Source organism: Calonectris borealis, chromosome 1 (genome assembly GCF_964195595.1).
Source record: "Calonectris borealis chromosome 1, bCalBor7.hap1.2, whole genome shotgun sequence".
Taxonomy (NCBI): Eukaryota; Metazoa; Chordata; class Aves; order Procellariiformes; family Procellariidae; genus Calonectris; species Calonectris borealis.
Window position 1 is genome coordinate 41,200,229 of NC_134312.1, and position 54,147 is coordinate 41,254,375.

Sequence of the window (54,147 nt, forward strand, 5' to 3'; positions counted from 1 at the left end):
GGTTCCTCTCAGTTTGAGAACAGTTTTTTCTCAAGAGGAACTTTTCTTATTTCTTGAAGCCTTTTTTTCAGTGTATCTAGTCTCACTGATCTCTCGGAAGGGGTTTTAATACTTCATTGTAGGTCACCCAGAAGCAATGCAATTTGAAAGTATGACCGCAAAGGATAATGAGTAGCAGTATGCAACAATCTTCCCCAGCAATTGGTCATACTCTGCCTCCAAACCAGTGAAGAGAGAATATTGGAAGCTTAATGGTGAGTCCTTGCTACCTCTGGTACCTGACTCCTGATTCTTGGATGTTGGAAGTGAGTTAGAAGAAATCCAAATCGAGATGATTGGAGCGAGCAAGGACTACTTTCTCATCTGTTGCCAAGTAGTTGATACCCTGTGACAGATCCAAACTCACGTAACAGATCCCTTTTGAGCTGTTAAAACTGTTAAATTGCAGAGCCTTCAAGTTAACCATCACTCCATTCTGAAAGGTCAACAAATTTGGGGCTCTCAGTGGAAGAGAACAAGTAGTTTCTCTTTTTTGGAAGAGGAAACTTAAACTGCCTAATCAGGCTTTTCTTAGTGGAAAGAGAGGAGGAAAGCACTTGATACCTGAAGATTTTGCTGTCAGTGCTCTTTGATCATACAGTCATTATAATGATTGTCTTACTAGATTTTTCTCATCAGATAAGATCATCAATCAAATAGAATACTTTTCTTTGAAGCCAGAGAAAATGTTAGCAGGGCAAAAGCCAATACTAAAAAGGACACAGCATTTTTAATATCGAGTAACTTGACATTGTCAAATGCTTTAGGAATATTCTATTTGGCATTTGTGGATAAAAGACATTTCGAAAGAAATACTAAAAAATAGTATCTAGCAGAGGCTTCACAAACCTTAACTTTCCCAGTGCATTGCTGCAGCTGGAGTTCTTAAATATGTCTTAGAGTATTTTATATATCACTGCCTTTACATGAAGATAGTTCTGTGATAAATTAATTCCAAATGATCAATCAACTAGGGAAACAAGAACTTCTTTAGCATGACTTGCTATTCTATCAATGCCTAATATTAAAAGTGAAAATGCATGTAAGTGGAAATGGATCAATAGAAAGGAGAAAAATGTGTACTGAAAATCAATACAAGAAAACAGAGCTGGAAATTCTTGTTACTGTCATATCGGAAAATTGTTACCGCTTTCATTTTAGTATGTCACAGAATTTGAAATTTGATGAACAGTCTGTAATAACGGGGCCCTGAAAATTACTGGAGGTTGGGGGTAGTAGCCTGGCTTACAAAGATTTGGTAAAAACTGAGACGACAGGGTTTTTGTTACAAATGCAATAACAAATTTCTGAACCCATCTGAGTATGATGTGATGAAAGATGGCTTTAAGATGCTAAACCAGGCTCAGCGAGGTTGCTCTGCATTATGCTAGCATATACCCCAGAGACTGTAGTGTGAGCAGGCATCCATCAAAATGCAGCTTTGATTCTTAAAACTGGTCTTTGGCAGCCCAAAACAGTTTGTGAGGAAGAAGCAGTTGCTGTTGAACCACATTTGCCAGTTTAATGATAGCGCCAGGCATGCTGCCTGTATGCAAATGGAGCAGCAAAAACAAGTTAAACATGGAACCAAGGCTCAAGACTGGGAATTTTCCACCAGTTAATGTGTTTGTATCCCCTGATGCCCTACTGCCACAATGAATGTTTGTGCACGCTTCCCTAGTGAAAACTGCTGTTTAGCTGATGCTGTGGATTTGAACTGGATGGACATTGTGAGTGAAAACAGCAAGCAACAGGAAAAGCAGGGCAAGATCAGGGGAGTTTGCACAGTTCCTGCTTTGGCTGTTCTTAGCCCTTTCACTTGCACTTTTTAAAAGTCAGTAGCTATTTCCTGCTATCTTTATGTCAGGAAGTGTATCTTCTATTTGGTGAGATTTTTTGGGTCAAGAAACTAAAATCTTAAGAGCTTTTTAGAGTAAATGTAGTTCCTTCACAGATTTAGATTTCCAAAGACTGTCAGCATCTCATTAAAGGGGCTGTATTAAATGGTGAAGAGCAAGTGTGCTGCCTGTCATTACACCCTGCAATCGGAGTCCTACGGTGAATGTTTCAAATAGCAAGAGGCAGCAGAGTATCCAATGCACCTCTGATTGCCGGTCTGCTCTCCCATTGTTTTGTGACATAGAGTAATTGCAAAGCAATCCTCAACCATAAGATGTGCCCATACTGGTTAGAGAAGTTCGTTTGAGGCTTAAAATGACAGTAAATTGTACTTTGATTGGAGCATTCAAGAAATCGTGGCCATCCTTTCAGTATGTGAATACTGCGGTGTTTGGCACCATGGGACACTGATTCTTTTTCAGGGACTTGGGGATTTCAGCTTGGGAAATGGAGCGATCTCTGAAGTGGATTATGATGGCAAGTTAAGAGAAGGAAGGAAGTATTGTTTTAGTAGCACAGGCCCATCCTTAGCATTGCTTTTTGAACGGCTGGGGTGAAATACAGCATTGACTACCCCCACTCTAAAACAATTGTTCTGTTAGTTTCCTGCTCTTTCCAGGAAATGTTGCCTCTTGGTGGTGTTGTAATGCGTATGTACAAGCAATGGGGTTACTACTATTTGTCTTTGTTTTCTGCATTCCTAGCTCTGGCAATACTAGTCCATGCCAATCGACAAACAACAGATCAGTTTCTGTTTAGTCATCACTCTCGGATAGCTTCCAGTTAGTCTCTGTGGAGGCTGATGCAATCATGAATCTCTCCTTGCATGACAAATGCAGAGCATTTCATGTTTGTATCTGCTCTGCTTCTCTTTTTTTTAAATATAAAAGTTTCTTGTCCCACTGAGATAACAAAGCTATTGTAAATTTGTGATCAGTTGTACCAACTGTAGTGTTTTCTTTTGACAAATCCTGTATGTTTCGGGTTGTTTCATATTCTGGAATTCTAGTAATACTTGATATGCATAGATAAAAAAATCAGGTTCCCAAACAAGAACTCGCAGCTGTGGTTATGGATATACAAAATGTGACATAGTGCAAATACTTGAAGAAAGATCCTCATGCAGTGTACTGCCTTCATGTCTTGTTACATCTCCATGCATTCATGCTCTAAATACAAATAAATGCTGGTGGGAAAAGGTATTTCCTTCCTTTTAATTTCAGTCTATGTCTACTTAATTTCTTTGTCTCTATCCTTGCCTAACCTTGTGGCAGAAGGCAGCCAAGCATGGAACATTACTACACCTGCATGCTCTAGTTGTGCAGGCTAGGTTTTCTTATGTTTTCTTAGAGGAACAGGTTAGAAAGGCTATCATATCTTCATTTCTCAGTTTCTACATTGAGGTAGGGACAATTAGTGGGTAAAGATCCTAATTGGTCCCAGAGGCTACATTTTCACTGGCAAATAAATAAGGCCGGGGTGCATAAGGAGTTCTGGCCTTGAGACCAAATGGCACAGTACAGCTTTCGTCCAGCTGGCTAAGTCCTCTTCTGTGCTTTAAATCATATTTACATGCTGCCTGCTTGGAGTGGCTGTGCTGTTCCCCATGCTGTGTCTAGGTATTAGTCTGTAAGAATCCTAAATGGTATGGGCCATAGTTATAAAAAGAGCATGCTAATGATTAAACAGCAAGGCTGACTGTTGGTTGACTTGAATGGATGTAGCCAGAGCCTAATCTTTCTCCTGCTCTCCTAATTGTGGAGTAGGATGGGAGGAATCTTTTTTTACCTTTTCCTCTTGTATGTGGAAAACAAGAGCATGTGACAGCTAAATCCTGGGATATCTCCTTTATTGTCTATAATATAATTTGCGCTGAGGACTAGTACCTCTTAGAATATGAGGAACTCAAGAGAAGCCTGGTCTGCAGCTTCCTCCTGGGTGTTCTGCTGCACCCACAGTGCAGGACATCACCCCATTTACTGTCTGCTTGTGATCTATGACAAACTGGAGTAGCCTGGAAAAATTGTGGGTTGCATCTGTCAAAGCAAGGCTAGGAATATATCCATTTCCCGTGAGCTGAAAAAAAGGTCAAAGGGAAAGATATTTTTGGCACTGTTTATCTTTGTTTCTCTGCTGTGGGCTTCTTGTTTGTACAAATTAAGCCTGTGATGGAGGGACTTGACAGAATCCTCACTTGTCTTGTGCGGGCCAGGTTTTCATGTGGTTGAGCATGTGGGCAGCTGACACTTCTGAATACAGGAATGGATCTTGGAACTCTGCTGAAATAGCTGCGTGAACAACAACAGTAGCAGCTGCTGCAGCTCTTGGCATAGCAATAATGGCTATGCTTGCAGCTGTGACAGCAACAGAAACCACAGGAAAGCCAGGAACACGCTCTGGCTGTGCACTCAGTGCTGGCTGGGGTGCTGTGACTACCTTTATGTGGCAGAAGTTTCCTTATTAGAGCAGATGGCTATTTAAAATCCAACAAAGAGTGAGCCACCAAGCTGAAGATACCCTCCTCCTTAGATTCCCATCTGTGTAGTGTGTGGAGGGTTGGACTTTAGCATAGAGCTACAGTCTGCCCCATTGTGTTTTCTTAACAGACTTATGGAGAAGGGAGAGGAACCTGGCATTGTACATCATTCAGGTTTGTAAACCGAAATAACGTAATGCACCGTTACAGGCTGGGGACCAACTAGCTGGAAAGCAGCTTTGCAGAGAAGGATCTGAGTGTCGTTATGCACAACAAGTTGGCTATGAGCCAGCAAAGGTGGCTAATGGCATCCTGGGCTGCATCAGGAACAGCATTGCCAGCAGGCTGAGGGAGGTGATCCTTCCCCTTCCAGGGACTTCTGGAGTGCTGGGTCTAGTGCTGGGCTCCCCAGTACAACAGAGACATGGACATCCTGGAGCATAGGCCTGTGAAGGGCTATCAAAGATGATTAGGAGACTGGACCATCTGTCATATGAAGAGAGGCTGACAGAGCTGGGACTGTTCAGTCTCAAGAAGGCTCAAAGGATCTCGTCCACCTTTAAAAATACTTCATGAGAAGGAGTAAAGAAGGTGGAGCTGGACTCTCTCAGTGGTATCCAGTGAAAGGACAAGATGAAATGGACACATTGAAATACAAGAAATTCCATTTAAGCCTAAGGAAAATCTTTTTCACTCTAAGGGTGGCCAAACACTGGAACAGCTTGTCCCAGAAGGTTGTGGTGTCTCTATCCTTGGAAATACTCAAAACCTAACTGGACAAGGCCCTGAACAATCTGATCTGTTCTGCTCTGCAATCTGACTTGCAATCTGCTCTGGGCAGGAGGGTTGGACTAGATGACCTCTAAAGGTCCCTGCCAACCTCAACCTTTCTGTGATCCTGTGATATCACAATCTGATAGCAAAGAGTCATAGAATCATTACGGTTGGAAAAGACCTCTAAGATCATCCAGTCCAACCGTCAACCCAACACCACCATACCCACTAAACCATGTCCCTAAGTGCCACATCTGCATCTTTTAAATACTTCCAGGGATGGTGACTCGACCATTTCCCTGGGCAGCCTGTTCCAGTGCTTGACCACTCTTTCAGTAAAGACATTTTTCCTGATGTCCAGTCTAAACCTCCCTTGGTGCAACTTGAGGACATTTCCTCTTGTCCTATCGCTAGTTACTTGGGAGAAGAGACCAACATCCAGCTTGCTACAACTTCCGTTCGCGTAGTTGTAGAGTCATTTTGCTCTCCATCTTGAATAATGATATGTTCATTGTTATGCAATGATAGTTTGCAAAAGAAGAAGGGAGAAGGGCCCAAGAGGGATGTCTGGTAGACTGGGCAACTAGCTAGAAAGTGGTCATATATCTCATGGAGTAAGTTGTTCTGTGGGACTGAGAGCTCTCGGAAATACTCCTGCCTTCTTGACAGTGAGGCAAGCAGTGACTGGGACACCGAGAGCTGCGTGGTAGGACAGGAGACCCAGGAAGAGTCCTGTGGGATCTGTCGATCATTCACCAAAGAAATTTAGAGCAGAAACTCCTTTCCTATGTCTGGTGGAAAGAGAACGGAGCTGCATTGAACACATCTCCCTCAAAGGAAAGTAAAGTCTCAATGCTAAGCCTGAGAAGTCTCAAGCTTAACTTTAAGGCACCTCTGAGAGAAGACTTCTCTGAGAAACAAAAAGAACAAGCCTGGTGGTTGTGCGAGAACTATCACTTAGTGAGGATTAATTTCAAACTCGGGGGTGCAATTCAGTGGGACAGATACCAAGCTGTGTTTGGGAGTAATGGATGATTCCCAAGGACTGGAGTGATCCTAAGGCCAGATAAGAAACAAATGTATTGAATTTTAGTGCTTTAAATAGATGACAAGTTGAAGATTAGTCCCTTGCCCTGTATGAATGGCACTCTTCCAATGACTTTACACACATACCCTGGTACCATATAGTCCAGTAATGTTTTCCAACAAAATTTTATTAACTTTGGAAATATAAGCATTAATTGATGTCCAGCAGTAATACAAATGGGATTTATCTTTTAATTCTTTACTTAGTTGGCAGTTCCTTCAGGTAACACTGTGCTGCTCCCTGTTCTGGTTGCACAACAGGAGTGAAAGCTTTTCATTTTGGGCTTGTTTCACAGCCTTCGAAGGCTATCTTTTCCTCTGTTATGGTGCTTCTTGGGAAACTCCTGAGAATCAAGGATTTAAAATATCTTTAAATAAAGATAAATACGTTATGTTTCTAACCATTCTTCCATTGGCATACAATGTTTCTCTGTAAAGCTGTTTTTCAGAATTACTTATATGTTGCATTTGCCATATACCTGTATATTTGCAAAATGATGGCCCCATCTTTATGTACATTTTAAAGTCTATATTTGAAGACTAAAGGAGCTGCTTTTCTTCATTCTAATCTCTTCCTTTTGAACTGCACGTTGAGTAGGGCTGGGCACAATTCTAGATCCAAAGATCAAGAATGTTTTAAAGATAAGGTTTTAGTCAGGTCATTGTTTTTCCATGTTTTTTGCTCAAGGCTTATCCAGAACTCCATGATGCTTCTATAAGCACTCGGGCTCCATGGAGCTTCAGGGATGTTCAAGTAATTGCTGGTCAATGATTATTTAAAATTGTACCTTTCTTATACCTCTTGTCTTCTCCAAGTCTGGTCTCCAAAGCCCTAGCTGCAGCTTTTCTTAGAGAATAATGGAAAACCTGTGTCTCTTTGGTCAGGTTTTGAGCCTCAACTCCCTAGTACAAACACTGACTACCTTAGCACAGGTCTGGCAACAATAACCAGTCCTAACAAATGAAATAATCTTTATCTAGATGAAAATGTTTAAGAAGATCAGTTTAGAAATAATTCACCATTTCCTGGATATTTTCACAGCTCCATCTCTTTCAAAAATTTATTCTGAGTTTCTCTGTGTTAGCCTGTCCCCTGCTAAGCGATCCTTTTCTCCCATCCTTCTTCTGAAGAGCACTTTTGCCATTATTTACAGTTGTAGTTCCATGTTTGGCAAAGCAACTCTGATTTTGTGTACAGATACATAAACCCATTGTGTTAAGCCCCTTCTCCCCTCACAAGGGGTGTACAGCAGCTGTTCCTCACTGCTCCATCTTATGTGGAGTCTGCACCTTCGTATTCTCCAATTCCCACTCAGTGTTTCTATTCTCATTGAGTGACCATACAAACGAATACGGGAATGCTGGAAGCTTAAGGGAAAATGCATAGAGGAGCACAGGTTAGCATTCAGTGAGCCTACAGAGACGCTGTAATTAACTGTTAATTAGCATGTTTTTAGCGATGAAAAACTGAAAGAAGAAACTTGTAGTAGTAGTAGTAGTATTACCATAGTACCTTAAAAATCTCATAAAGGAACAAGATCCTGCTGTGCTAGATTCTTTAGCTTGGTCTCTAACTCAGGTAAATAAGTGAATTTGACTGGCAGTCTCTTGAATTGGCTTTCCCTTAAATGACCAGATTTGTTGAAAAGCAGCCATTTACCCTCACTCAGGTCAGGAATAAACAAGATTTTTCAACCATCCTCAGTGGAGAAAATGGAAAACACTCGTCTTGCTCAGAGCAGGATCTTCTGTAAGCATGTCACACTGAGCATGTGTCTAACCCCCACGCACTGGTTTTGGTCCCTCTTTCAGTCCTTCAGCTGAGAATCGGGCTTCTCAGCTGGTTGCAGGGTGCCTCTGCAGTTGTGTTCCTGAGTCTGCCAAGAAGTCACATGCTCTGTCACAAAGCAAAAGTGACCCTGAGCAATCTGACCCAACTACTAAATTTGTCCTGCTTTGAGTAGCGAGGTGGACCAGATGACGTACAAAAGTTCCTTCCAACCTAAATTATTTTATGATCATGAAAAATAAGGACTCTATCCAGTCCCACGGACAATCAAAAAATAGGTAAGAAACAACACACGGATGCAGATAGGCAGAATAGACAAGGAAACAATGAGACAGTGTAGTGGTCAGCACTGTCAGCAGTGGTTTTAGTTCATCAACCATCTACTTCATACCAATTTTTGGGATACATTTTCTAGCAAAAGGGAGGACAGGATTTAAAGAAGAATAATGAGACAGCTTGGTACACTTCTAAGGGAGTTTTTGCCCTGCAGGAAGGTCAGCTCGAGGAAAAAGCCTTCCACACAACTCCTTGTGTGAAAATTTTACAAATAATAGGCAGAGTCTAGCACTGAATTGACCTGATGTGGAAGCTGAATCCTTGGCAGTGAGTGAAAGTGGGAGGGCATCCTCCACAAAATGAGGAAGGGCATTTTATGTTGGACCCTAGAGAAGGGTGAGAGTTGGTAGATGGACAGGAGGAGCTAGATGAGAGGATTAAAGTGATATGGGCTGGATGAATGACCTTTGCAAAAGCATTCTGCAGGAGTCCAAACAGATCAAAATGGTGTCCATCAGTGTCAGCAAACAGAATGTTACGAGAAAAAAATGTTTAGCTCCACTTATAGACAGGAAAAGCTACGCTTTGGAGCTGTTGTGCAAGAAAAAGTCTGCAAGGGAGCTAGCTATAATGTGAAAGAGAGAATCCAGAGAGATATCTAAGACTAAGGCATCAACAAAGCTGTAGGCCTTGGAAACAGATGCGTATTGATATTGAAGACAGAGATGGGTGCCAAGAGAGTCTGGAAGAGGATAAAACTATCTTGTCCGTTAGATGCCTGCAGATGATAAAAAAAGATTTTAACCTGGATGAGAATTAATGGCTGTAGTAGAAATAAAGCAGTGAGTCATGAGATAAATATATATTTATTGACACAATTATCTACAAAGAGAGGGAGTCTGATTAAATATGCTAATGATCAAGTCCAAGAGATAGGAGAACTAGAAGATGGCAGTCATACTAGTGAAGAGAGCAGACTTCAAGGAGTCTGTTGTAGATTATGATATAGGCTAACGAAGCTGAGATGGGAATCTTAATTCGGGCTTCTCCTAGGAAGGGAACTTTGAAAGAAACCTTGACAAAGCAGTTTCAATGGAGTGCCAGAATGAGAGTATGCAATGGAGCTAAGGGAAGGAAGTCCCCAGTGTTCATTGCAGACTTCAGGGAGCTGAGAGATGAAAAGGAAGTGGAGAGAGGAATGGGATTACACATGGGTGTGTAACTAATGTATGATTACATTGCAAGAAGAAAGAAATAAAGGAAAGTGATAAGAAAGGCAAAGGATGAAAATGAACACATGGGAGAACAAACGAGGTGAAACCAGTGCAGGTCTGGAAGATAGCAAATGACAATTTTACCTCTCAAAGCAATTCATTTATGGTGATGCATTTTTAGTGCGTAGCCTTCTTCCTTGTATTCACCTTAACACTCAGTTGTTGTCTTGTTGTCCGAAAAGCGGATTTGTGCCCGGCGTGCAAGTAACCAATTCCACACGTTCAGGAAAGATATTTTTTTATTCAGGCCTGGGTGCTCGGTGGACTTGCCACAAATCAAGCACACCTGGTCTAGTCACCTTTCTGTTTATATCTATGCTTCTCATACATATTTTAAGTTTCTCTTTTACATATTCATTAAATTTCCGAGAACTAATTATAATATTACATTATCCTAGCCACATGCGCACTAAAGCCTTTAGGGTCTCCTTAAGGGTCTTGGGTGGTCTCTGGTGGTCGACAGGGTAGTGAACTCTTCGTGAACTTGTTCCTTTCTTTCCTTATAAGGTCAAAGTTTGTCTCCCAGCCACCTCTGGACCACGTTTGTTTATGGTTCTCTTTTCCAAGGTTACTCTCCACTAGAGTCTAACAATGCTTCCAGGATACATGATTTATACTAGTTACAATTCTACACACCTGCAAACACAACACCTGCTAGTTACCTAACTTCTGAGCAACAAGTCTTCATTGTTTAGAATTACAGATGCAAGCAGTAGAATTACAGAAGCGAGCAGTATGGAATAGTAGATACTGTACCTACTGCATCAGGCTTACTAAATTCAAAGAAAGGGACCACCGTAGCTATGACATCCATTTTTGCTATGCCCATACAGCTTTCCAGACCTAGATATTACTACAATGACTTGTGTTCTGACTGCATTTTATTTTATTTTCTCATCTTCATGCACATTTATATACAGAGAGTCACAACAGGCTCTCACAACTTGGAAGCAAATCAGTATTTGTATTGAGACTAGCAAATCTGGTTTTCCATGGTGAAAAGTACAGTATGGTTGTTAATCTAGCCAAATGAGTTTTTGAGAAGTCAGAAGCAAATTATGCCATTTTATGACAGAGACAAAAAAAGACCAAATTACCTTTGCTCCTTCAGAGTAGCAAATCGCTTCCCTGTGAGCATCTCATTCATCTGTTTCAAATAAACAATATTTGAGGGACATACCGTTTGCTCAAAATATTTTATGATAAGGTGTTGGAATATAACAGATGTCTTAAAAGTCATTTTTAATTGTGGCTCTCATCAGGAACAGATATTGCAGACATTTAAGTGAAAGCTAATTTTTTTTATATTTAAGTAGTACCATGCATTGTATGTTTTTCCAGGTAAAGAAGACCAATCAAAACCTGTTGACATCTGCAGGAGAATTCTTTCAGACTTTATAAATCTGTACACATGTGAATGCTGAATATTTGCTAACATTGGTAAGACTGTAATTAAGATTTGGCTTTATCCCGTGATGAGTATGAATGTGTTACGTGTTGAAAGCCATCATCTCGAAAGTGGTGTATTTTTCACTAACAGTAAAAACCTGGCCCATGGGTATTAGGGCAGCTTAATGGTGCCAGTGGGCCAGTATTTCCTTGGAATTCACATCGTGCAACAGCGCGAAGAGGAAGAAAATGACGAGAGAGAATACGATGCCTCCTTTATACCAAATTTTCAACAGCCCTCAAATTGCAGTTACAATCTCAGGTGGCTCAGAAAAAGCTTTAAGGGTGAGGGGAAAAGCCCCTCTCCCCTCCTCACTGCCGTACTTGCACGGCCCAGCTGGGGTCACCGTCGCGCTCGTCGCGGCGGAGGCCGGGCCGCTGCGCGTGCGGTTCTGTAGCCCCCTGCTGGACAAAGGCTTCACTGCCGCCTCGTCCTTCCCGGCCTCCTTACCCCCACTCCTCGCTCTTCAGCCTGGGCGGGGGGATAACGGGCCAGGGACGGGCCGCGGGGCCTGCCCGCCCGGCCCAGGGGCAAGCCGCTTCCCCCCAGTCTCGCAGGGAGCTGCGTGCGGGGGATTCAAGATGAGCGAAAAGACCGAGGAAAAAGGGCGCAGCCTTTGGAAAAAAGAAATAAAGCCGCCATTTTCTCTTCTTCCCTGGCGGCGCCTTGCGAGGAGCAGAGACCGCCACCACCTGCGGACGCCCCCCCGGGGCGGGGCGGAGCTTTCACGCCCCGCCCCCCGTGGCCGGAGCCCCGCCCCCCAGCTGGGCCCTGCCGTTCCGCGCGTCGCCGTCGCGCCTTTCCCTGCCCTGGGCGGGTGGCGGGGGCGTCTCCGCCCGAGTGCGCCTGCGCCGCCCAGCCGGCCGCGGAGCGGCTGACGGGGGTTGTTGTGGGGCGGCGGGGAAGCACGTGAAGAGCGCAACGTCATCATAAACACTCGTAGGCAACATGGCGGCGCCTCCGAGCGGCAAGGTAACGGGGGCGGGCTGGGCCCGGGTCCCGCGCGGGCGGCGGTGGCTGCCGTCCTCTCCCCTCGGGGGCCCCGCTGCCTCCGGCGCTGAGGTCGCCCCGGTTGGCGGGAGCCGCGGGAAGGGGCGGCCGGGCCCCTGCGTCGCCGGACGGGGGCCTTTCCTCCCTGCGGTGCGCGGGTGCGGGGTCTCGGGGCCGCGGGGCCCGGGCCCAGCCCTGAGGACGCGGGACGTCCCGCCCTCGGGCGGGCCTGGCGGTGGCAGGAGGCCGTGGGCCCGCTGCGCCGCCCGGCGCGGGAGGGGGTCGTGGCCGGCGGGTGGGACTTGGGCCCTGCCCGGCGCGGGTGCGGCGGCACGTCGCAGCGCCTCCCGCCCGGGCCGGGCCGTGTCCCACGCCGCCGCAGCTCGCCTCCGGGCTGCGCGGAGAGCCGGCCCCGGTGTAGGAAGAGGCCGCTCTCCGCCGAAGGCGGGCAGCCCCGGGGCCGGGGGTTGGCCTCCGCAGAGCAGGCTCTGAGGCTGAGCTGGAGGAACGAGACTTGTCCCGTCTACGTGGCCGCATGTCCCTGAGGTGCTCGTAGACGTTCCTGGCCTGCGCGCTGGTGGTGTGCGGGTACCCGCCCCGGGCTGGATACAAAGCCTTGTCAGTCGGATAATTTGGTAATGTAAAGATTTTCACATGCCGCCGATCGTTGCCGAGTGTTCTTGGGTAAAACGGTAGAGCTTGACAAGGATTCAAACGTCTGTCCCGGTTTGAGGTCACAGGAGGGAAGATATTGGCAACCATCTCTGCCTCCCTCCTCCCTCACCAACAAATCCGAGTTGTGTCCCTGTGGTTTTATTGCAGAAATATTTTTATTCCATGACTGTCTTCTAAAAGTGTTACTTTGCGATGTTGGGCTCCTGAGTATGTGGATCCTTAACTCAGTGTAGTGTCTGATTGTGTGTAGCCAGGGTTAGAGTGTGATAGTCTTCAGTTTCACTTTTCCAGCGTATGGCAGCAAATGACTACTTCAGCTCATGCTGATCTCGGCATAAGAGAACATATGTAATTAGCCATGTGTGTGCTTCTCGGAGGGTGCTGAGGAGTGCATTCAGCTAGCAGGAAAGTTCAGTAGAGATCTCGCTTGTGCCAATTTACCATATCTGTTTCAACCAGAACTGGTGGAGCAGGCAATTTGTTCAGCTGGAGTTGCTACAACTTAAAAATAAAGTTCTTTACTGCTGTTAGGTGATGTAAATGTAAAGATAGCCATACTGTCCTCCCAACTGTTTCCAGCTATGCACGTCCAGTTTTCATGTATACAGAGAAAAGTTACTCTTCTGGTTTTGTCCATTTTAAGCTCAGTCCAGCAGTTTACTAGATGATGGTAAATATTTTCATTTTGCAGCTGCTTTTTTTTTCCCCCACGTAGGTTTTTTTATCAGAATCTTTTTCAGGAAGTTTCTCCTGGAAGCAGCTGTATTATCATAGTTTATATGAGAGGCTAAAACTATTGTGGACTAGTTGTTTGTAAATGTTCTATTTAGTCGTTGTTGCTTTAAAAAAAAGGCCTGTTTGCTTGAGACTAAATCTCTAAGACGTTGCAAAACTCAGTTTCAGTTATTCCATGTCGACAATACTAATGCAACTTGTTAACGCAACTTCTAATTCTGTAACGTTCTTTGCCATGTCTCTTTTGATACAGAGAGGAAAAAAATGGCAGTTGTGTTTTCTCAAACTTCATGAAGTGGCTGGGCTGGTTTGAAGTTTCACTGCTCTCAGTAGGAGCAGTTCCATCCTCCTCTAGATCTCCCCACCTGTGTGTTGCACTTCTGCTTGCTTGGATACTGTACTCATTTGATCTCTCAGTCATTTGATTTAGCAAGCTGAAATAATATAAAAAACTGTGTGTGCTTATTTTTGGCTGGGTTAGCTTTCTGTTGGTTTAGGGTTGGATCACAAATTCTTCCTTTGGATGGCAGCAGGATTTTAGAAGGGCTCACAAACTAGTGAAATTTTACTCCAGATGGAATAAACACAGTGTGAGCTGGTACAGACCCAACATTCTCACTTAAGGCATTTTGCACTTTGGTGTGTTTCCAAGCTATGGGTGTCCTAAATTAATTACACTTTTCCTTCTGGCTGTGCAGTGTTGTAATGAGGTGTTTCAGGTGGTAGATTTCTCAGAGAGTAGTAGGCATTAGTTTGTGGAGTGCTTTAGTCTCATTTGGCAGATCTTATCACATGAGAGTAATGTATTTTAATGTATATGTTCTTTTCTGCAAAATATTACACAAAGTAATTCCCATGGAATGCACGTGGCAATACATTAAGCAGCTGGAATAGCCTGCGTTGTCTCAGTTTTCATGAAATCTTGTTTCAGCAAGCCATATAAGGATGTGGTTTCTATTATATTTTTACCCTGTTTGCCTTCCCCTTCTCTATCACATTTTTCTTTTTATTTCCCAGACATCATTAGCATCAGTGGTTTCACAACTCGGCTATTTCGTATTGTCTCTGGTTTCTGCTGCATACATTAGTGGGATATGAATTATAAATTTGGTTACCTCATGTAACTGTATGTACTTTACTTGGATTTTCGTCCTATTTGTTTTTTCTTACCATTTCAAGCCTCAGAAGGTTCTTTTCAGTGTTTTTCTCTATACGGTTAACTCGGTTCCGGAAAACTTAAGTTAATGCTTTTGAGTTCTGGAGTCGTGACTCATTCTTTATTAATGACCAGCAATAGAACAGTGTGAGCTTCAGTTTTTTGCCCTTTCTTAGAGTTGCCAGTTTTTTCCTGCAAGTAACTTGGCAGTAAGGTCTTTCGTTTTCAGTGCTTTTGACTTTATGCATAAAAGCAGGTATATTTTCTCTCTTTTTGTTGTTTAGCAAATGGCAGTTTATTTTCCTTATTTCAGAGAACCGACTCTGGACTCACCCTTATAACAGAAAACCATGTTAGAAAATGAAGTAGAAAGTGTTGTACGGGGAGAAGCACAAACTTCAATTTTAGTCTGTTGATGTATAGGCTATTATTACAGCTGGTCTAAAGACAGTAACGATTTTTGTTTTGTGCGCTTGGATTTCAGAGTATCTTCAGCACATGGGCTGTTAGATCTTTCTCAAATTACCAATTGATACATGGGCTGTCAGAGAAGGTATTTCTCACTTGCCTGTGCTCTTGCTCTTGAAGTTAAAGCTTCAGAGGTTTCACTGGCTAAGCATCTGAGCTTCAGGTCTAAGCTCAGATGTTGGTCAGTTCAGCAGCTAGAAGTGTTCAAATAGCATTGTAGCTACCACTGAACAATGTTGTAAATGCTGTGGTGTTGGGGGGTGGGGTGTGTGTTTGCTCTTGAGGGTTTTTTTTTATAGCCAGGACCAGCAAAGAGATTTAAAATACGGTCTGTTAAAGTGAGCTTTGCATCCTTCAGGTAGTTTGTTGGCACAGATATAGCGGATTATTTTAGATGTATATATATTCTGTGGTGTAGGCAGTGTCTTGCTGCACATTTGACTAATTAAATTTGGGGGCACAGAGACTCTTATAGTATACATTGTTGTGCCATTTTATTAAGCACGTGATTTAATCTTCATTATAACTTTTTCAGCCTTTATCATTTACTGTGTACAGAATCATAATCCTTTCTGAATATACTGTACTTCGTAGGTTTTCTTTGTGAACAGAAGCCTTTACCTGCCTTTGCCTCTTTTGAATTTAGTTAAGGTTTCGTTATGCTTGAATATAAAGCAGTTCACTGATAATTCTGAAATTTCTGTATATTCTTTGTTTTCTATTCATTAAGGATTTCTCTTGCAGAAGTGTTCACAGTAGAAATAGTGTGTTACCACGTCAAGCTCTTACTCTCGGTACCCTGAATAGACTTGTATTTTCACTGATATCCCACTACTATTGCATAAGCAGCAGAAATACTTTGTGGTTCAAGAAATCTTCAGTGCACCTAAGGCAGAAATTGAAAAACTTACTGTTGTCAAGCAGGAAACCTTTCTTACGTGGTTCCTGGTGTTGCGACCTTTCTCATTTGTCGCAACATGAACAATATTTGTGGGATTTTTTTTCCCCTGCTTAGAAACTTGGTGTTTGTAAGACTTCTACTCTTTTAAGGCTAGCAGGGCATGAAGTTTTACTGTCCTAAGAAAAAGGTTGAGCCATAAGCTCAGCAAACAAAAGTCATATAAGGGTGAGGCTTTATATTTTTATTAAAATTCAAATGCAAGAAGTTGTAGGATGTCTTCTGTGGAGCAGAACATCATGTTGGTCAAGTAATGTTAGCTTGATGCTTTGCAGGGCACTCAAATGTGCTGGTGTCCGGCCATTGAAAGCAGACTATTGATGTAGTAGGTACTTTGATGTGCCCAGTGACAGTTTAGCAGTGGATGTGTGAATAAGCTCTGGGGAAACCTCAGCTATTTCAAAGAGGGAGATGGAAAATAAAGCAGCATAATGCAGATTTTTAAATTGATTTCTAACTTAAAGCACAGCTCTAAACTAAGATACTTTCTTTTGTGGATGTAAGGTCTCTCAGGACAATCATTGCTTAAATTGAATTTATTTTATTGGCCTGTAGTTCTTTCTTTACTGTGTTGCATCTTTTGTTTTGTTTACCTTCTGTCAGAATCTGAAAATAAGATGCTGCGCAGCTGCTATATCTGTTGTTAATGTTTGCAGACAGACCCATTTTTCCTTAATTTGTAGTCTGTGGAGCATTCAGACTTTCTTACTCAGTCACTTTCTTATGAGCATGCCCGCTTGCTGCTTCAACTGTTGAATCCACAGTGAGGTCCTTTACCTGATTCTCTAATATGAGGCAAAAAAATGAAGTAACTGCTATTGAAAAGTTGTTAGAATCAGGATTTGCACAGGGCCGAAATTACTTAATGACCCCAGAGCAGTGGCTGATTCACTGTGTAAGTGCTGCAAGCTGTGTCTGTCATGAGAAGTTGGACGGCATCTTGGCAGAGCAATGCTGGCCCCGAGCTGCGCTCTCTGGCATAACAGGAGAGTGAACTTGTCTTTTATCATGGTGGGCTTATTAATATTGTAGTAGACTTAGAGGAAGAGTGATGACTCTAATCATATGAAAAGAAAATGAAAGATTGAGCTTGACTCCACCCACTTCTCACCTTTGAAAAAGAGACCATGATGAAATATGTAAAATAATGAATAGTACAAAACCAAGGTGAGCCAGTAGCTTGTTTTTCTGTCTCGTAATACAAGAAGCATAATCAACTAACTGAACAGATGATGTTCTTAAAAACTCTTGAATTCTTTCACACAGTGGATAACGAGGCCTTTCTAGATCACACACCTCTGTCACTGAAGTGAAAAAGTTATCAAGATTTAAAGGAGATTGGGTTGCTTTCCTATGTAGGGGGTGTTGACAGGTAATACTGATGCAGGTTTTGGTCGGGTTTGGGGAGTTGTAGTTATTTTAACTGCTAATAAGGGGCAATGGGCTCATTATCCTGCCTGGCTCATATCTAGTTCCTTCTACTGTCTCCATACGTACCAGGATCTCACTACATAGATCTTGCGTGCACACCTTACACAAGTCCTTAGTATTTTAATGATGCTTCTGATCGTCCTCCAACATTGGCTGTCTGTTCTCCCACATCTTATTTCAAGACACTCATCTTACGTGTTCTGCAGTAACCTGCTGTTTAGGCCAGCGGCAGTGTATGCTGCCATTGTCTGGTTTTGAAGCGTCTGTTTTCCTGGCTGCCTAAGAAGTCCATGTGTGCCGATGGACCAGATGTTTGCCTGACTGTTGGGCTGTGGAGGCACTGATCAGATACCTTTGTGGGCCATATGGTGTGCGGGGTTGAGCTACACAGTGTTATAGCAGTTGTCTACCGATGGATGGTTTTTCATTCAAATCTAACTATTGGTATACTATCGTTCAACTCGATATTTTCCTTAGTACTTATTACTTGTATGTGTAATTTAACTTGCTTTTGCTCTTTGAATTGACTAATAGCTTGCCAATGCTTTAATACCAGAAAACAAAAATCTATCACAAACTACATTTTACTGTAAGGTGCTATAAGAATACTTAGTAGCATTTTTGAATTTTCAGCGTGCAAAGAACATTGTGTGAAATACAGCCGCCCAGTGCAGCTAATCTTCAGGAGTTACCACTATAAAATCATATTTCTGAAAATCAGCTTATTCAAATTCAGTTACTTAGTTATCTTATAAAGTACTGCTAAACAGAGCAGCTCAATATTTCAGATAATTCAAAGATGATAACTTCCAAAATGTTTTGCAGTGGGATTAGATAATCTTTTGTAAGATGAATGCCATATCTTTCTTCAAATTAGTTGCATCTTGTAACTGATTATTGCATCTTCTAGATTCCCATTTATGAGTGACTCAATGTTTTTCTTCAATGATATAACTGAGCTTAAAAAGTGCAATTTTTTTATATTAAATACTTGATAACAGTTGGAAAAAATAAATACAAGATTGTACCTGTTATTGGATAATAATAAATCCCAACAGCTTGGTCTTCTGGCTTTTCAAACTTGGAGAAGTTTTTCTCTTGAGTAACAGAAGGAGGGAAATAAGCTGCACTGTGAGACGTCCTCTGTTTTACAGATATCCTCCAAACTTCTGAGCATGTTCTCGCTTCTTCGGTTTTATTGCCTGTTTTGGTGGAGTACAGGGCAGGGAGCTGGTTCTGTTATGCAGAGCAGTGTAGAATTTTTCAGTTGCATGATAACTGTGGCATTGGGAACACGTTTTCTTTTCCCGTGAAAGGAAACATTTGTCTTTCTGAGAGATTAATGGATGGAAAATAATAAAAACAATTGCTAGATTGCATACCTTCTAGACTGAGAAGGTGTACTTTGTGATACTAACGTTATTGGCAGAAATGCACTTCTGCCAGTATAACTCTGATACAAATAGATTTTTCTTCTGGAACAGCTGTCCCAGTGGTTGATCACTTTGGTTCATACTTCTAACTAGTTCTGGTGATAGATCAGGTCCAAATAGCTAGAAGGTAAAATCTAAATAAATTCCAAAGTTGCCTTGTTTAAACAGGCACTTAAATTAAAAACAGGTATTTGATAGAAATAGAGAGAGGATAGAAAAAAGAAAAAGCTGTAATAGGGAAGAAGAAAGGCGGCTTCCAATATTTGAAAGGCAACTAGATGTTAATAATCCTTCAAGAGGGAGATTATAAAAAGTGATCTCTAGAGATGTTTTCCGAATGATATTTCTGTGATTAAACAGGACGCTTTAGAAATTTCTTTCTTGTGTAAAGTGAAGAGAAATTTAAGAAGTAAATCTACAACAGAAAGGATGAGTTAACTGAATTTTATTGCTATTTTTAAGCTCTGTATTCTTGTCTAGCTAGTTAAGCTTATACACCTAAACTTTTAGTTTACTGGCCTGACTGCAAATGTGATGATTTACAAAATCTGATAAACGAGTAAGTTGAGAAAAAGAGGTACTGATATTTTAGTACCAAAGAAATAGAATATCCATCTCTGATAAGTTAAGAATTATTAGGTTTTGCCTTTAAAAATATGTATTTCTTAAGGCAGTGTTCGCAGCTTGGTTTGAAAATTAACATGGTTATAAAAAAATTACTGTTACTATTGATGTATTTCGTTTCCACAAAATTGAAGTTTGGTATATTAGGGACTTCTCACTCCTCTATTAGAGAGTTGTTTAAAACGGAACCCATTTACATTGTTTATAGAACTTTTAAGAGTATATATAGCATGTAGTTTTGAAGAGCCTACTGAATTTTGACAGACAAGAATTCTCTGATTTTCTTTCTTTTAAGAGCATGATCAGGATACTGTGAAGAGTTTTGTAAATGCTTAAATGTAAAAGTTACATGGGCAGTGTGTACTCCTACAAGCCTCTCTTATCTGACTGTCACATATTCCACCTTTGAAATGGAACCTTTGCCATTCACCCTGAATGTAGGATTGGGCCATTATTTAACCTAAGGCTGCAGTTTTTTATTTCTGTGGAGTTCATCTTTTGTACACTAGACTGTCCATTTTTAATTTAAATTAAGGTTATAATTTCAACGTGCTTAAATGGCAAGTGGGGGAAAGGCAGACTATGTAAGAAAGCCTTTTAATGTTTTAAAAGCCGTGTAGTATTTCCATATGAACCTCTGCCCGCTGATTTAAAAAATACTAGGTATTGAATGCATTTTTTGTGGTTTACTGGCGAAGTAATAGTAGTTGGTATATTGCTTACAGAGGAAATTTAACAAGTTGCATTTTCCATTGTTTCTTGATTTGAGTAAGTGAAAGACTCAGATCTTGGGGAAAGATAACAAAACACCTAACAAGGCAGAGGTGTTCACTTCAACTTATGTAGGTGAGTCAAAATGATAATGAGTACCACAGGAGAGAGAAACAATTTTAAAGTCCTGTTTTTTGTTTCATTACCCGCTTTGTTATAGGTTGTGTATGAGCAAGAAGGAGTTTTCATTCATTCATCCTGCGGAAAAAATGATGACCAGGATAGCTTAATATCAGGAGTACTACGTGTCATAGAAAAGGTATTTGGATAATACAGTTATGGAAACTTTGTATGTTTGTTGGCGAAGCACGTACTGTGTTTGGGAAATCTTAAATGTCTTTTTAAGTATAGGATTTCGTAAATGAACAAACATCACATAATGTTTGATGTCATCTGTGTCATTTATATATATGTGTAAGTTGTACCATAATCATACCATGAGTAAATAGGAATATGTACTTTGTTGTGTAGTATTGAATTTTTTTATGATTGCTTGTATTATAGGAAAATGAAGTTATAGTAGACTGGAGACCACTGGATGATACTTTGGATACTTCTAATATCCTCTGTGCTGGAAAGGTATGTTTGTTAGTTATCAGCGTTCTTCATTCTGTTTCTCCAGAGATTTTATTTTGTGTTAACTTATCTGTAGATGATCTCATAACTGGAAGCAAAAGCTATTTCTGTGATTATCACTGGTATTAATAGCTACATGTAGGAACCATATTTGTGGACTGCAGCCCAGTTCAGGTTATTGGGATACATGTGTAGGTGACTGTATTTAGTTTTTACTTGGTTCATATATAAAATAGAAGGGGACTCTCTGTGCAAATAGTAAAGACCAAATGAGTGTATCATGGTCACCGGTCCCCCTGCATCTACTATGTTGTAGTCTGGTGATTCACTCTTCATAATTAGACTCAAAACAGAGAGGTACTGTTCTAATGCAAAATAAAAATAGAAGCCTACGGAGGTTCCAAGATCCAGTGATATGTGGTATTTAAGCAGTATTAAGAGGATGCGACTAAAGAGGAAAAATTAAGTTTTACATTTAACTAAAAAGTTTGTTATGTTGGTAGAGCCTGCAAGAGAGACTAGGATATTTTAGTACCATGTTGAATTTATTAAGTAAAACCTCTTTTCTTAGTCTTAGTCGTAAGTCCAAATTTCCTGTGTTGAACTCTATCATGTTTCTTAGGGTTTTAATACTACAGATTCTTTTAATCTGTGGAAATGAAGATGCTTATTCTTCTTGTTGAATCTGAGAAACTAGCTCAATTCTCATGCCTTGTGTTTTTTGATAGTCACTTTTTTTTTTGCTCAGGATTCCAGTTCTGTTGTGGAGTGGACTCAAACTCCTAAAGAAAAATGTTCCCGAGGAGCAGACCGTCCAAGTAGTTATGAAGCAGAATGGGACATGGTCACCACAGTCTCTTTTAAAAAGAAACCTCATTCAAATGGAGGTACTTAAAAAATAAGTGTGGGTTTTCTTGTTTGTTTTGTTTTTTTCTTTATGGTAACGTGTAACTGAAGAATTGCCTTTTACATACACTAAAATGGATTTTATTAGGAATTGAAAAGCTGGGAGTCGTTTGTGGTAAAAGGTGAATCTCTGGATGTGGAAAAAAATTCACAAGGAGTAGCTCCTGTCTGCCTCCAATCTAATTTTTTCTTTAAATTGCTAGAGAATTGCATTGAAAATAAATGTTAAATATAACTTCTTGCTGTGGGGATCATTAGATGATGTAGCAGTTTTATCTGCATTGGGCTCTTGCGTTCTTTCAAACAAATGGAATTTGAACTAGATGTCGTGTTAGAAAAGAAGATGAAAAAATAAGTGTTTTACTACTCAAATGCCTTTCCATACTGCAACAGCAGGGGGAGATGGAATGTACAGTTGTGTGGTACATGGGTCTTTTTTATATAGTCTTTTTTACTTTGGCAAAATGATTTTATAGCTAATCTTGTTGTTACAGTGTCTCAGCAGATATGTTGTAAAAAAAAAAAAAAAAGACGACAGAGTGGGGGAGAAAGGACAGTGATTCTCAAGGAATCTTTTTTCTCTGATTCTCCTGTAGTATTTTTCTTTATAATACTTGTTTTCCCTGTGTTGTTTCTCAGCCTATAACTGGGGACCATTGTGCTTGTTTCAGCATATCCGTGATGGTTTTGATTGTCAACTATATCATGTATCAGTGCAGGGTTTGGACTTAAGATTATGAATGTTTTTGAGTAAAGCACAGTCCTTGCTCCTAGAATACTGTGTTTGAGAGGAGCTTTCAGTGCTAGCACAGTACAAAGCTAAAACCAGCATCTCTGTCAGGCATAGGATGGTTTATTATGTCACTGGTTTGTATTGATTTTTCATCTTCAGGTGTCAGAGTATATCTTCATCCAAAGTGAGTGTCAATGAGCACTACTGACTTGAATTATGCTCTTTGCCACTTCTTGCTTATTTCCAGTTGCTATAATATGATGGGGGCAGGCCAGGGGGTGTGCCAGATTCCCTCCAGGCATGCTGGCAATTTTGTGTCCTCTGGTAAAGTAAAATTTAATCCCGTCTCTTTAAATGGTTACAGTCTTGTGCAGAGTGTATACATGCTTGCACAGTATGGGGGAGAGGGGTGGGTGGGGAGATTTTCAATTCCTTCTCCCTTACTTTGGTAGCAGTCTTACAACACGTGGCTAAAACTGTGTGCAATATATAGCATACAGTATTGTAATGTACATCATGTTTAGTTTGAGTAAGTAGTACTACCTGGTGGAGATGCTGGTGGGATTCAGCTTGCTGCTGGAATTTGATATAGCAGTCTGGATCCAGATTTAACTGCTAGATCACTTTTATAAACTGTAGGCACAGCTTTAGGGACTTACTCATTGTTTTAGAAGTCTGTAGAAGATGAGGAGGCACAAAGAGAAATCCAGAAATAGCAGTTACAGTACACATTTTATTATCAGAACCAATGCTGGGTTTTGTGGTTTGGTTTGGGTTTGTTTTTTAGGAATAGTGACAGATACAATGCATTTGTAGTTGCTAACACTGGAAGTCAAACTAAAATCGTGGTAATTTTGTTTTTAAGATGCTACAACTCATGCAAATGGAGAAAGCAAGTGGTCGTTCCTGTTCAGTTTGACAGATTTAAAATCAATCAAACAAAACAAAGAAGGCATGGGATGGTCTTATTTGGTGTTCTGTCTGAAGGATGATGTGAAGCTTCCAGCTCTTCACTTTCATCACGGAGATAGCAAACTATTGATTAAATGCCTTGAAAAGCATGTTGTGCTGAATGAGTAAGTATCAGACAACTCTTAGTTCTGATTTAAAATATGGATTATTGGTTTACTTTTTTAATTCTGTAATGAATTTCAGATTAATGCTTCCTGATGTATTTTCGCTTCCCTTTTTTATTAGTAGAATCAATTTTCAAGGTGACTGAAACTGTAATTTCACATCCACATTCGGAATGTAGGGTGGAGTTTTAAAATTGTTGGATCAATTTATGAACTAGTTTAGAATCAGTTGAAGTGTTATTAGCTCCGTGATACCTCAGTAGCTCCCTCTAGTGGGTACAGAAGTGTCTCATGAACACTCAGGGTAAAGGTAAATCCTTCTTCATGAACTACTTCTATTAAATGGGATAATTTGTGTTAAAATTTGGGATCTTCTACTTTATGTCAAATATCTGAATATTGACATCAGTGTGTGAGGTAACTTATAGTACTGTCAACTAAATCAATTTGTATATAAACGTTTTCTCCCAAAGTTCTGTTCCCCTGTGATTTCTTGCTGTGGGGAGTGTTTCACACTTGATCTTTACTCTTCGAATCAACTTTCTGAATGTAAACATAGTTACACCCTATCATGGTGTTAAGTACTTGGGTTTTGTTGTGTATTTATATTGTGTTACTTCCAAGGTTTTCACTTGGATAAAAACCTTTTTGATTGGCATAGCATAAATGCAGAATAAAATAAAATGTTCTGCTTTCACCATGTAGGCATAAGTATAATTTAAGAAGGCAACAGGGTAAATAAGAGTAGGTAGAGCATGAAGAAACAATGAAGTGTAACAGATACGCCTGTAACAGGTGTAACATCAGTGTAACAGGTATTCTGTTTTCAAAAGTGTTCTGTTATCATCACTTGCAACATAATATTCTGATGACAGATTGAAGGTGGATAGTGAAATAGCTACGGGAATCCTTATAGAGGGCTCTTCCCACGTTGGTAGCATCAATGAGGTCAGAGTTGCCTTTGACAAGTAGGGAAGCTGTTGCTGAGTTATACTGTTAGGCTGGAGAGGAAGCCAGTAGGGCATGAGGGTTGTATAGTCATTGAACTGATTTGTGAAAGGCTTTGACAGTGTCAGGATGTGGTGTTGGAGTCTATGATAATCAGAAGTTGTCAACTGCTTGGAGAAGGTAGCGTGGTCAGTGTGACCAGCTGGTGAAATGGTACTGGCTGTAGCATTGTATGTGAGCTTTTTAAGGGGAAAATTCAAGAAGACCAAAGGAGAGGCTATGAGGGGGACAAGATAAAGGTGTAAGAAAGAATATTCTCTCTGCAACTGTAGATTAGGAAATCCTGGATGACAACTTCATCTTAAATCCTGAGTTTTTTTCCTTTAGGTTCCCTTTGAGTTCTTCCTTAAACCTCCTTTCATTTTGTTTCCTAATTTCACCACTTTTGCAGGCACAGGGGAATATTGTTGTCCTGCCATCCCCCTGCCTCTCTCCACTTCCCCCCAAGGAAATTGTTCCTTTTTGAGCATACTGCTCTGTGTTTACTTATTTGTGGATATCTTCTGACTAGCTGCTGGTAGGCTAGGGTGGGTTTTTGAGGCAACTGATGTAGCAAACACTGGAAAAACACCTGTGTTTTATGGTGAGTCGATGAAAGCTTTATACCCTATCTGTGTGATCTGTTGCCTGTATACTGCGGCAATGTATTTCAAATTTTCTAACTAATTCCCGTAACATGTGTTTAATGAACAGGACCAAGTTTTAAGTAGGCCTAGTGAGTGCATTTGACAGCGTAGCAAACTGGTTTGCATTGACTTAATCAAAACTTCGTTTATGTGATTAATTATCAACTAGAAACTTCAAAACTTTAGATGAAGATTTTCCCTTATGCCTTCTTTCCAGTTAATCCATTTGAGGCTTTAACAAAAGCAATTTAAAACTAATGAGTTCATGCTGCTGGGTTTTTTAATTGCCACTATTTAAAGAGCTTATTATTTGAATATATATGTATGTATATATACACATACATATATACACATAAAAAGCAATAAGCAACAGAAGAGATGATAATTAAAATGTAGTATTGCAACTACAGATCTGTAGTTATACTTGCATTAATTTTGGTGGAGTTCCATGTATTTAATGTTGAGACACCTGGACTAAGCTTATTTTATATTTAATATTTTTGTTCAAAGGCATAAAATATTTACAAGATACTGCTCTGCTATGTAACAAGTTATTTTGTCTTTTCATATTCAGGAAGTTTTTTGTGTCTTTTGACTTCATGGTTGAAAGTTTTAAAAAAACAGGAATCTAAACTAACATACCAAAATACCTTAAACCATTTTATGAAGTTGGACACCTAAGCTCCTATAAGTCAGACATCTAGGATCTGTCCAGCATGTGGTTGTCAGTTTGTTACTGCACAGAATGCTAGACAGTTTGTGTTACTAACAGGCATTATTTCCAGTTTTATTGAGTCATGTGCTGCAAAAAATTATACTCCACATTGCTACGTAAAATTAATGCTTATTGGTGAGTCACTGAATGAAAATGAGACTGAAACAGTCTCTTTCAGATAGTCTGCAGTGAGTGAGTGGGTGCTTACCATTCTTGCTTTATTTGACCCAGTGGATTGTTAGTTCTTGTTCTTTGTAGCCTCTTGCCAGGTGATGTGGACATTCCTCTTGGGGCAGTGCAAAACAGTAGCTGTCAGGTGGGGAAGAAACTGTATGAAGAGAGGCAGTCATGTCCTCATGTGTCTGATTTTAAAAGAAGGCAGTGGGCAGGGTTTGTGCAGTCTGACCCAGCAGCTCTGCACTGGGGTGTCCAGGAGTGCATATCAGATGGAGGTGCCTGCTAAGGTAAGACAGGGAAACTTGAGGTGATGTTCAAGCATTCAGGATGTGCTGAGCTGCTTAGTATTGCCACCTCGAACAGTTCTAAGCGATGATGAATGCAACAGCAGGTATTTTGGGAACTTCAAAGCAAAAAGCTGAGGCAGTTATGGAAATCAAATTTGAATGAAGTTAAGCACTGAACTGAGCAGGAACTTCCAGTTTTAGTTTTCTTACTTTGATTCCTCTCTTCCAGTTAAGTTCTGCTTCTGGCACCAAATTCTTTTCTCTGGTCTAGTCATGAATTATGACGATTTTTGTGGGTGGTGTTTTTTTTTTTGTTAAAAAGAACAAATATGCCACATAAGTTGTGGAAATGGCAGGCTTCAGTCTCTGTATGTTTCTGTTATTTCCTAATGGTTATTTGTTCTTTAGTACATGATGTATGTAAACTCATAACCTCTTTTAGGGAAAGATGTTTACTCAGCTTCTTGGATGCCATAAGCAAATACTTGGCAGCGTAATTACTTGTTATCCAAGCTCTAGTTTATAATATATGGGATATCGATGTTAAGGCAGAAAGTTTAGCTTTTCTCTAACAGATCTTTCTGTCATAGGTATTTTCTTCCTCTGTTCCTGTTACCTCAAAAGTTTTTGTCCTTCTCTAACACCATTCCTTATAAAATGTCACATCATTGCTGAAATCAGTGTGTGTGAAGTGACTAAACTGGAGCAAAATATTTGTAATTTGTTGCTTTAAAGATTATGTGTGTCCTAGTTTGGTGGCACCAGTCTAATATTGAGAAAACACTGCATGTACAGATGACACTTTCTAACTTGCAATATAGTGAGTAAGTGTTTAATAAAGTGTCTAGCTCACAAATTTGTTTTGAACATTACCCAAGTAGCTGTTGATACCCAACTGGCTGTCCAGAGACAATGTTTAATTAAAATGGAGATACGGTACAAAGTTTTCGTTCTTTTAGTTAAAGAAAACATAATACATGACTCAGCCTTTGCCCCTGTGCTGCTTTTTAGCAAAAGCCAGTTGAGCTTCATTAACCGTTGCTGCCTCAGAACTATGACTGTGGTGTCTGGCTGTCTCAAAATGAGATCTCTTGTTGCATTTCATATCCGTCAGTGTTAACAGTGTCCTGTCCTGTTGGAATGGGAGAGAGATAAGGCTTATTAAAGTTCTTATCTTTGACTTCAATAACATGGTAGATGATGCAGGTACTAATAAAAATAAAAGTAATTTTTCTTTCAAAGACTAGAAATAGTGGATTTAAACTTTGGGAGAGAGCAATGGAGAGGTATTTTATAAATGTAAGTCTGTGTGATGGATTAGAGTCAGATGGCAAAGTGCTTGGCTTTCCTCTACCTGGCTACCAACTCCGAGGCTTGAATGTCAGCCTGGCTTCTGAGCAGTTCTCTCTTCTGTCACATATTGAGCTGTAAATTCCTGAATTCAGGAGCTGGTTAATGAACTGATGGGGTACCTGTGCCGGAGGAGGGGAGAAGATGGGATGTTGGAGGCGGGGTGAGAGCAAAAGAACAGATTAAATACTAGGAGCAGCATGGTTCCACTGTCTTTATTGTTATCATTTTCATCTGCCTGTGCAAGCCTGTCAGAGAAGCAAATGTTATGTTGAAGAACAAGAGTGTACAAATACAGTGAGTTAGGCCAAAACAGGTTTGTGTTCATTTAGGTTTTGGAGTCTACACAGAAACACATTTGCAGGGCTGTACTGAGATGGTTCTGTCTCACAATACAATGGCTGTGGTGGTTTTTAAGCTCCTATGATTATGAATCTTAGAATTATTCTGACAGTAGCTGTTGTAGTACTCTTGGTTAGAAATTTGTTGATGTGCATTTGTTGATGATACTTTGAAAAGCAGTTCGTATTCCTTCATATAATGTTTTACAGGATGCTTTAATGTAAGATTTACTAATTGATAGAAAGAATTCTTTAACTGTATATGGTGACATGGGCTCTTTTCATGTCCTCTGTTATGTTAAAGGAGTTTCAGCATATATGTGTTGAGGCTGACTGTGTCTCACTAAATTTCCTTTCCTGTGTCACATCTTTTTTTTTTTTGTCCATTGTCAAATATAGAAAACCATAGTTGAAGAAAACTTTGTTTACGTGTGGGTGACAAAAGTTATCTTCCAGAGTAATTTCTCAAAAATTTCTCAAAAGAATCATGATTTTTCAAAAAATTAAAGAGTACAATTCAGAATGAATATGATGATGACTAATCTTGTGAAAAATGAAAGTCCTGTTTTGTAATGGGTTAGTTTGTGAACTTGTGCCAAGAACACAAGAATGATCTTGCATCAAACCTGCTTTCTTTGTGCAAAACCTGAAATGTGACTTCAAAAACCAGTAAATATTCTAAAAACATTTTCAGGAAAAACTGGTGGTACTTATAGAAACCCTTTTTTAATTTTATTGCAGGTCTCCACAGGATAAACGGATTCTTCTTGTGAATTCTCAGAACAAGTCTCTGTCTCAGTCTTTTGAAAATCTCTTTGATGAACCATCATATGGCTTATTACAAGTATGTATTATCTTTGAATTTTTTATTCTGAAGAGGTTTATTGAAAAAACCCATCCTACCATGTCACACAAATATTCCCTGAATCATTGCCATTGCAGAAGCATTGAATGCATCCTAAAACAAATGCTTACTATAGAAAGTACGCTTACTTACAGGTTGTTTTTTATGTTCTAATAATTTCTTAACTTCCCTGTGGTACTATTTCAAACCTATTCAAGTTAGTGTTTTCTGTGATTCTATACATTTGGGTACAGATAGTTTTAGAAAGGGGAAGAAGGAAAAAAGGAGTTACCAAATGTATTAATTAGCATTTTCTAAATTTTCCTTGACTAAATATTCTTTTCCTTGATATTTTCTGACCATTTTGAAGGGATGCTGGAAATACAGCAGCAAAGAACACAATATTGCCTAAAAGAGGTTTTTTTTGTGTTAAAACTGCTTATTATTTGGTGGGGTTTGTGGACTCGTGAAAGTTAGCAGCAAGATTTCGAGTGATTTGAATGAGGCCAGAGTTTTGACCCACTGATTTGTTTAATTAAAGAAGATCTTCATGAGTGAATTACATTAATTTCTGGACTTAGTTGTCAAATCAAGTTTTGTGTGAGGTTCCTAGCAGAGTACATGATGATTCAAGATGTGTTTTCTCTATGAAGGTAGAGAAGCTAGGCATAAGGAGGATGTTGTGTGGCATTAATCACTGGAAAGTAAACAGTAGATCTGATCCACTTTTAAACGTAGGTCAGGCTTACTGAGCACGCTGCTATCCAATCTTCCAAATCAATCAGTAATATTATCTTAAGATATCTTCTTTTAATCATGTATGAATGTACTGTATGAAACTACTGATACGTGAAATTTCAATAACTTTGAGGCCTACAGTACTCTTCCTGTTGTTTTGCTTGCTTTGAGTACAGAAATTCCAAATCTGAGGCTTTTTGTATTTTACTTGTTTTCCTTGTTATTACACAGAAATTGAAGAAAGATCCATACACAGTAACAATGGGAAGATTTTCCAAAGTCACAAACTATATTTTTGACAGTTTCCGTTTAAGTGACCCTTCAAGTCAAAGGCGACCACCATCAGAAATGGCAGACTTTCTCAATGATGCTATTCCAGGGCTAAAGATAAACCAGCAGGAAGAACCAGGATTTGAAGTTATTACACGAGTAAGTGTGTAAATGAATGATACAGATGCATTGATTCTTTTTATGCACACCTTTAAAGGAATGATAGGACTTGAAGCTTGGTGAGTTATAATGTTTATGCTTGGTGATTGTGGCATATGCTGCCATACCATTTATTCACGAGAGTAAGATCATTATCAGCTACTTCTAGAATGTGTCATTTTTATGCCTGCAAGTAAGAGTTTTGCTTTGAAAGAAAGTTTGTGACTACTGGAATGAGGATTATGTTTATCTTAGAGTCACTACCCTGAAGCGTGACCCATTTCATGTTTAGTGTTTCCTCTGTGGTCAGATAGAGCTATGTTAAGTAAAATTGGGGTATACAGGTTAATAACCAACTTTCTTGGCTAATCACTTTAACATTTCAGTTTGTTTTAAGAGGGCTAAGAAGATTAAAACAAAGTAGTTAATTGGATGATTAATGCCTAGAGTGTATAAATGTACAGATTTATGTATGACTTGAACCAAAGCTAAAATGAACTTGTAATTGGATCATGAATCACTTTGTGGGCTCCTGTTGGTGTCTTTTACAGATTGGTGGAAAAGGTTTATTTTTAAATGCCTGTGATTACTATTTAAGCAGCTCACGTGTTTAGACTATTAAACTGTTTTGAATGTTATTTTTTTTCCTTGAGTTCAAAATAGTGTTAATAACTTAGCAGTAGCTGTATGAACTATGTAATTCTAAGAACTTGCTGCCTAGCACTTAATCAGTTAATTTATCAATGAGAAAAAGCATGATGAATGCTACATATTAAAAATAATACTGACTTACATGTCTTAATCTGGCAAATGCCTTAGACTTCTAAAGAGTTGAAACAAATTGACTTGGTGGTTGCCATCATGAAAATATTTTTAGAAAGTAAGGAATTACTGTCTGCTGAATTCTGCTGTGCTTAAACATGCAATTTGGGAACTGAGAGAGACTAACCACAAACTGAAACTTGGTGGGTGTTGGGAGTTCTGAAAGCACATACAGTCTTGGGTTTTTTTTTCTAAGGGGCAGACTGCATGGGCATAACGTCTCTGAATCCCAGTAGTTTTTCAGTTCTCTCTTAAGATGTGCTAGTGTGTATCAGGAATGTGCTTTTGAAGTGAAGCTCCCTATTGTCCTTGTTTGCTGTGTTGCACGCACCTAATACATTTCCAGTTGCATAGAGGCTTTTAGTCCATGGGAAGCTAGTTCAGAGGTGTTTGTGGGGATAGAAGGTTAGTAAAACACGCACGTACATCCTCCTCCAAAGTCTGAAATACTAACATGTATACCCAGGTCCTCAGCACAGTGTCTTGCTCTAAAGATCTGCTTGTGTTGGTCCACGCTACTTGCTAATGTGGACACAACTGTAAGGATCTAAGGCTGCTAAGTGAGGTATGCACGTGTGAAAATGTAGTTGCACTGAATATAAGAAACTGGCAAGCTTAGTACTATTTGTGCAGTTGTTTAAAACTACTGAAGCACTTCAGTCAGATTCATATAATATATTTGCATGTGTTTCAGATTGATCTAGGAAAACAGCCTGAAGTTAGTAGAAGAGAGCCTGTGTCAGCTGAAGAATGGGCTAAGAATATGGATTCTGAGGGAAGAATTTTAAATGTCGACTACATAAAGCAATTGATATTCAAAGGGGTAACTTGTTTTTTTCTGAAGTCAGCAAGACCTATGGCTTGCTTCTGGCCTCTTTTTCTTTCCTTCCCAAACTGTGGTTATGCTGTTTTCATTACATTTGTAATGCTTCGTGCAGCACTTTAAGCATGAGCCAGTCAGTATTGTTGAAGAATCTTCATAAAGCATGATTTCATGCTAATCAAATACCTTGACATTGTCTTGCAACCATACAAAGTGTTCTACAAGGAAAGAGATGTTGTGGTGGCTGGCTGAATTGAATGAATTGAAAACACAAAGGCTTAAGTGATAAAGAAAAGAAATCGAAGTGCCTTTCCGGAAAACATCAGTGCTTCAGTGTTAGGATATCGGGTTTATTCTTTTCTTTTTGAGAGTGTTTTCTTTTCCTCCTCCAACAAAGGCTTCTTTTCTTTGCCCAGCAGTTTGCCTGGATTTGACCCTTATCATATAAGCAGTCCTAAACACTTTTACTGATATTTATTATTGAACTGAGGGTTTTTGCAATATGAATGTGAATTCAGTCTCAGTTGTGGAAATTTTGAAAACTCTAGTTATGTCCCGTAGCTATTCTACCTAATGTTACTTTAGTATTTCTTTTTTTGGTGGGAATCCAGCTGCCTTAATGCATTCTTTGTGCACCTGTTGATGCATGTTTGCAAGCATGCAGTCTTACATTCTTGGAGTTTGAGCAGAAGTGGAGAATGATAACATTGATATTGCAATTTTTTTAAAGACCTATACATATTAAGTAGTATACTGTGAAGGGGGTAGAGTGAAACTGATGCCCTTGTCAGTTTCTGTGACTGTTCTTTAATATACCTGTGCTTGAGGTGCCGAATTAAGGACCCTTCTGCAATCAGGAGAATTACTACAAACCTCCTCTTCCAGTAGCCCATTTCCCTGTCACCTCTGTTTTCCATTGCCAGAGGAGTGAGTGCTCGATTTTATTTATGGCTCAAGATCCCAGTGACTTCCAGTACATTAAGTGCAAATGCTCTTCAAAGAAAAAAGTTAAAATGCCTCTCTTAAGCTGTTGGCCTGTTACTGGGAAAGTTCCAGTTGCTACTTGTTTTTGCACTGGTTGATGGTTGTTGCTGCACCATCTTCCTTGCCTTAATCTAATGGTAAATGAAGAAATATAGTGAGGAATCCAGCTGGCCTTGGACTGGTAAACTGGGGAGTCTGATAGCAGAAGTGCCTCATTCTCATGACTAGATTGCAGAAGTTGGAAGAAACTCTTTTGATGAGAGTAGGATATGATTCAGCTGGTACATTTTTGTCATCTACAAATGATGAGCATTACTTGGAAAGATTTCTGACAAAGAGTGTCCTTGAATGGACACTAGTATTTTTGATTGCTTGGAAGATTCATCTGCATGTTGGCCATGTCTGGTTAGATGAAAATAAAAAATAAATTTAAAAAAATAAATGGAAGTCTAGTCCTCAAGATTAGTTTGTGGGTAGACTAGAAGTTTGGCAGTTAAGCAGCTTGATGTTTAAGTGTATAAATTTTAAAGGTACCTTTTTTGCTTCTTAAAGTCTGTGATGCCCGTAAGGTTTTTATTTCCAGCAGTGAAGCAAAAAATATAGGAAGAAATATCTTTTGTAAAGTTTCTTTTTTATCTTCTAAGGATGAACCCAGTGCTTCTACAGTTTTCTGCTTAATCATATTCTCTTCCTCCTATTTCCTCCAAGTGTGATACCTAGTTAGCAGATAAGATTTGGCTACAATGTAAAAAAAAAAAAAAAAAAAAAACCTTACTTATAAAAATTCTGGTTTTAAATTGTTACTTTAGGAAGTGTTGTATCACTATAGGAACGTTTCTTCACAAAATCAAAATAGTCTCCCTGTTTATGTTTCGTATGCATTTTTCTGTAGGGTCTGTGCCATACTTTAAGAAAAGAGGCATGGAAATTTCTTTTGGGGTATTTTCCTTGGAATAGCACTAAAGAAGAGAGAGCAAATCTGCAGAAAAAGAGAACGTGAGTACAGTGGGATTTTTGTTACAAAATAAATTAAAAAGCTGCTTTTTTCTTATAGCATATAGTGATGTAGAAAGCCTTTTGGAAACTTGAAAGACAGCTGCTAAAGATTGTTGAATGCAGAGAAGTGTGTGAGACTTTCTTAAAAATGATTGTTATATTAAAGTAAAAATATTATATAAACAGGGTGTTGTTATCTTATGCCAAAGAACAAATTGAATGAATGAATGCTTAAATAAAAAAGAAAAAAGAAATGTAATAATTGAGCATGTTTTGGTTTCAAAATTATCTTTCTCCTTCAGGGATGAATATTTCAGGATGAAACTGCAGTGGAAATCTGTCAGTGAGGAACAGGAAAAACGAAATTCAAGATTAAGAGATTACCGGAGTCTTATAGGTAAATTTAGATTTAGAAACATACCTAACTGTACAAATTCACACACTTTTTACAATTCAGTATGAAGTTGGAAAAATGTAACCCTTTGAGTAACCTGTATGAAGAGGCACTAAAAACTAACATGTTGCTGTTTTCAGAGCTGTCTAAACTTTTTTATATACTTAATACTAAAACTTTCTTAACCAGAGCAATTCAGAGCTTTACGCATTAGTGTTACAGAATGGCTGGATTTTTTATCTTCCTTTACTGAATAACAAAAGGCTCTTTATTTCGTGTTATTTCACGATGTAATTTTACTGGGAATGTAATTAAAATAATGACATGCAATAAGAATGTGAAAATATGTCTGTTTATATTTTAAAATTTCTTACAGGGATTTGTATATGTGCATTCTGACTTGTGGGGTTATGTACCTACTTGTTAAAATTTCATCAAGTTCTGCTGACTACTAGGAGTTTGCATTCTCAGTTCTTTTTGGTAACGAGATTTGGGCATCAACGTTTAGGATTACTAAATAGTTATTTCAGAAGACAGGATAAGATTTTTGTTATTTATTCATGGACTAAACTTGTTTCGGCCAGTTATTCAACAGGCAAGCTGAAGGGGTTGAGAAAGTCTAATCTTATACGATTAGTAAATTACCTTTTTAGAGCGTGTGTGTGTTAACAGTAAAAAAAAAAAATTTGGAGTTCAAAAAGGCTGAAGTTTTGTTTCTGTTGAAGCAGTTCTGTTCCTTTTAAGTGTTCGGAATGTAAATGACAGTATTAGGCTTATGTTGTAAAATAGACCCAAAACTATAAAATACTCCTTTTCTTTTAGTGTACTCAAAATTTTGCTTATTTCAATACATCAATCTTGAATTTCACATTATTAAAGAGTATGCTGTGTGCTTGATATGTTTGAAGCATGAAAACTGCCTGATGAAACAGGCAATTTCAGCTCATTGAGTTATAGGAACTTAATAAACAGAATTTCTAAATGTCCTGTTGTGAACTATCACAGTGTCTTTGAGCTGATCATGTGGTAACTTTCCTACTATGGCTTATGCTGCATCACATAAGTATTCATAAATGGCATTGCATAACTAACTCACATAAAATCGTTTTTAATCCCTGTAAGTAGAGAACATTTTCACTGAATTATAATCAGGAATTTTTCCATAAAAAGTATTAACAACAACAAAAAAAAAGGCAGAAAGCTTTAAAATCTGTTTATAAGGAAATCCTTTTATTTGAGACAGGAAGGATCTTCTTTCTTTTAAAATAGTCTTTATTTTGAAATTACATTCAGTTATGTAGTTGTCTTAAACACTTCAAAGCTTTGCAACAGTGTTTGAGGAAAAAATCAGCAGCTTAAAAACATTCTGAATTCATTTGATGCTGGCTTTGTTTTGAAAATGTTTTTAAATCTGGACTGTTTTCTTAGAAAAAGATGTAAACAGGACAGATCGAACAAATAAATTCTACGAAGGTGAAGATAATCCAGGATTGATTTTACTTCATGATATTTTGATGACCTATTGCATGTATGACTTTGATTTAGGTAAGTTGTGTTCCTCTGAATGTAAAAGCCTTTTTAGTTTCTGATATGCAGCTTTGCTTATGTTAAGGCCTGTTAATACAATTGAACTTGTATTGATTACAATGCTTTTTGTAAATGTCAAGATTTATATTTTAATAATGTAGATAACTTTGTTCAGTTTCTCATCCTGCTTCTTCCTCTCTTCTATCTGATGCTTATCACAGGCATCTGAATTCATCAGCTGAGGTGGGATTGGGGATTAAATGGCAGTTTGTCTTCACCATAGCCCTACTGTTGTTTGGTTTTTTTTTCCTTAGAATTGAAGCAAGTTTGCTTTTCAGAGTTTTAAATGGGTTTGGGTCTTTGGAGCTTGAGTGTTTTAGCCATTTTTAAGACTGATACATCAATAAAAATGATAAACCAGCTGCCACTGCTGTAATTAAAGCTCAGCATGCTGAACCAGCTGTTTGTAAACACGGGTGTTCTTATGAATACTTTAAAAGTTGGTTCTTGAGGAGTACACTTAACAGTCTGTCAAAAATTACACTTTAGTGTACGCATCTGTTGCAGAAGGAAGAGCGTATAACATCTTGCTTTAATCACAGTGTATACAAGATGTCTAAGTCTTGGCTTCTGTTAATTGTCTTGGAAGGGAGGGAGGGAAAAGATAGTTCTGACTGGTTCCCCCCTCCACCCCTGGTATGAGATTTGGCTGTTGTGTACTTGGGGGGGTTTTTTTGTATTCTGCCTCAGAAAAGCATTGGGATTCTAAAAGCCCACTTTGTGCCAGTTTTGAAGGCAAAAAGTAGGAACAAATCTTTAATCGCTACTAAACTTGCTGCAGAGTGGTAGTACTTGTCAGCTTTTGTCCTTTCTGTCAAGTCTGTAGAGACTTGATCTTTGGCTTGAAAAAGAAGGGGAAAACTAAAACTGATTGAGACTGTTTAAACGTGTAGCTCTGTTCCACATGTCTTTCCACATTTCAACCTGCATTAACAGCAGTGACATGTAAGTGAAATTAAAGCACATTCACCACCCACTCTATTAAAAGTATTGTTTAGATGGCTTAAATGCATGCAATGGATAAGTCTTCTAGTTTATAAACAAGCAAGAATAATGGAAATATGGTACATCTGACATTGCATCTGTCCAAGGCTTCTAAGCTACTCAAGCATTGGTACAATGCTGCTGTTAAATCTTTCGACAGCAGATGAGAGAGGTCTGAATAATGCCACAAACTGCCAGATAGGGAGGGGACACAACAGCTGTTAATACAACATTTTTTTGATTGAATTCCTCAAGTCTGCATTACTGAAACTGGTTTTAATCTTTAAGAGACTTAAACTGTCTCGAACAGAATTTTCTCTGCATTTATTTTTAATTGGCTATAGTATTAAATGTATAAGGAATAAAACATTTTTTTTGACCTTTTAATTATTTACTTGTTTTCTGTTCCTTGTTCTATTTTTCTTCTCACACCTGCTCCATATTTTCACAGTCATCGACTCCAATCCTCTTTTCAGTGATTCAGTTATAAGTACATAGTTAAGAAATGGAATCGGCCAAGCTTGAGTCTAACAGATAAATGTTACGTCATGTTGAACCAACCACTGATGGTAGACATACACATAAATCATGTTCTCCCTTACTTAGGGAGGTCAGCAGCAATAGGGCAGTAGATAAGCTGACTTGAGCATCCGTGGTAAGGTAGTTGGAAGAGTCAGGAGGAAGGAGAAAAATGAGCTCTAAAAATCCTTGTCCTCTGCTCTTAATCGGGCTGTTAATTATAAACAAGGAAGCTGGAAGAAGCATTAAAAGCTATAAAATTTTGAAAATGTTTTGTATACAACTAAAATTGTTTAGCTATTTGTAAAAATAATGCTCTAAAAATGGGCATTTTATTCTCCAGTTGAATGGAAGCTTTTCTTATAAGGCATGTGAGTGCTTTTTAGGGCATGTGAACTTGGTTCACCGTTTCTGGGCACAGAAACCTAAAGGTACTTCCTTCACTTGGGTTTGGATATGTATTTCTTTCATGCTTCTCACAAGCAATACTTTGCTAATCACCTTCCTCAGTTTGATAAGTAGTAGTCTTTGTTGTTGTTGGCTGCTTGGTTACACAGTGGTCTTAGACTTTGGTGTATTAAAATACCATCCAAGCAGAACAGTTCCTACTTCCCTAAATACAGGAATCCTTAAGGTAGATTCAGTGCCAGAAAAAAGAAATGTCAAGTGTGAAATTTTCTTCATAAAAGCTATTGCACCGTATGTTTTCCTGTGATGGAAACTCAACATCTCTTCTTCAAATCTATTGGAAAAGAAAATCTTCAGTTGGAGGGGAAAAAAAGTGGGAAGATATAAAAAGACTTTAAATGTATGAAAGAAGGCAACCAAGTACAGATGGAGAGGAGAATAAATATGAGTCTGTATTTGTGATGGTGCAAGGTATATATTTACTCTTCTTAAAAATATCAATATATGCTTCTGAGCTCTAAATGGGAACTTTTATTACTAAAAATCTATTCTGATGTCAGCTCAGTTTGTATGTATTTTAACAACTACAAAAACAATGTGTTTGTTTTATGTTCTCTTTACATTGGCAGAAACTGCTGCTAAATCTTGTTAGATCTGCTGGATGTTGGTTATTATTAATACAAAAATGTCTTTACTGGTGGTTGAGTTGGAAAATTATAGTATCTGTACAAAGTTGGAATGTAAACATTCATTTCACTCAGTCATTCAACACACTTGAAAAATGTATGTTTAACTGCTGAGTTTAACTAAATTCCTATTTGCCTTTTTTTTTTCCTTTTTCTCCATCAAGGTTATGTCCAGGGGATGAGCGACTTGCTTTCACCTGTCTTGTATGTTATGGAGAATGAAGTAGATGCCTTTTGGTGCTTTGTATCATACATGGATCAAATGGTAAAATAAGGCTTTTTTAGCCCACATAAACAGATAAGCTATGGATAACATTTGGGGTTAATTTTATTTTATAAATTTCATTGGTTTTTTGAATTCTTTTAAAACAATCATCTTATGTTTGAAGTCAGTGTTTTTCTTCTGATTGACACAGGTGGGTTTGTGATACTATTACTGTGCGATACAGACAAATTCAGCTCCTTGGAAATTCTGAAGTAATTCAGAACCATCACAGCCAAATTTGTATTAATCAGGAGTCCTCTGGCAGAATTTTGTTCAGGATAATGGTTCCCTGTCATACGTACCTTTTGGCAGTTGTTAAATGCAATTTAGACTTTCCACAAACTGAAGCTTTTATGAATTGTGCATGTGGCGAAACAGTATGTGACTGGTATGAGAATAAAAAAAAAGTTGTCTTTTTGGTTTGAGTGCAGTGGTGCTGCTTGGAGATACAGAGCATAGGCTGATATAAATTATTATTTATTACATACAAAAGTGTTATTGAAGAAACAGTTCACTGCTTTAGTTAAACTTTTTAGTAAAAGGCAGACATTTCATTAGATACAAGTACAGTTAAATATCCATATGTTAAATACTGAAAGGATGAGAACCACTGTTGCAATAACAAAACTTTTTTTTTAATTAAAAATAGCTGTAAATCTCAAAATTATTATTAATAAAAATGACGGTGCTAATATTTTATTCCATCCAGCATCAGAATTTTGAAGAACAGATGCAGGGTATGAAGACACAACTAATTCAACTGAGTACTTTGCTTCGTTTACTAGACAGTGGATTTTGCAGTTATTTAGGTAGGTGTATTATTCATGCACAATAACTAAAACAACTTACTGCATTCTATGTGCATTGATATCCTTACCAGTCTTTAAACATAATTCCAATAGCTATATTATATGAATACAGGACTTGTAAATTAATAACGCCTAAAAGATTTCAATAATTGCTCCATGCCTATTGAAAAACAGGGTCATCTTGTTACTGTTTTTAAAAATATGCCATTTTCTGGCAAATATCTTTGATTCTGAAAAGGGGCTACCATCTTAAAAATCAGTGGTATGATTGTATACCTGTAAAGTGTATTGTTCTTCCCCCCCCGTTGTCTTAACCAAATTTGGTGTTTCTTATTCCTAGAATCTCAAGACTCAGGCTACCTTTATTTTTGCTTCCGATGGCTTCTTATCAGATTTAAAAGGGAATTTAGCTTTCAAGATATTCTTCGACTCTGGGAGGTAAGAAGATATTTCATCACACAAACTCCAGCAGTCTTTGGACTTTAGAACAAAAAGCATGGATCATTCTGCAAAGTGATTAATACTCTAATAGATTTTTTTTTTTTAAACTGATTCAGTGCAATGAGGTGAGGACATATTAGCATATGTTTTGTCTTTTTAGCCAAAACAAAAACTTGGGAAGTTAATGAAAAAATACTTATAAGAGCTGGTGGGGATAAATTAGCTTTTTCAAAAAGGTTTCGACATGATCCTTCAGATGAAGCTTTTAAGTGATAGTAGTAAGTGGAGAGTATCAGTTAACTTTTAATGGAAAACAGCTTATGCTAGAAAAAATAGCATTTGTGTGTGTCTCTGATTAGTTCCTTGATATTTGTAGTACTTTATAGATTAAGTGGAATGAAGCACTGGCAGGGTACTTTTCGTGTTAGCCAAAACCATGAAGAGGATGATGTCAGAAGATCCAGTTAATCTTGATGATAAGGCCTCATGATGCCAAATAACATAACGTAAAACATCAAAATGTGGAAGTTCTGATAATTCTAGGTTAATGAGATCTTTTTTGATTTAGGTGATCTTGGGATCAGATGGAGTAATTAAGATGAACTAACGTTTTTGTTGAACATTCTTTAATTCATTGTTCCCAGAAAATTGAGAAGTGTGTCAGATTGTCTTAAGGTGCATTTAACAAGAGCACAGTATCCACTGAAAACTCCCAAACAAGAGAATAAATGTTCAGATGAATGGAAGGAGTATTTTCTAGGACATAACATCACATAGAGTTGTGCTGGGGAACAGAAGGGTAATGAAAAGAACAGGAGTGAGATGCATAAAATTTTTACTATAATGAAAAATAATGTTGTTTCTGGTTTAATGAAAAATAATGTTGATGCTTTTATTCACTTTTTTCACTAATGAAAAAGGAGTCACATAAAGAGGAGGACCAGTATTTAAAACTGTCAAAGTAAATATTTTTTAGCGTTTTATCATCATTTGGTGGAATTTACTATCATAGAGTATTGAGGTGGTATTTTAACTGAAGAGGATGAAGAAGTTTATGAATAACATTCATAAATAAGGGAACCAAAATGTACAAAACAAAGAATTCTCTTATTCCCAGGGATAAAATTATAATGATTTTGGGGGAAAAAATTCACCTATCATCTTGTTTTGCCCACTTAGTGTTATGTTGTCTTCTCAGTATTTTTTTAAAGACTAATTTTTCTTTTTAAATTGATGACAACAGTGTTTTTATTTATAGTCCCAGGCTAGCATGTTTTTATTACCTCTGCCTTAATCCATGTGTATGTGTGCATACGGAAAAGAAACACACTATATTTCTAACTCTTAAGTATTTTTTTTCTGTCTTAGGAGGATGATGGAAACCTATTGATATATGATATTGTAGGTTCCTTCTAGCACATCATAATGTATGTTTACTATAAGTATTCAATTTCTTTGCTAGGAGATATGGAATGGGAAAGGGGATATCTTGTTTTCCTTTTTAAAACAAACTAAGGCATTATGTTGATGTTTTTATGTGATAGCTGGTGTCATCTTTGCATAGTTGAAGTCCAGCTTACAACAGTTTTTCTTCCTGTTCATAGCTATGCAGCTTCATTGGTGTAAGTGGAGTGTAAATGTGGGATTTACAAAGGCAAGCTATAGGCACGGGAGACCATTTGCCCCTTTGTAATCAGTAGAGAGAAATGAACTGCTTTTAGGGTATTTCAGTCTGAGCAAAATTCATGTGCTGTTTTGTAACAGCACATGAATTGAGACAACCCATTTGAAGGCGATGTTACCCTGTGATGTATTCACTTGCAGAGGGTAGAATGGGAAGAAGGGGAGGTACCATCTGAGATTCCAGTCCCAAGTTCCAGGACTTCTGGGGCTTTTTCTGTCTAATCTATGAATTTCTGTCTTCTGAGTTGCCTGGACCACTAAGGTAGCATTGGATACTTTTTCCCTATTCCCACTGGCTTCATGACTTCCAGTGCTTTATCTCAAAAAAAGGAATGAAGAAGATTCTTCACTAGACCGGTTATTAGACATTCACCTTAGAGATGGGAGATACCAGTCCCCATCAACTGGAGTAGAAGCTAAAACCAAGCCCTCCCACTTACTGAGCAAGAGCCATAATAATCAGATTGTGGTAGAAAATGTGGGTGGTTATATCATCGCTACATGGTGCAGCAGGGCGTGCTAGGCAATGCACGCGCTAGAGAGGTGGTATTCCGCCTCGCATGGATAAGTTGAGACACATTGTGTGATTGCAGTTATTTGCAATGCTTTATGCAACACCTTTTTACAGAAATAAGAATGCAGGTTAAACTGTCTGTCTGTGGGTGGGATTATTTGCAGTACATTTTAGCAGTGTCTCTCAAACTCGGCCCAGATAGACAGCATGCTGTGCCACTGCTTAGATGTCCCAAAATTGAGAGCAGCTCAGTCCCTCCTTCACACTGGAGGGACAGACAATATTACCTGGTAATTCCAGCCAGCTCTTAATCTTTCCTTTGCACTGTGAGCTGCTTCATTCTCAAGGTGGTGCAGGAAGACTGGGTAGAAAAAGAAGAATCCCAAAAGAAAAATTCTGTAACAAAATTATACAGCTAGCTCACGCTTACCTCCAGTGTTATGCCAGTACAGCTCACATTGTATAAAACAAGGATGACCTGGCGATTAATTACTTTACATCTGTGCTAGTATTTGTTATGAATATTCATAGATGCTGAGGTAGTGCTAGAACAAATGAGTCCTTACTTGCATAGCTTTATCAGAAAGAACTAAGAAGAAAAGAGTTACCGCACTTAAGTGGTATATTTTTATATTCTTAATTTAAATGCTGTTTTTCTTTCATCCTTTTCCTTAAGTGCATGCTCTGTTCCAGACTTTGAAAGGTGTATCAAAAATGGTAGCAAAAAGTATGGAATTTTTTGCAGCTGGTATTAGAAGCTGGTGACAGCTGCGAATTTTCCTCAGAGAGGAGAGAATGTCTGTAAACATCCCTTGTTAGTATTTTTGTTTTTTTCCTACTCTTGAAGCTGTTCTCCAGCTTTCTGCCTGCCATACACATTCTCTTAAAATACTTTTTTTGTTAAGATTTGACTCTCATAAACATGCTAAAACAGGGTATTAACACTGAGGTTGCACATTTCAGTCCCAGTGAACCCGAGAATGATTATCTGTGGCCTCTGTGGGACCAAAAGCCAATGTGTCTCCAGTCAGAAAGTAACACCCACCCACCCCCAACACCTGCGTGTACATGTATTCGGGCTCTTGCAGTGAGGGGACTGGGAACAACTTTAGCACCTTATTTATAACTGTTAGAACCTTTTGGAGGTATTGCTGAACATGACACACTTCTATCAATTCACACTTAATGCAGACAGGCTAAGCCACACAAATAATTTATTAGTTTTAATTACTTCTGTGTAGTTAGTAATTTTGAGTAGGAGAATTTCACATAAGCTGGGGCAGAACACACACATTCACAAGACTGCAAGCTCAGGCAGCTTAATAGCATTATAGTGGACAACCTGGTAGACACAGAAGTCTTAAAGAACCAGATAAGCATTTGGTGACTCAGACTTGCAGTTGTCACTAATTGGCCAAAAGAAATATTTCAAATAATTGTACAAATACTTAGTTGCCTTCAAAAATAGCTTATTGTTAGTTAAGCCACTTGGCTTGAGGGCTTACTTATTTTCCAAGAACTGCTTTTCTTTTCAGAGGAAAAGCATAAGCATTTCAAAAGTGGTTTTCATATTTTAACAGGTCATGTGGACGGAATTGCCTTGCCAGAATTTCCATCTTCTCCTTTGTTGTGCTATTTTAGAATCTGAAAAACAGCAAATAATGGACAAGCACTATGGCTTTAATGAAATATTAAAGGTACTGAATTTTATGCATTATTTCAATGTTAATTAACTTTTTGGAGTTAATGCAGGATGTTCGTATTTCATGTTGGGGAGAGGAAAAGGTGCATACTATCTTCTGAAGGGTTAAATGTGAACCGAATGTCTATCCTCCATGCTTTCAAAATGGTTTATTTGATGTCTGTGTTTAGTGATAAGATCATTAACAGATGGAAAAAAGTTCTCCCCCTTAGACTACTGCTTAGTATGTTTAATCTTAATTTTTGTTTTTTTTTCTATAATCTTACTTGTTTTCTCTTCGAAAATGTGAGCTGGGGGGTACCTAGGAGGGCTAGATAGTTTGTCACATTTAGAAGTACCATGGATTCCTCTTGCAGATCTTGGATGCTGGTGAAAGCCAGCTGTTGCATACTACATCTTTCAGTACCAATTTGTCAAAGCAAATAGAGTATGTTTAGCATTTCATAGCTTAAGGGGCAAGCTTATAAGGTGATACTTATTAGCAGTGCAGTATAGTATTAGTGTATTTTACAATAAAGCATATTTACCATTTATTACACTTACTATTCTTTGTGGATATATTTTTAGCATATCAATGAACTGTCTATGAAAATTGATGTGGAATATATACTCTGCAAAGCAGAAGCAATTTCTATGCAGATGATGAATTGCAAGGTAAAGATATTTTGAATATATCTACTATGAGCATTTATAGACAGTAAAGTATGTAGTTGGGTGTAAGTGTACATGTATAACTTGCAAAATAACTAAATGTCTGGATATGATAAAGGATGTGCTGTATCTATACAGCACCTATATTCTAAAAGTCTGTAAGCAAGAGTGATTAATTTTATAGAGTAATATTGTTCACTGGGGGAAAGCTGGATTGTGCCTTTTGAGCATGATTTCTTAACTCTTACTAGATAACCTCAGTACAAGTAATTTGACATTCGATGTACTCGAGGAAAATGAGGTGAAAGGTGCATTGCACTGAAAGCACACCAGACTTACTAGGCAGAAATTAATGGTTCACTCAATAAAACTAATTTCAATAACATGAAGTGTAATTATAATATTGTTTAGACTTTTATTTTTGTAATGAAGATTATATTACTAATCAGGAATCGATTCCTGAGCCTGTCCCCTTTGCTGTCTTTTCGAAAAGCAGGTACAGAAAATGCTAACTTTAATGGAACTAATGCTGAGAGATGCGCTCTCAGTACAGCTAAATTCAGATGAATGATTACTTACTGGCGGTGGGGGACGGACTGGGGGGGACCTTGTTAACGTTTTTTCATTTAATTACAGTGATTTTTAATAATTTTTTTTTCCCCTCCTCCTTTCTAGGAATTGCCTCAAGCAGTTAGTGAGATCCTGGGGATAGAAAGCAGTTCTGTAACACCAGATTCAGATACTGGAGAGGATGAAAGTGGAGCTATGTTGAGTTGTGCGACGTCATTATATCAGAGTATGTCAACACCTGTAATTGCTGCCAATGGAACAAGAGACAGCACTCAACAGATGTCCGAGACGCAGAGCCTGACACCTGCGTAATTACAGTTGGTTAAACTGAAGAAAGACTTTTACTGAGCACGTTTTTTTCAAGCACTTGAGAGATGGATATTTAAATTTGGTGTTGATTAAGCTTTAAGGTTGGAAAGAAAATCTGTACTGTAATGCTCTTGCATTAAAGCTTTACAACATGACTCAACTTAACTATTTTTGTAGTTTCTTCTACCAAAATAGCCTTTTGTTTTCAATAACATTCCTTAATATTTTTGTAGCCAAGTGCATTTTCTTTTTGCTGGAGAACTGGAAATGGATGGTGATTAAGAATGAATTTGAAAATTCAGCATTTGCTGAGCTTTCACACGTGTTGATCTAAGAGAGTGTGAGCTCTTTGATTTGAGCAGATTCACAATAGGCCAGCTGAAGCTGCTGGACAAAATTTTCAAGCTGAAGAGAAGCTGATGTGTTAAAGAAGGATCATTTTGTAAATGAATGGGTTTTCCCTATCTCAAATGTTTACAAAAATACTTCTAAGTATTTGTTGCTGGTTGAATGTAGATTTGAAATGGACATTTATACTTACAGTTTAATGTCCAAATACTGAATTTTGCGTAATTGGGAGTGGATGAACAGTATATTTTTACATTAACATATCTTCACTTTATATATGCATATATATATTTACACACATACACACACTATATACACAAATGTTTGTGAATACTAAAAAGGATAGTCATATTTTCAATATCTGAATAAACTTGACTGTTCATTCATATGAATCAGTTTGACCAAATTAATGCATAGCTCCGACTTGGGCTCTTTTTCAAAACTTTTCTAACTGAAGGTAACTTTCACATGAATACGTTCGGTCCTACACTTGAGGTAGTTTTGCCATGGATTTCTTGCAAACTTTACTAATGTTTATCTTTGCTAATATATTAACTGATCAATTAACTACTTACACTGTTTTTATGGCAAGATTATTTTGAGAATTAATAAGCAGGTTATTAAAAAAACCCAACAAACCACAAACCAAAATAGTAATCACAATTAACATTAATGCATTTTTTGTATATGCAAAAGGCAGTGTGAGTTTATTCCATGCCATGCTGATGTCCTTTGACGTTATGTGAAATTTAACATAACTGATTCAGTGTATTCATTATTTGGTAACTATTGTACATATATAAAATAAAAATCAAAGCTGATTTAGTGTTTTTAATTAAATCATATTTAGAGAAAAAATCTAGTTGTCTGGTTGTTGATATAAGAACATGAGATAGAGGGGATAGCTAGCAGTGGTTAGTCCATTGATATTACATATTTTGGGAGTAATGAAGAGCAGTGGGAATATCTGTTTATTACAGAGTGGAACATGCCTTTCATCTCTAGGCAGTTGATGTGTGGGATATGGCGGAGCTTTCTTTTCCTCTGGAGCAGTTTACTTTTACAAATGTTATTTGTGCCATCTGAAGCAAATACACGTAATACAAAAAGGCGTTAATAGATAAATCAAGTTGTTACAATAATTTGAGACCTGATTAAACTTCTCTCACCAGTTGTGAACAAACTGGAGAGCTAAATCAATATAGATTCTGTTTTTAATATCGTCGGTGTGCTATCTCTCATCAGTTAATAAGACGGGTCTTATGCGGTGAAAGTCAAGGATTCACAGCTCAGCGTATCTGTAGCCTTTCATTTCCTGTCCAGGAAATTACTGTGAAGCATCATGCTTTTGTTCACTGTTGAGCATCGTGTTTCTTGGCAGTTCATTTAATGTGGCATAGAATACATAAAGGCACTTGTATAATCAACACTTTGGTTCAAATATACTAAGCAAGTTAGTTTCAGTATTTTTGGAGCACCTAGTTCACTTTGAACTGTACTTGCAAAATGTTTTTGTCAAAAATTATGCTAAAATGAAACTATGGAAGGGGGGAGGGAAGTGTCTAAAACTGAGAAATGCAACAGGCAAGTCTGTCAATTAACTATGCATGGTTCTTAGTTATTCAGGTCATGCAGCCATAAAAAATTATATGCAACATGCTAAGATCTTGAAGAAAATCATAATTGACTGAACATGAATATTCAAATGTTTAGGAAAAGCATATTCAAGTGGAATTCTGTTGATTCTTAGAGTTACAGCTATGGCTGCTAAGAAATACTGCCAGCCCTTAAAGTTTGCCTTTCCTTTTTGGGTATAATTGTTGACCTTTTCCCTTTGTGTTAAGCACTCAGATGTCGAAGATGAGAAGGTTGCTCCTGAATTAACGTGGGCAGCTGCTGTGGAAGGCTTGGAGTAGGTAGGCTTGCTCTGCTTCCCAACAATAAGATCAAATGCCCCTTGCAGCCTTCATTATCTGTAGTTTCCTTCCTGCTGACAGGCAGCAATCAAGAGGAACCTCATCCTCCATCAAACTATTCCTGATTGTTAGGGATGGATTTAGTCTAAGCTGAGACTACTTCTCCCAAGTAACTAGCCATAGGATGAAAGGAAATGGCCTCAAGTTGCGCCAAGGGAGGTTTAGATTGGACATTAGGAGAAATTTCTTTACTGAAAGAGTGGTCAGGCCTTGGAACAGGCTGCCCAGGGAAGTGGTTGAGTCACCATCCCTGGAAGTATTTAAAAGACGTGTAGATGAGGCGCTTAGGGATGAGGTGCTTAGTGGGCATGGTGGTGTTGGGTTGACGGTTGGACTCGATGATCCTGGAGGTCTTTCCCAACCTTAATGATTCTATGATTCTACAAACACTGTGAGAGGCCTTAATCAGGATCATGATGGCTGAAAAAATGCCATGGGTTGGAGGTTCTGGATGTGTAAATTTCTTTTGTATGTGAATGATTTAGATTGTTCATAATTAACAAATATGAACTAACTGAATACATTTTTGGTTACAGTTGTCAGGCTATAAAAGATGCAATACTTGTTTAGTTCCTGCAAACCTGTTTTTTTTTTTTAATGCTTGAATTGAAGATAATTATATTTTGGCGGTGAGTATTTAAAACTTCATACTTTTCAATCGTAGCAGTATTCCAGGGTTATCTGTTCCAAGGTAAAAATTACATTTATGTAGGTCTTTCCTTAAGAGGGATTTTTCTTATTTTGCCTGTTCAAGCAATTTTGTTTCGAAAGTATGTTCTTGGGGTCTTTTTCTTCTGTTTGAGGGCAAGAGGATAGATTACAAAGAAGAATCGGCTGAAGTTTCTTGGAAGTTTGGACCAGTGTGAATGTTTTTAGAATGGTTTTGATACTGGGAGGTTAAAAAACTGTGAAAGGATGATACTAAGTTGCCCATAGTAATCACTTAACGCTTCAGTTATACTGAATATATTTAGCAAACGTGTGCCTGTCCTGTGTAATGACTGCGTCTGCACCCAGTGAACAGTGTAGCCAGTGGCCTTCAAACCCATGTCAGGTGTGGAGGTTTTGTGTTCATTGTTGTGTTCATTGTAATCTTCCTAAAGAATATAAAGGCTACACATACGTTATAACAGGTCCTGATTGCTTTAAGAACCAGATGTGGAAATACTGTTGATTGTATTAACAATGTTTTTGTTTTGATCTGTAGCTTAATTAAAATTGAGGTGTTAATGTTCAACAAGCCCAGTTTTGTAGCTAACAAGTTTTTTCTTAAAACCTTTGCATTTTTCTAGTGGACAAATTTAAGATGCTGATGGTGCCTCTTCAATTATTCTCTCTAGTTTTTGCTCACATATTACTCTACAAAATTTTTTGGCCCCAGTCAGTCAAAGCAGTGAGGAATCAGATTCCTCACTAGTTTCAAATGTATTACTGAGCACCAAGTCAAAGCTCCATTGCTGAAACTTTTCAGAAAGCTGTAAAAAGTATTCTTCTAGCTTCCACTTTTTGAGATAATGTTTTAGTTCAAAATAAGTGAGACACTTTTTCCTCACTTTTCTAAATAATTTTCTGTTACAAGACTCTTGCCTAACTTGAAAAAAGATTTTATTGTAAATGATTCGGCATTCAGAATTTGGACTGTGAATAAATTTTGGTACCGCGAGCATGATTCATGCATCCTAGTGTGATGCAAATGAAGGCTCACCAAGTTTGGGATTGAATTTCTGTCGGTAAAATCTATGTTCTCCTCAAACTGTTCCTTGTTAGACAACAGAAATGACAATACTAAAGAGGTTATTGAAATTTTAAAAGTGCATCTGAGAATTGATTCACATTACAAATGTGATTGGAAAAAGGTAATTAAGTGGGCTGTGTGCAGGAGTAATCATTTGTTTAGGAAATGCATTAGCGATTCCTCAGCCTTGTTTAGAAATGTGTTAACTATTCCTCAGACTCAGTTTTAGTCAATATTCTTGTATAGATGCAACTTAAAACTGAAATTTGGTCTGTGGCCTGTAGAAAAGTGGCTGGTAACACGATTTCGTCTGTGGCTGGCTAAATATATTTTTCAAATCTGTTGACTGTGTTCTGAACAAGTCTAGTCAGTGGTTGGTGCCGTCTCTGCCTGTGTGAAAGAATCGTGGCAGAGAGGTCGGTGCTTGTTCTTATGGGAGAAATTCCATGAGTTGCTCCGTGGTGGCTGGGATTAAAGCAGGAAATCCTAACCGCTGGTTCTCAATGTGCATTTAGGTACCTATATCTAGCTCAGTAGTTGACATGACTGTATATGAGCATTGATAAGGTGATAAGAGACACAGAAACATAACTGAGCATTTAACAGACAGATTTCATATATATTAATTCATATATATTTGATTTAAAGATGCTTTCAAATGCCTTTTTTTTATGGTGTTAAAAGACAAATTGTGCTTCGTGGTTAGTGGGACTTGATAATGTCTGCTATTCAATTAAGTGATGTTACTGCAGTGCAGGCCTTGTATAAATTAAGCTTGAATTTAATTATTTAAGTGGGGATTTTAATCGTAAACATTTTTTAAATAATGCGTGCTATTTTTTCATGTTGAATCACAATATCTTTGGCACAAATTGAATTTTCTGATGAATTGCAAACAACAAATATGTTGTGGGATGTCACTTTTTGCTTCATCCGAAATGAATTTCACAGTTGAATCACATACATATTTCAAACTGTCCATGTAATTCAAATAAATGAAGTCTCTAGACGGGTTATGTTTTGAAGGAATTTGATTACAGTATATATTTTTGATTATACAGGCTACGTGTACCCTACCTGAACATTAGTTCTTGGACTGTTTCTACATATGTATCTTGTTATTAACCAACTAACAGCAGAGCCTCATTCTGTAGAGCCTAATTTTTTGCCCAGGCTAGCAGTTCAGCAAATGGTGGTCATGTGTTTCCTCTCTGTGTGTAGTATGGTTGACCCCGGCCAGCAGCCAAGCACCCACCCAGCCTCTCGCCCACTCCCCTCTCCCATGGGCTGGGAAGAAAATAGAAGGCAAGAAGGCTCATGGATTGGGACAATGACAATTTAACTGGGAAAGCAAATGCTGTTCCTGCCAGCAAAGCACAAAGAGGATTTCATTCACTACTGCCCATCGGCAGGCAGGTGTCCAGGCACTTCCTGGAAAGCAAGGACTCAACACAGGTTCCTTGGAAAGATAAACGCCATGGCCATGAATGTCCCTGCTTCCTCCTCCTTTTCCTGAGCTTTTATTGCTGAGCATAATGGCATGTGGTACGGAATATCCCTCTGGTCAGTTTGGGGCCGCTGTCCCGGCTGTGTCCGCTCTCAACCTTTTGCTCACCCCTGGGGGAAGAAGCGAGAAAGCTTCAGTGCTGTGCAGGCAGGGTTCAGCAAGAGCTGCAACACTGGTGTGTTATCGACACTGGTTTAGGCACAAACCCAAAGCACAGCACTATATGGGCTGCTATGAGGAAAGTTAACCGCATCCCAGCCTGACCCAGTTTGGTGTAAAGACAGCCATTCTTGATGGTGTCTGAGATCATGCTAGAAATAAATTAATCCTTCATATTGAAGATGACACTTCTTAAGTGCCCACTTAGACCTGACGCGAAAAATATTTGTATTGCATATAAGCAACTTATATTCAGCTGTTCTGTTGCTTGTCATAATTCAATGAGATGCAACACCAGAAACTTTTCCAAAACAACTCTTGATGCATGAATTGGTCCAGATGTCCTTTAGGTTACATGGGTGCATGCCACACTTGGGCATTGGTCTTGGAGAGCTTTCACACACTCTTCTGGTTTTACTGTTAAAGTAACTGATGCAGGACACCAAGAAAGTCTTTAAAGTACAGATATTTGGGTTCAGGGACTTGATAATTCCTCAAGCAGCAAAACAGTACAATTGCTTCTACCAAAAGTGGCACTACTGGTCCCTTTTTCTCTGGCCTCTGCCGCTACATTTTTTATGCTTGTATGATTAATTTGTGCAGTGTATGGTGAACCACATAACAGAGCTGATAAATTTCAGACTTAACCAGTTCTTTTAGCCAGATCAATCATACCACATGTGTTTTCACCATGAGGTATATACCTGAGTATATACATACTGCAGGTTTGTTAAAATCATAGATTTGCAATATTGGAAGGCACTTTTAAAAGCTCGTGACTTAGACTATCTAGACTTAGACTATCTAGACTATCTTAGACTAGCTAGACTATCTCCTGTTGGAAGGCCTGTCTTCTGCCAGATGCTTGTCTGATCTGTTTGGAGGATACCTTTGTAGATCCTGCAGTCCATTATGCAAGCACTCTTCAGGTGTTTGTAGAATTCCAGGGCAGACTGAATGGTCACATGCAGCTGGTGATTTTCTGTAACATTTGACTCCCTTCATATGAGCTCTGCCTTCTCTTGTAATTGTGCAGCTGGTCATCTATAAGTAGCCCTTTCCCCACCAAGATCTGTTTAAATTTTGTAACCGTTACGGCATCTCTGTGGTAGGTACAGTCTGGGAATTTACGGGTGGTCTCCACATGGTCACTCAGGTTATTATTAAATAGTACAGGGGTGAGGGTAGGCACTCGTGGCTCTCCTGTTCTCTGCACCCTTCCATTCCACAGTAAACGCACCCCTTTGTCCAATCTATTAGTTTCATCTGGACTTGGTTTCCTTATCTGTCTTGTGAGAATGTTATGAGAGACCATGCCAAATGCTTCACTACCATCAAGATGAATGACATGTATTGTTTTGCCTTGGTCCACAGGACTGTCGTAAGAGGAAATGAGATTTGCTTGACTCAATTTGTTCTCAGCAAATCCATCTTGACTGTTTAATCATCTGTTATCTTCTAGGTCTTTACAAATAATTTCTGTACTTCTGTTTTCTCAAACAAATGAAATTAGACTGGTCCATAATTCTTCAGCCCTTCCTCCTCCCCAATATCTTCTTGAAAATGGACATAATTTTAGCCTTTTCCCAGTCTTTTTGTGACTTGTCCATCCACTGAGTTCTTAAAATAGTTATTGAAGGCAGAGATTTAATGAGCCTACTCTAAGTGTGGCTTCTGTGCCAAGTCATTTGGAATGATGAGACCTACCCCAAGTATTCTCCAATATTGTTTTATCTTCTTAAAAGCTAAGAGCTTACTTCTCTACCCTTGTTGTTAATTATGAGGACCCCTGGTCACAGGTGATTCTTTTAGCAAAGAATGATGTTAAAAAAAAAAAAAAAAGGCATTAAATACTTAGGAAAAAATTGCTTTTGATGTCCTCTACTAATTCCTTTGAATTTTGTACCACAGCCTTTGTCTGTGTGTTAATGTGTTTTGCTGCCTGTATTTAGTAGCTTGGTCCTAGTTTTCACCTCCTGTAAGCGACTTTTTTGAATTGAAGGTAATGACAAACTAATGACTAACTAATGACTTACGATACTACTAGTAAAAGTGTAGTAGAAGACTACACTTCCTCTACAGTGAAACAGTTTCCTGATGAAACTCTACTTTATTTTTTCCTGAAGCAAGGAAATAATTGTCTTTCTGATCTAGGTTTCCTCCTCTTGGATGTTGTAATAACTGAATTTACTGAAGTCCTCGTTTCTGAAAGTGTCAGTTTCTGCTTTCTTCTCTGACTCTTTTTTGGCCAAAGATTGTGAATTCATTTGATGTTCATTCTTCATGCAGTCCACCTTCTGCATTATATTTTCAACTAGTTCCTCTCTGTTGGCTCAAATAAAATCTACCAGAGCGTCTCCTTCCATTGTTTTCTTCCAAATCCTGGATCAAAATTTATCATTTGTATTCCCAGATCTTCCTAGCCAGTCTATCATTTGGTAGATATCCTTTCCCAACAGCTGTTGGTTGATTAAAATCCTCTTTTGTGCTATTAGAACTTGGGGTGATTTTGCTGGCTGCTTGAAAACCTGTGCTTCCCGTATCTTTGTGACTTAAATTAGGTCTATGTTCTCATCACAGATTTTTCAGCAGGCCTATCTCACTCAGAGAAATGGACTTTTGAGTTGGTGCGTGTATCTTTGATAATCTGGGAACAGATTGTACATCTTTCTTTCCTTGTTGTAAGAAACTCCTTTGGCTAGTCTATTTGTCAATTATTTCACAAAGCCCTTGTTTTACCAAATAATTGATGATTTGGTTAGGTATCGAGACTTCTGTTTTCTGCTTGTGTCAACATCTCTTGCATTAATAATAAGAGTATCTGTTCTCCTCCTTGCCTTTTTGACCTTACATTGAATAATGTTCTTTTCATTTTTAGATCCTTGTGAAGGCCACCCTTCTTCATGCTTTTTTGATGCTTTTTCATAGCTTCGTTTCTTTCCCCATTCTGCCACACTGTGACTTCAAAGTTCTCCTTCCTGCTGTAGCACGCCTGTAGACAAAGACTTGATGGTGATCTGGGAGAGCCAGAAGTAAATTCAGATTATTTCTTGGTGTACACTAGCTACTCTGCACTGTGAATTTTATCCTTCTGTTAAAATCAAATGGAAGGTCTTAAGGTTGCTAGTAAATGTCATCAAACTATGGTAAATGTTACAAATAGTT

General features: G+C 38.5%; 2 protein-coding genes across 4 annotated transcripts in view; both read left to right on the top strand.

The window, feature by feature from the left end:
* RAB21 (RAB21, member RAS oncogene family) overlaps positions 1-3,160 on the top strand; it is a 20,320-nt gene extending 17,160 nt beyond the window's left edge. For both annotated transcript variants that reach the window (XR_012673589.1, XM_075149968.1), the window contains one exon: positions 1-3,160. This exon is cut by the window's left edge. The gene's annotated coding sequence lies outside the window, so the exon portion shown is untranslated.
* Positions 3,161-11,806: 8,646 nt separating this feature from the next.
* Positions 11,807-45,422, top strand: TBC1D15 (TBC1 domain family member 15). Of its 2 annotated transcripts, XM_075149987.1 has the most exons (17): positions 11,807-12,035; positions 20,465-20,563; positions 20,809-20,883; positions 21,629-21,767; positions 23,385-23,595; positions 28,841-28,943; positions 29,913-30,110; positions 31,627-31,755; positions 33,632-33,735; positions 34,038-34,132; positions 35,558-35,674; positions 38,478-38,578; positions 39,288-39,387; positions 39,728-39,825; positions 43,606-43,722; positions 44,295-44,381; positions 45,054-45,422. In XM_075149987.1, exons 1-17 carry the CDS (start codon positions 12,012-12,014, stop codon positions 45,258-45,260), a joined length of 2,004 nt encoding a protein of 667 aa, XP_075006088.1. In that variant the 5' UTR covers positions 11,807-12,011; the 3' UTR covers positions 45,261-45,422. The 2 variants fall into 2 exon arrangements, with proteins under 2 accessions (XP_075006088.1, XP_075006097.1); XM_075149996.1 differs by lacking the exon at positions 35,558-35,674 and having other exon boundaries at positions 11,870-12,035.
* The last annotated feature ends 8,725 nt before the right edge of the window (positions 45,423-54,147 follow it).

Bases quoted from the DNA above. Each gene is read 5' to 3' on its own strand.
- TBC1D15 (XM_075149987.1), top strand. From the start codon at position 12,012: ATGGCGGCGCCTCCGAGCGGCAAG. The intron at 34,133-35,557 runs GTAAATTTAGAT...CTGTTTTCTTAG, and splicing joins AGATTACCGGAGTCTTATAG to AAAAAGATGTAAACAGGACA. The intron at 35,675-38,477 runs GTAAGTTGTGTT...TTCTCCATCAAG, and splicing joins CATGTATGACTTTGATTTAG to GTTATGTCCAGGGGATGAGC.